This window comes from Thermobia domestica, chromosome 11, assembly GCF_964235325.1.
Source record: "Thermobia domestica chromosome 11, izTheDome1.hap1.1, whole genome shotgun sequence".
Taxonomy (NCBI): Eukaryota; Metazoa; Arthropoda; class Insecta; order Zygentoma; family Lepismatidae; genus Thermobia; species Thermobia domestica.
Genome location: NC_137464.1, coordinates 217,345,075 through 217,417,163, shown reverse-complemented (window position 1 = coordinate 217,417,163; position 72,089 = coordinate 217,345,075). Strand labels below are relative to the sequence as shown.

Genomic DNA, 72,089 nt, shown 5'->3' with positions numbered 1-72,089 from the left:
TTTTAGGAAATTTACCGGGTCAATTGTAGAATTTATTTAAGTTTGTGAGGAAGAATGAGTACAAGGCAGGTAAGGGGAATAGTAAAAGTTAAGAAAATGGTTGTATTTGCTGATTGTTTTTGATGATGCTAGCGGCATTGTATGTGGAAGCGGATGGACTATTTCGCAGAGAGGTACACTTGTTTTACTATATAGATCCATGAATTGTAAAATGTACAGAAAAATTTGGCAAGTCTTTAATTTGCCCATTTCATGTCGTGAACAGAACCCAACCAACCCCTGCCGGGTTTCTATCCCGTTCCTACTACTACTATTACTACTCTTACTCCTGCTTCCACTACTACTAATACTTACACTATAGATCCGTATTACAGTAATACTGCACACCTAATGTGACGTAATCTAACGTAACTTAATGTAATCCAACAAAATATAACCGAATGCAATACATTTTGGTCCTTCTTTTAGTTTTCAAAGTTGTCCGGCGATACGGCACAAATGCCCAATCATCGTATAAGCAAAGCATATCGCAACAAGAAATGATTCTACTGTACAGTCCGGGTTAATAGCGTGGTTCAGTAATCCAGCTCTATTGGAGGCGAATATTGTGATGAGGTACGGCTTTAGCTGTTAGGGCAGATAATGCATGATGGCCTGCGCATCCGACAACTGTATTCAAGATCCGGTCTTAGTTCAAACCCATGTAAATACTTGGTGTTACATTTGCATAAGACTACAAACCTTCTACTCAATATACACCAAATTATTCACAATCTATACATTAATACTGAACATATTGTATTGTGTCTGTGTTATAGCATAAATATTTATTCTCTAGTTAAAGGTAACCAATCTCATACTTATATTAGTACGTAACTTACAGCAAATTATTGCCTATGTTGCACTGAAAGGTGTAGAACTTTTGTAGGTATTTCTTCCTCGTTTCTCATATACTCGCCTGTATTCCTCAAATAATCACATTATTCTTTAAAAACACTGGAGCCGATTTCAATCAAAATACTTCCTTCTGCTTCTTGGAAACAATATTGCCAGTCCGTGTACACAGTAAGGTCGAATTTCTGCCTATTAATCTCTATGGGGATATATATGAGATTTTAAAAAATGAAGTCTTTGTTTAATGTCGCACGATTATGCTCTTTATGCTAAGGGAAATGGATTATTTAGGCAAATGAACGATGATGGATGAAATGTGGGGGAAAACGGGAGTACATAGAGAAAACCCACATACACGATGTTGACCACCACAAACTTATTCGATTCCAGCTCGCGCCAAGTTAACACTTTGTGGTGGACAAACACCGTGTGTGTGGGTTTCCTCGGGGTTCTCCCGTTTCCTTTCACTTTCTTCATTCCACAATCTCAATAATTTCTCATCGTCATTGTCTCCTTTAGCTTAACCGGCATAATTGTGGGACGTAAAACTCAAATATTCCATCTTATTTTAGAACTTTATTTGACCGGGAATCGAACCAGGGACCCCACCAGATATAAGCGCTTTACCACTGAGGTACCGTGCCTTGCTATATAGATTTCTGTTAATAATAATATAATCCAGGTTGGGAATTTTAGGGGCAGTTTTAATAGTAAGAATGGAAGGAAAAAGATGCTAAAAGTAAGGCGAAAAAGCTATTTCCTTTCAATTACTTTGACGACTACTATTTATTTCTTATCGAAAACAAATTAACATAAATGATGCAGATTTAGAATATTGGACCACTTTTTGGATAATTTGCAGGCAAAATATATTAATTCACATAGAAAGAATAATACTTAAGGGCAATGGCGCATTTAAGGGGCTTCTAGGCTTAAGTTAAAGTAAATGAAATATCTTGCAGAATTTTTACATTTTCAGATAAAGTTAGCAAAGGCCCCCAAAACAAAATCGTAAATACACCACTTCCTAAGAGACTTCTTTACGTGGGCAAGTAATTTATAACGCCTATAACGCAGCATCTGATTAAGAGCATTCAGAAAAGAAAGAAAAAGAAAAAAATCTTCAGGGTACAGATAAACAGATTCGCAATATCGTATTCATTTCTAATGGATCCTCAAACCCAATGATAAAAATGTGCCAAACATGTTTAAATTCTGTAACAATAGGAACATAGGTTTTAGTTGCTTAACTACAGGATACATATAGAGAGAATCTGATCCTCAACTATCAAAGCACTTTTACGAATTTAACTTAATGGCATTAATGTTCTTCGATTCAGACAATTTGCAAAACATGAGTTTCATTTTCTCATCTCTGAGGGTAACATCAAAAGGTTCAATTAATATCTGTCCAATTCTATTTGTGGTTAGTATAATTACCAATCAGACTATGTCACTTTCCGTATAGTTCTTTGTACGGTTTCATAGTCCAATACAGTGTTTTCTTCAGGGAAAACCTGGAAATGTCCTTGAATTGATTTTGTCCTGGAACATCCTGGAAATGTCCTTGAAAATGCACTTCTGTCCTTGAAATTTACAGAAATACTGAACGTCAGATTTTTGATAATTATAACGAAGATTTATTTTCTTGCTAATTTTGTATGGTATTTCTGTTTTTGTGTTGAATAATAATTTGTCATGATCCTGCATATGTGAATGGTTGGTAGGCTTTCTTTCTCCCAACAGGGTGGTTGGCTAGGAGAACTTCTCTCTTCTTCTTTCATCCACTACTGTGTTTCAGATGTAAAGCATCACGGGTCATAGCCAATAGTACGCGATATTCCGCGCGACGTTGTCGGATTGCGGACTCCCTTTTCCCTTCTCGCCCTTCCTCAAGTTGACATTATGATACATATATTGGCAACATTATCGACAATGTAAATATACTATTCCAGCAAACTCAAGAATTTTGACTGTGCATCCTGGAAGTATAAATAGCAACAGTGATGAAAATTTTCCGATTCATAAAAACATACTCCACTTATTCTTACATCGTTGTTTAATCGTGATATGAGGTGGAAAATTTTCTTCTATATTTTCCGGAAAATTTTCTGTTCTTAACAAATATCAGTGATCAAGTGACAATTCCTCAATATTCATAAAATTGATTGAATTCATGTATAGAAATGTTAAAAATTGAAAGATCGTTAAAAGAATCTGAAAATTTTCATGGCTCAGACAATTTTCAGTACTATGTAGGAACAAGTGAAACAATTTTTCATGAATCGAAGAGTTGTCTGTCCTGTACAGTAATGAAAATTTTCCGGAAAATTTTCCGATTCATAAAAACATACTCCACTTATTCCTACATCGTTGTTTAGCCGTGATGTGAGGTGGAAAATTTTCTTCTATATTTTTCCGGAAAATTTTCCGTTCTTAACAAATATCAGTGATCAAGTAACAATTCCTTAGTATTCATAAAATTGATTGAATTCATATATAGAAATGTTAAAAATTGAAAGATCGTGTAAAGAATCTGAAAATTTTCATGGCTCAGACAATTTTCAGTACTATGTAGGAACAAGTGAAACAATTTTTCATGACTCGAAGAATTGTCTGTCTTGTACAGTGATGAAAATTTTCCATAAAATTTTGAAACGGAAAATTTTCCGACTCATAAAAACATACTCCACTTATTCGTAGATCGTTGTTTAGCCGTGATGTGAGGTGGAAAATTTTCTTCTATATTTTTCTGGAAAATTTTCCGTTCTTAACAAATATCAGTGATCAAGTAACAGTTCCTCAGTATTCATAAAATTGATTGAAATCATGTATAGAAATGTTAAAAAGTGAAAGATCGTTTACATAAAATGAAAATTTTCATGGCTGAGACAATTTTCAATACTATGTAGAAAAAAGTGAATCAATTTTTCATGAATCGAAATATTTTGTGTCTTGTATGGAAAAATTTAAGAACTTTTTGTGAGTCGAAAAATTTTCATCATTTTGAAGCAAAAAGTAAAACAACTTTTTGTGAATCGAAAAGTTTTGTTGCTTAGTAGAAATAAATGAAAGGAATTTTCATGAATCGGAAAATTTTCATCACGATGTAGAAACAAGTGAAAACACTTTTCATAATCTGGACAATTTTGGATATTATGTATAGTGATGTTAGGTGGAAAATTTTCCACTATGTTTAATAGCACATTCAGCTATAAAATTCAATTTCTGTAGAGGAAAGTTAGACAGCAGCAAATTACCATTTTCCAATTAGCTTTCGGAAACCAGAAAATTTTCGAATATTTCAAGTTGGGAAGTAAAAATATACAGTGTTTCTCTCTCTCTCTCTCTCTCTCTCTCTGTCTGTCTGTGTGTGTGTGTGTGTGTGTGTGTGTGTAAAGTGCAGGGAACATACCTCGAGTTCGTAGAAAACAAATATCCCATTCCAATATTTAAAATGTAACAAGAAATTTAAACGAAACCTTTGGGAATTTATCAATTTCAGAAACAGAAAATGCCACAGTAGTAGTGGTCCGCGTATATCTCGCCGAGTGAGCAAAAATTTTAGTGACGTCATAGATCAAAGGTCAATGACCTTGGTCCGTGATCAATGACCTAGGGGTAGTTAGGACCACCCCCTCTAAATTTTGGCAGCGGTACCTTGGCCCACCCCCTAAATTTTGGCAGGGGTACATAGGACCACCCCCCTTAAATTTTGGAAATTGCCAAATCTAAAAATTTGGTGTGGTAGCCTAGGACCATAGTATGTACTCTATTAGTATTGGGTGTCTATGTCGTTCCCTTTTATGGGTAAAAAATTGCCAAAAATTCAAATTTCGGGGGTTTTTGACCTAATTTATCCCCTTTGATGAGGTATTATTACCCTATATGGTTATATGGACGTATACAGGGGTCCGTTACCTTTCATAAGATATGGGTACATTAATGCACCCCTTGAAAAATTTGGGAGGAGTACCTTGGCCCACCCCTTAAATTTTGGAAATTGACCAATTTAAACATTGGGTATTATAGTACAGGACCTCAATATGTATTATGATAAATTTAGGTGGTCCACATCGTTCCCTTCTAGGGGTACAAAATTGCCAAAAATATAAACGTAAGCAATACGTTATAACACGTGTTTGGTTTTTTGTCGATTTTATCCCCGTTGATGAGGTGTTATTATCCTATATAGTTATATGGTCATGTATATGGGTCCTTTCCCTATCATAAGATATGGATATATTTGTGCACCCCGGGAGGGGTACCTTGGCCCACCCCCTTAAATTTTAGAAATTGCCGAATTTAAACATTGGGTATTATAGTACAGGACCTCAATATGTATCATGATAAATTTGGATGGTCCACATCGTTCCCTTTTAGGGGTACACAATTGCCAAAATATAAACGTAATAAATATGTTGTACCACGTGTTTGGTTTTTGGTCCATTTTATCCCTTTGATGTGATTCTATTACCTTATATGATTACAGGGGTCCATTTCCTATCATAAGACATGGGTATATTGTTGCACCCTTCTTAAATTTTGGCAATGGGGGTCCACTGAAATTGTCCAATTTAAGCATAGTACAGGACCTCAATATGTTTCGGTGTTCCTATTGTCAAAATTTTAAGTACAACCACGTGTTCGGTTACTGACTCAATTTATCCTATTTGATAAGGTTATAAGGTATGGACGGGTATCCCCTTTCAATTTGGTAGGACCCTTCAGGTGTAGTACAGTCACGTGATCGATGATTTGGTTTTGATGCGCGACGAGGTCCCTGGTCAATGTTCTCTAGGAATTAGGTGGAAACTTTGAACAAGATTCTTGGCATTGAAAATTTTTTTTCAACTTTTCAAACTAAAAAAAATCAAAACAAAAATTGAAACGAAAACTTTTAAACAAAAATCTTGAAACTAAAAATTTTTCAAAACAAAAATTTGAAACGAAAAATTTTGAAATGAAAAAATTTGAAACAAAAATTTTGAAACGAAAAATTTTCAACAGAAAAAAATTGAAACGAAAAATTTTCAAACAAAAAATTTTGAAACAATAAATTTACAAACAAAAATTTCAAACAAAAAAATTGAAAAAAATTTGAAACAAAAAATTTTCAAACAAAATTTTTGAAAAAAATTTCAAAACAAATTTGAAACGAAAAATTTTTCAAATAGAATTTAAATCAAACAGTGATCAGCTTTCACGGTTAACCGTTAAACTTTATCCGGTTTTTAACTATTCGATTAACAAACAAACGGTTTTCAACTATTCGATTAACAAATAAATGGTTTTCAACTACTCGATAAACAGATGAACTGTTTTTTCCTTTTCACACCAGTGAGTGCAAGAATTTACAAACTAAAACAAAAAAATTTGTACTCGCTTTAAATACGCATCATTTTTGAAACAAGGGGTTAGTGTTCATCATGGATACACAGTGGAAACATCCATTTACCTGTATTCTCGCAGGGCCTAGTGGGTGTGGAAAAACGTATTTTGTGAAGCGATTACTGTCACTTCTCCCAACCATGATCAATGCAAAATTTCGTAAGATATATTGGTATTATGCAGAATGGCAAGACGTGTATGCAACAATGGCGGTTCCAGTAGAATTTCACGAAGGACTTCCACGAATGAAAGATTTTCAGCCTCAAGATGGACCACATTTGATTATTATTGATGACCATATGCGAGAAGTGAATAGTGATATTGTTGATATGTTCACGAAAGGATCACATCATCGAAATATTAGTGTGATTTTTATAACACAAAATGTATTTCATCAAAGTAAAGCAAATAGAAATATGAGTTTAAATTGTTCGTATTTGGTGTTGTTTAAAAATCCACGTGACAAGTCACAAATCAAGCATATGAGTTATCAAATCATGCCTGAGCATCCACTGTTTCTACAAGAAAGTTATGCAGACGCAACAAGAAATCCACATGGTTATTTACTGATGGATCTTAAACAAGATACACCCGATGAAATGCGATTTCGTACAAATATTTTTCCTGACGACTTGCATCATTATGTTTACGTACCAACAAAACATGTTTAAATTATTGTGCATGAGAAAAGAATGACTTAGTCTGTCACGATGTCTCCTACAGTGAAACACACTGATCTGCTACGTGCTCTGCACAAAGCTAAACCAAGATTGCGTAAAGCTATTATTGCCAATGCAGACGCTTCATTAATTCATAGTTTTTGTGAATGTTGTTATAATGTCTTAAAAGGCAATGTTCCACTGACAAGTGCGCAGAAGTCAAGGTTAAAGCGTTACAAGAACACGCTCCGCTATCTCGTAGACAATACAAAATCATTGGATAAAAAGAAGAAACATTTAGCCGTACAACAAGGAGGATTCTTACCTGCATTACTTGCACCTATTGTAGGAAGTGTGTTATCCAGTATTTTGTTTAAACAATAAACATCATGGAACATAGCAAGAAGATGGTTTTAGTGCCACCAGAAATGCTTCAACGAATGCATGTATCATCATCCCGTGTGAGTGAAAATCGAGAATCTAATCTCGATCGTGAAATGCAGTCTATATTGAATACATCGTATCCAAGTGATGAAGAAAAATGGAATCAGTACAATAGAATATTACAGAAATATCTTTATGTGATACGTAAACAAGAAGAACCAATACCACTTACAATTACATCAATGAAACCTGATGGTGACGTCCCAAATGTTGACGATAGCACGAAACAAGAAATTTTAGCCGCAATACCACAAATGTATCATAAGAAAGCCGAACTACTATTCCGTCGTTTAAAACAAGATGACGCAATTACGTGGGATCATAAAGGAACAGTGTACATCAACGATAATAAACTACATGGATCCAATATTGTAGATTTAATGTGCGATGTGACTCGACCGAGGAAACATTCTAATCCTCAAGGCTGGGAATTGTTTTGCAACTACCTTGCATCGTCAAACACACCTCAAGAATTGATTGGTAATCCACGGAGATTAAACTATATTGTCAAGCATAATAGTACAACAGCATCTGAAGGATCTGCACCATCAAAACCGGCACCTGAATTATTTTCTTCCGGAGAAGAAGAAGAAGAAGAAGATGATGATGATGTTTTAGAAGTCCGACCAAAAAGAAAACGTATCATTCCACAATGGTCAACGTACAAACCATGAACAAAAAGTTGAAGTCCATTTATTACAATCCAGCACATCCTGCATCGTTTTCTACTGCAAGGAAATTATGGCAAGCCACAGGAAAATCTATACATCTAGCCAAAATAAAACTTTGGTTAAACAAACAACCTACCTACACGTTACATCGTCCTGTACGTCGTCGTTTCCGTAGAGATTTTTATCTTGTCAACAATATTGATGATCAATGGGAATGTGATTTAAATGATTTACAATCACTTCAAAACTATAATGACAATTACCGCTATATTCTTACAGTGATTGATGTGTTTAGTCGGTACGGGTGGGCTGTACCACTAAAATCAAAAAGTGCCGAGGGTATAGTGAATACATTTGAAATGATTTTCCAGGAGAGGAAACCAATTGTGCTACGTAGTGATCAAGGAACTGAATTTACCAACAAGATAGTACAAAAGTTTCTCAGGAAACACAACGTGCAACATGTTACAACAAAGGATCCAGATATTAAAGCCAGCATCACAGAAAGATTTAATCAGACATTGAAACATCGTATGTGGAAATACTTTACCAAATATCAAACATACAATTACATCAAAGTATTGCCTTTACTTGTAAAAGCATACAATGAAAGTCGGCATTCCAGTATTAAAATGGCACCTGCAAACGTTTCTCAGGACAATTTACTGGAGGTGTGGCATAACTTATACGACAAAAAGCTACAACGTTCAAAACAAGATACGGATTTATCTGTTGGTGATACTGTTCGTATAAGTAAAACAAAACGTATCTTTGACAAGGGTTACCTCGAGAACTGGACTTGGGAAATATTCAGAGTAAAAGCCATTGTACCAAGAAACCTACCAGTGTATCGACTAGAGGATTTAAATCATCAACTCATCGATGGTGTTTTCTACAGAGAAGAATTACAACCAGTACCGCTCCCTTCGACGTTCCTCATCGATAAAATATTACGTACAAGAACAAAAGGTCGCAGAAAGGAGTATCTCGTCCAGTGGAAAGGATATCCTTCCTCATTCAATTCGTGGATCCCTGCAACTTCATTGAAGAAGAAGAAGAATGGAACCTGATCAAGATTTTTACGTTACACTTCCCAGTAATACTTCCATGGATTATTTTCCAGAAAATACATTGACTTCATATATTACGAAATTACAACGACGTGTAGAGTTTCGCCAGAAATGGGATGTGGCAATTGTAGAGATTCATTATCCACATTCTTTGCTGAACATTAACAGTAAAAACAATAAAATATATTACAAATCATCAAGTAGTAATGATCAAGAACCGTGGAAGGTTGTAACGATCCCTGTACGCTATTATAACAATATACGGGATCTTATTCATGCAATTAATATACATCATAAAGAAACCAATTTATTTATATCTCATGACGCAACTAATAATATATGCCTCATAAGACATCCCAAAAAGGAAATCCATACTTCTGTACAAATCTCACCAAGCGTTAGTTTAATGCTTGGATTTGAACCAAAAAGTGATTTAAAAGATATGGAAAAGGGACAATATACACCGGATGTACGATTAGGCTTACCATCACAAATGTACGTCTATTGTGACATTATTGAATCTGTCATTGTTGGAGATACAATGGTACCCTTGCTACGAATTGTCAACATGGATCCTGTGAATCATACTTTTGGAAGTCATGCAGTACAAATCTTTAATCCTGCACATTATGTTCCGGTGGAAAAAATGAATTTTGAGCAAATACAAATCGATATAAGGGATAGCACAGGTCATCGTATGCCATTCACCTTTGGAACGGTGTGTACAAAACTACATTTCCGTCGTCGTCGTCATCACTGATCCGTATTTGCAATACTACCAAAAACAAGCGTTATCCGGTATCGGCAACGTCTATGTGGGAAGTCCCTATCAAGCAGGATATGGCATTGGAAGTTTCCTTGGTGGCTTATTTCGTTCAGTGTTACCACTTGTGAAGCAAGGAGCTAAAACTGTGGGAAAAGAATTATTAAAATCAGGTGCCAATATGATTAATGATGTTGTGATCTCGAATCAACCGCTGGAAGAATCGTTTCATCAACGTATGCTAGAGGCAAAATCAAATTTACAAGAAAAAGCTAAAAATAAGTTGAAAACTATGCTGGGAAGTGGATATCATAAACGAAAATGGGATGACTGCTCTCAGTTTGAGGTTGACCTTCCAACGATCAACATCATCAATCCTACAAAGAGACGTAAATTATCACATAAGAAGAAGAAGAGATCATTGGCATCGTCACCAGATATTTTTGATTAATTCAACGATGGCTTTCTTACATCATCAATCCTGTGAATGTGTAAAAAGTGAATTGGACATTTTTTCAACATTACCCACGCAAACCAGTGTTCTGGACAATCGTATTATTGGCTACAAACCAATTAGTTCAATAGCTGAAAATTCACCAATAGAATTTGTAGTGAGTGGTAGCAGTGATGAATATATTGATTTGCCACAAACCTTATTATACATCCAAGCACAAATTGTGAAACCAGATGGTTCCTCCTTCACCGAAACGGATAAAGCAATTGCACCTGTCAATGATTTTCTAAATGCTATGTTTAGTGAAGTACAAATCTACTTGAACAATAAACTGATTTCATTTCCGTCACATAATCATCCATATCGTTCGTACCTGGAAAAACAGCTCAATTATAGTGATGGAGCTAAAAATACACATGTACAAACAGCAATGTGGTTTCAAGATACGGCTGGTCATATGAACGCAACCACCTGGGAGAACAAAGGATTTCAACAACGCTATGAACTGACAAAACAAAGTATGAAATTCGATATGATTGGACATCTTCATTGTGACATTTTTAATCAAGATAAATTTTTAATTCATGGAGTGGAATTACGTGTGAAACTTATTCCTGCAAAGCCAAACTTTTGTCTCATGGCCAGTGAAGGTGGTGTCAATGCAAAAATCAATATTCTAGATGCATCGTTGCAGGTGAAAAAAGTCAACATTAGCCCTAGTGTCAAATTGGCACACAATAAAATTTTACAATCTACACCGGCAAAGTATCCTCTGACAAGGATTCAAACGAAATCATTTACCATCCCGAAGGATATACAATCCAAAACTATTGATAACCTGTTTATGGGAACATTGCCAAATCGTATTATTGTAGGATTTACATCGAATGAAGCATCCAGTGGAACTATTACAAGCAATCCATTTGAATTTCAACATCTAAACATTAATTTCTTTACATTGTACGTGGATGGAAAAGCTGTACCTTCAAAACCATTGCAACCCAACTTTGAAAAAAATCTCTACATTTCATCGTACCACACTTTGTTCTCAGGCTCTGGCATACATTTTACCAATACTGTAAATACAATTTCAAGAGCCGACTACAAGAATGGATATACACTGTTTGTATTTGACCTAACTCCCGATTCTTCTGCTGGAGATTGTCACTATTGGAATTTACAACGACATGGAGCCATCCGATTGGAAGTTCATTTCCAAGAGAAATTAGCAGCACCTGCAAACTGTATTGTGTATGGGGAGTTTTCCTCACTCCTAGAGATCGACCACCAGCGCAACATTATCCTGGACTTTTAAATTACAAGGTACGTATACGCTATGTATCATTTCCATTCACGATGTTGAATACATTACAATTAGCTAGTGCTTTAAACGGTAGTCCATTATTCAGAAATCATTTTACCGGGGTATTTGCAAGCGATGAGTTGCCCTCACGGATTTCTCTACCTCTGGCAATCATTGTAAATACAGATCCATACACAAAATTAGGAAGCCATTGGATTGCAATTTATATTGATAATCGCGGTGTTGGAGAATATTTTGACAGCTATGTCCTTCCTCCTTATGTACCACAACATGTTGCATTCTTAAAACTTCATTGTATGTACTATAAATATCATAATAGCCAAATGCAAAGTCTTGGTTCATCTGTATGTGGCTATTATGCTTATTTTTATTTGTGCTGTAAAGCCCAAGGAAAATCTCTGCGTGAAATTCAATATTTGTTCACAACAGTATCTACGGTTAATGATCGTAGACTGCTGCAATATACCTTCCAGGTAATTTTATCATATTTATCATTGAAAGTGTATTTGTTTAATCATCATCTATTTTTATACTAATCATCTTTTTCCTCGTTTTTTTTTTTTACAGAATTCACAATACGAAGCTTTGCAAACGGGTGCTATGCTGCAAAACATGGAAACAAATCATTACAATCAAGAAGAGGAGGCGGTCTAATGAAGAAACCCAGCTCAATATACAAACATTGTCAATAAGAAAGAAAAAAAAGAAACCAGAAAAATGAATAAAATACAATGTATGCTTATTTATGTGTTTTTATTGTCCATTCCACATACAACGTTATCAGATTCTCCTAAAGAACTGTGCGATATAAGACGAGAACCCTGGGCAAAGTTTCCACCTAATCCCTAGAGAACATTGACCAGGGACCTCGTCGCGCATCAAAACCAAATCATCGATCACGTGACTGTACTACACCCGAAGGGTCCTACCAAATTGAAAGGGGATACCCGTCCATACCTTATAACCTTATCAAATAGGATAAATTGAGTCAGTAACCGAACACGTGGTTGTACTTAAAAAATTGACAATAGGACCACCGAAACATATTGAGGTCCTGTACTATGCTTAAATTGGACAATTTCAGTGGACCCCCATTGCCAAAATTTAAGAAGGGTGCAACAATATACCCATGTCTTATGATAGGAAATGGACCCCTGTAATCATATAAGGTAATAGAATCACATCAAAGGGATAAAATGGACCAAAAACCAAACACGTGGTACAACATATTTATTACGTTTATATTTTGGCAATTTTGTACCCCTAAAAGGGAACGATGTGGACCATTCAAATTTATCATGATACATATTGAGGTTCTGTACTATAATACCAAATGTTTAAATTCGGCAATTTCTAAAATTTAAGGGGGTGGGCCAAGGTACCCCTCCCGGGGTGCACAAATATACCGATATCTTATGAAAGGGAAAGGAACCATATAATGACCATATAACTATATAGGATAATAACACCTCATCAACGGGGATAAAATCAACCAAAAACCAAACACGTGTTATAACGTATTGCTTACGTTTATATTTTTGGCAATTTTGTACCCCTAGAAGGGAACGATGTGGAATAATACCCAATGTTTAAATTGGTCAATTTCCAAAATTTAAGGGGTGGGCGGGGGTGGGCCAAGGTACCCCTCCCGGGGTGCACAAATATACCCGTATCTTATGATAGGGAAAGGACCCATATACATGACCATATAACTATATAGGATAATAACACCTCATCAACGGGGATAAAATCGACAAAAAACAAAACACGTGGTATAACGTATTGCTTACGTTTATATTTTTGGCAATTTTGTACCCCTAGAAGGGAACGAGGTGGACGACCCAAATTTATCATAATACATATTGAGGTCCTGTACTGTAATACACAATGTTTAAGTTGGTCAATTTCCAAAATTTAAGGGGTGGGTCAAGGTACCCCTCCCAAATTTTTCAAAGGGTGCATTAATGTACCCATATATTATGAAAGGTAATGGACCCCTGTATACGTCCATATAACCATATAGGGTAATAATACCTCATCAAAGGGGATAAATTAGGTAAAAAACCCCCGAAATTTGAATTGTTGGCAATTTTTTACCCATAAAAGGGAACGACATAGACACCCAATACTGATAGAGGTACATACTATGGTCCTAGGCTACCACACCAAACTTTTAGATTTGGCAATTTCCAAAATTTAAGGGGGGTGGTCCTATGTACCCCTGCCAAAATTTAGGGGGTGGGCCAAGGTACCGCTGCCAAAATTTAGAGGGGGTGGTCCTAAGTACCCCTAGGTCATTGATCCCGGGCCAAGGTCATTGACCTTTGACCTATGACGTCACTAAAATTTTTGCTGACTCGGCGAGATATACGCGGACCACTACTACTGCCACTACTTTTTCACATGTAGGCCTGCCTATGTAATGAAATAACTACCTTATAAATGGAATAAGTTCCTTATGAAGATTATTTTTGTAACAGAAAATAATCTTTATAATCTTCAGAAAATGACTTTATTGTGTTTAACACTTGTAAGTCATAATTTCAATATTGGAAATTTGTATAATCTTCTTAGAGCAGATATTTGTATTGTAAAACTAACATTATTATGTATAAAAATGTATTAGAAATAATTACGATTCGATAGAATAAGTACACACACACACACACACACACACATATATATATATATATATATATATATATATATATATATATATATATATATATAAGTACACACGTATTGAAATTTTTGAAACATTCTTGAAATGAAGACGACTCAGATTTTCACTTCATGAAAATTTTTAAGACAATATTTATTACCAATAAATTTTACGGCTAAACAACGATATAGGAATAAGTGGAGTATGTTTTTATGAATTGGAAAATATTCATGACTTTTAATAAATTGAAATTTTACATAATAGAATGGGACATTTGTACTCTACGAACTCAATGTAGCACTGTAGCAATGTAGCAATGTAGCAATGTTCTTTGCACTTTGCATACACACACACACACACAGAGAGAGAGAGAGAGAGAGAGAGAGAGAGAGAAAAAAAAGAGAGAGGAGTTGAATTAAGTTGATTTTGAGTTTAACGTCCTTTTCAGCAGCGAGACTATACAAGACGGGACCAACTGATTAACGTGAAATCCGAACTACACGAGCTCCCGCTGGGAATCGAATCCAGGTCTTCCATGCCAAAGGCGCGTATGCTAACCGCCTAGCAACGAAGGAGCTCGCAGATGAAGAGAGAGAGAGAGAGAGAAACACTGTGTAAAATTTTATTTCCCAACTTGAAATATTAAAAAAATTTCCGGCTCCCGAAAGCTAATTGGAAAATTATAATTTGTTGCTGACTAACTTTCCTCTACAGAAATTCAATTTTATAGCTGAATGTGCAGTTAAATATAGTGGAAAATTTTCCACCTAACATCACTATTCATAATATCCAAAATTGTCCGGCTTATGAAAATTTTTTCCCACTTGTTTCTACATCCTGATGAAAATTTTCCTGATCTGAAAATTCCTTTCACTTGTTTCTACAGAACAATAAAACTTTCCGATTCACAAAAAGTTGTTTTACTTCTTGCTTCAAAATGATGAAAATTTTTCGATTCATAAAATGTTCTTCAATTTTTCCATATAAGAGAAAATATTTCGATCATGAAAAATTGTTTAACTTGTTCCTACATAGTACTGAAAATTGTCTGAGCCATGAAAATTTTCAGTTTACTTAAACGATCTTTCACTTTTTAACATTTTTGTACATGAATTCAACCAATTTTAGATTGCTGAGGAATTATTACTTGATTACTGATATTTTTTTAGAACGGAAAATTTTTCGGAAAAATATAGCGGAAAATTTTCCGAAATGAAAAATTTTCCACCTCACATCACTATATAGAAACTAAATTACTTACCTCTTAACTTTTCCAGTGGAAATGCGAAACACTCGTCTTCAACATTACTTTCACTGTCGTCTATGCCAGTTAATATTTCGTCATTGTCTGAATCTGAGTCTTGTAAATGTATTATTATAGGTTCCAAAAATTGTAAACGCAAAAAATAATTCTTCGAGCTTGACTTCGTAGCACTTAAAAAAAAAAAAAACTTCGCATTTGTACTTGGGTTTCTTAAAGACATTGATTGTCAACTATAATTTTGGAGAACAAACGAACTACCGGTACCACGAAAGAAAGCAACCCAGACACTGATGAATTCTGTTTATGCTAGAGAAGAAGTTACGTTCATTCACAACTAGCCCCTCTTGTTTCCTTATCAGTTTTCATAAATAACACTCTTGTTCTTGGTGTAGGTGTCACAAAAGCAATCAGTCTGATTTCTAAATAACTTGATATGCTCGAGTTTGTTTTGGGTTATGATAATTTATGACACCATTCAGACGTCTGATGCTTTTGAATCCCTTTTAGAGGAGAAAAGAGGGAATAAAAGTCGCACATAATAAGGTAGTGAAACGTGAAAGAAAAATGAAAAAAAGAAAAGTTTTTTTTTCTGTCGAATAAGGAAAAATCTATCTTGAAGTAAATTTCAAAACAATATTACGAACTTCCCATACTTTGTTCTTACGATGTTAGGTATATATATATATATATATATATATATATATATATATATATATATATATATATATATATGATTGTAAAGGGGTGTAGCCACGAAGGAAGAAAAGGGGGCCCTGTCTTTCCAAACTATTTCCAGCTCCAAAATGAGGTTTGTCTGGTATATATTTACTAAACTTATTTAATAGTTAATGCAAATGAGGGACGTTTATAATAAAATATGATTTTTTAAATAAATCAAACATCATCGAAACGGTTTCTGTACCTAACTAAAACAAATAAAATTAATCATATGCTTTATATTTTCATTTCCCTAACTGGGTGCACTGTGAACTCATTACTTTATTATTGCATAATAATATCTGAGTTGATATTTTTTCGAGTTTTTTTCCTTTACTATTTTAACTCACATAAACACAAAGTCAGATAAACAGACTGCTTTAAAGAGCATTGGTTTTCTTATGAATAGCTTACTGATTCATCTCTTACAATCGGTTTTCAACTTCAGTACTGTCAAGATCTGTCCTTTCATAAGGTCATCATCATCATCATAGGTATTCTGGCTTTATTGGCAGATCACTTGCCGCAGCTGAGAAGCTTCCATGCTCCACGGTCCTCCGCTAACTTCTTCGTCTTCGCGTATGATCTTTCTGTTTTTATCATCCATTAATTGTAGTCTTCTTCGCCCCCTTCCTCTCTTTCCCGCCACCATACCCTCTAGGACGTCCCTCATGATACAGTCTCTTCTTAGGCAATGTCCCAACCAGTTTCTCTTCCTCTTCCTAATAATATCTAAAAGTGTTCTTTTCTCACCCACCATTTCTAACACTCTCTCATTCGTTTTCCGCTCGACCCAACTAATTCTTTCCATTCTTCTCCACACCCACATTTCGAAGGCTTCCAGTCGGTTTTCATCACCTTTACGTAATGTTCAGGTTTCCGTCCCATACAGTACAACACTCCACACGAAGCATTTTATGAGTCTGTTTCTCAACTCTTTATTCAAGATCCCACAAAACCGACTTTTCTTTCTTTTAAAGGCTTCTTTCGCCATTCCTATCCTTGCTTTTATTTTACCTTCGCACTTGATGTCATTACTAAGAATACTGCCCAGATATCGAAAACTATTCACTTGTTCTATTTTCTCCCCTCCTACTTTTATATTTGACACGGACTCTTTTGTTTCATAAGGTAGCATCGTGCAAATATATGTGAATAGTACTATGATGAGTTAAAATGCTTTCATATTTTGGAAGAGGTCATTTGTTATGTTTTTAATATGTGAAAAGCTTTCCTCCCCCTGAAAGTAATGTTCCTCTAGAACAACCTGCTGGTTATACCCCTGAGTATACTGTAATAAAAGTGGAGTTCTATTTCCAAATTGAAGAAAAATCTACTGGAAATTAGACGCGGGACTCCTCGCTCGATTTACTAATTATTTTATATGGAAACCTTTAAAAGCATGTATCATGACTCCAGTTGAGATTAAAAAAAAGTAGTTTTCGCGTATGTGTTCGTAATTCTTTTCTCTACTTCGTAAAGTGAGCAGTTAATGTGCTAATACAATGTTTCTAATAAGTGCCTCTGGTATTGTCAAGATTCGCAGTAGCGCGAGAAGTCAGCGTGCAGAACTGTTTGTCGCGAATTGTGAGCACCGCTCAAAGCCAGTTGGACGCCGCGTGCAGTCAACTCAATGCCACCGCTTGTCATCTGAAACACACAATAGTATGTCAACCCATTCTTGGATGCTGTCTACACTAGCACTATCCTCCAGACACGGTGATTTGTACTCGTATCAACCCTGCATAATCAGTCTATTTTCGCAACTGTACTTACTCTTAAGTAAAATTTACTAAGCAGTTTAAAGATGCACTTGCTGGGTATAAGTTGGACTTTAAGAGGTTGAATTGTTTTTACACAAAGCTGTTTTTTTATTGTTCGGAAGAATTTAAAGATTTGTTGTTACTCATAAAGAAGCTTCTGGTTTTATCTCATGGACAGACTGCTGTCGAACGAGGCTACAGCATAAATAAAGATCTGCTTGTTGAAAATATGAAGGAGAAATCATTGATCGGTTTTAGATTGGTGTATGATAACATTTTCCATAATGACCGTACTTCAATCAACATCACGAAAGAAATGCTGCATCATGCCTTCCATGGAAGGCAGCGCTATATGGCAGAGCTGGAAAAAAATAAGGACTGTTGAAAGAGAAAATCAAGTGCAGAGCAAGAGGAAAGAGATAAGTGAAAATGTACAGCAGCTTCAGAGAAAGAAAAGGAAATTGATTGAAACAAGTGAAGCTTTGGAGACTGAAGCAAACCAGCTTGCATATAAAGCAGAACAGAAGTCTTGCTTTGCTTTATTGACAAAGTCCAATGCTATCCGTAGAGCAGCTTCGCTAAAAAAGAATGAGATTATGTCTATAGGTGACGAAATCACACAACTCCATACTTAGTTGAAAAACTTGTAATATAATTGTTCCTTTTTCCCCGCTAATTACGTATATCTGTCATACAATGAAGATGCAATGTACGAGAAGTAGATTTTTGTTGTTTGTGAATTTGTTCGGTACACAATTTAAATAACATGTAGAAAGGATGAAAATACTTGTGCTGGATATGGGTGTCGGGTGGCTACCGCATAATGGGAGTTGGGAGGCTACACACACAAAAAAGAAACACATTACGCTTCGCTTTGTGGAGTATTTAATTATTGTGTATGAATACTGTACTTGCATTAATATTCACTACTAAGCTACTGTACTTTTCATTTCACTGTTGTGAGTTTTGAACCTACAGTTGTAATCCTGTTATACCTACCTGTGTCGAAGTCATGTAAAATTGGTGATTTGTCCTGGAAACGTCCTGGATTGTTTTTTGGGAAAAGAAAGTGGGAACCCTGTTTCTTTAAATACTCTCATCGGTACTGACGTTTGTCTTCCGAGTAGTCACTTGAAGGTTGGGTGGTTTACTTTATTGAGTGCTTTATTCTTGTAAATCTTGTCTTTAAAAAAATGTTGTTAAAAGACGATTCATACAAAGATCTTATAAAATAGAGGATCTGCCCATATATATCTTCATCCTATTAAATAATGAAGCCAAAAAACAACCGAGCATCGTCACGTCTGATTGGCTACTCTCGTTTCCGCCATCGTCTGATTGGCTACTTTCGTTTCCGCAATGTTTGTTCGCTCAAAACATTGCGATCCTATTGGGTAGAGTGGGCAGAGTAGGGGTGGTGAAACTGTGACGTAGGACTTCAAGATTTTGGTGTAAGGGCAGATCCTCTATTTTATAAGATTCTTGGATTCATAATAGAGATTGTCGTTTTTTTCTTAAATATTTTAGAATAGAAAGGAGGGAACAGGGGATTTGAGGCAGATTAACGGAATAGGGTTCACAAACAGGAAAAAGGGATTTGGATCCAGAAAGGAGAAGAAACGTGCTGGAAAATTGTCTTTATTACCATCCAGAGACAACGGCTTATGAGAATTCTTTCTTGCTCTGAAAGAAAAGGATGTGCACTTAAAAATCTTGAAAAGAAGGAAAAGTATAAAACACGGAGATTCGATTCACAGTGTGAAATTACGGTGGCTTTTCAAACTATGGCAATTCAATACTCAAACTTCGTGTATACCTTCATCTATAACCTACTACACCTATAATTACTGGTTGATAAGGTCAAAGATAGAACTTGTTTCTCGGACGCTGAATCCATATCAGAAAGCATTACTCGATACGCCTTACTTTGTAACCAATTTCGAATTGAATAGATGCGGTTAAGGGAGGAGACAGCCTACTTTGGGGAGCTGAATCGATTGAAGAAAACTGCATCTTGATATCTCTTACCATTATTTTTATACGGAAATGAGTACTGAAATCGGAAGAAGTAGTAAATTCCAACACTTCTGGTTTTGGTAGAGTGTTGTGGATTGTGATGATATGTTCCCTTGACATTCTGAATGGACTAAACAAAACCGCTTGTCGCTATCTGTTACCATTTTTGTTGTATTGTGATAATTATTGAAATCAAAAATGGCTAATTCGACCCACTTCCGGTTTGAATTCAGGACTAATAGAAAAAGCGTAACAATTCCTTGGAAGTTAAATCAATTGCATAAAACCTCATCTTATTATCTCTTACCGTTTTTGCTCTATGAAAATTAGTATTTAAACTGGAAGCAGTAATAAATTTCAACCACTTCCAGTTTTGATAGAATGTTACGGGTTGTGATGGTATATATTCTTGAGACGGTGAATATATTGCCGAAAACAGCTTGTAGCTATTAATGATCATTTTTATTGAAAAAATTTGGCGGAAAAATATTTATTCATATAGAAATTAGTCTTACTTTAACATACTGTGTGCTTGGTGCGAATGACAAAGAGCGCTGTGATGGTACATCCGCTTTGATGGTTTCGCAAGGTTGCTTTAGCCATGGTCATTGATGTAAACGCCATGTTTTGGTGAAACTTGTTTAAGCTGGCATGGGACACTAATCCCTTCGTTGTTATGATGATGTAGTTAACTTTGACCTGGTGAAATTTGTTCAAGGTGAAAAACCCACACATAGCTGCCTTGCGGTGCTGAAAATTGTTTTACGTACAAAAATGTTGAAATATAGTCTCAGGTAATTATTATATATAGACATACCATAGGGTATTTTGAGAGCGAACTGGAAGCTAGTGTTAACGAGATGGTTCCCAAGCAGGAGAACATTAAATGTCAAAAAAAAAAAAAAAAACATTTCTTAGAAGATGAAACTAATAATATAAGTTCAGAAGATACGTCACTAACACTGCCGGAATCCCCGAAAATACTGCGATGGACAAGTTACGTTGATTCGGATTGCGCGAAGAAAGTCATTGAAAACTAGGATGAACCATTAATATATAATAGTTGTATTGTACCTGTCTTTTATGCACCGAAGAAAACATTAATGAGAATGTGTATTAAAAACTATAAATTTATACTTACGTAATAATCAGGTATACTATGTTAAGTGTAACTTCAATATTTTTCATGAGTGCTCTCATCTTCATAATGCTAGAACATTTGCAGTGAGGTATTTATCCATTGATTAAACTCTTGTTGAACTTTTCTGAAGTGTTTTTGAAGTGTGTGTGTGAAGTGATTGTGAACAACATAGTGAAATCTCAATTGTAAACTTTATGCGTAAAACTTGTAAATTTCTAAAAGTTGCATAATTTGTTGGTATGACTGTTTCTCATACAACTTTTATGTTTAATTTCACAATATGTAAATCAGTATATTAATGATATTCAATGATTTAAAATGTCTAATAACGAATTATAATTAGCGGATTTTTTTAACTGCCTGTGGTAATACAGCACATTTCTATTGTGTGGTAAAATCACCAATATAAAAGTAATTTCTTTAGGTGGTCAAAAACAAATTGATTGGTCAAGTTGTGATTAACATGAATTAAATTAGAATAATAAGAACAGGTCCTCTGTATTATACATACGTTATCCCGTAAAGTAATTATACGTAAATAATGGTACCTTTTATTATAAGGGTTTGTAGAAATAGCTCTGGATTAAGAGAATATTTACATTGGATAATGTTATTGATTTAAAAACAAAACATTGTAGTTAATTAAATTATTTGAATATACATTTGATAGTCATTTTTGTTCTTTTCATAGTAATATTGTGACGAAATTAGAATCTACATATTGTAATGTACAACAATTACATTATTGGTGAAATATGAACTATCAACAGCATAAACTAATACATTATTTGGATTGTAATTATGTTTTGGTTGTTTGTAGGAATTGTAAATAAAATACTGGAATTAAATTATAAATTTTTTATTCAAAATTGTCAGTCAAGTAATAATCGTAAATAAAAATATCCTTAAAAATTGATTTAATATTTGTTATGTAAATTTTGCTTACACGTTTTTAAACCATTTTGCCATTATTTTAAATTTTTCATATTAACATTTTAAAGTAATTTTTAACGATGGTGTACAATTAGTATAACGCAAGAAAAAGAAAACAAAATAACCACCAAGCACCGATTCAGTATGTTGACAAGCTTGATTATTTGTAAAATATTTTACAATTTAGGATAAAAAGCTTTCCATCTCCTTGGGAATAGCCCCGTGAGACTATCGAAAAAAATAGACTTGTTTTTTATTCATGCACCCTGCAACCCAATGGAGATCACTTGAATTTGATTTGGCTAAATTTACTGTAAGTCCAGCCGGTAGTTCAATATTCATGGGAAAATAATCAATGGGGTATATTTCTGTCATACTTGCACCAGTCACTTTATCAAGAAGTAGTACTTTTAACAATTCATCAGTATAAATTATAAATATTATTTTTTAATCGTAGTATGTACGTAATTATCATTATTATTCACATATAACTCATACCCACATACCTTCACGTATTCATTATATAATAACGCCTTGTAAACACTACACCTGTATTGTCCAAAATTATGTTTATTATGAGCACACTTGTAAACGTGGAATTCCAATGAAGAATACTTTGGACAGTATTTCTTCTATATTTGTAACATTTGTTTGAAGAATTTCTTTAATGAAATACTTTCTTATTACACCGTAGGTATAAACAGTAATAATATTTGTACAATATGTTTGAAGAATGTCATATTATGTGAATACTTTACCTTGTCCTCGTACCAGTAATGCCATATATCTTATCCCTTAAATATTTGTTTGTATTCATGATCGGCAAAGATAATTCATTTAAAGCGTATGGTGGTTTAACAAAAGGTACATCAGGATTTATAATGGCTAATTTTTTCAGAATAAATTCATCAATATTATCATGAAATGCAGAGAATAGTACAATAACCCCCATTCTACTCAACTAAATTAATCAGAACGCGTTATCGGCATAGATCTTGCTTTGTCTGCTTGTGCTAAGGAATCAAATTGCGCGTGATATTCACTTAAATCGGTTCTCTTAAATTTTCTGAAAATTATACTTGGAATTGACAAGGGATTACGTACAACATTTCAGGTATTATCATCGGAAGCACCTGTTGGGAATAGAATAAATGAATAAAGGTCATATTCATGTGGATAATCATCTAACTATGTGAATAATTTTGATATTATATTCCAGTACCTGAAATCAGAGTATATTAACTTTGAATGTATAAATCGGCTTTAAAAACTCGGGTGAAGGAATTTGGAGGAAATAATTTTGTCGAACTTGTAGTTGCAGTTTGTCAATGTTAAAGATTTGGAATTCATATTGAATAAGATGTGATTTCTCATTAAATGCTGTGTTGGAGACAAAACCATTAACGACATATTTAAAAACGTTACCCAAGAAGAGATTACCTAGTTCGTACGAGTTTACATATGCGGGTATTGTATAAGATCTTATTTCTACTGCTATCAGAGGTAATTTGGCCGTTTCAGACATCATTTGTGTATTTAATTGCAACGCTAAATCTGAGGCATCATCAATGGGATCTACATGAAGAATTACTTAATCAATTTTAGCTTTCTATGAAGTATTTTCAGTTGACATTAAACAAAAACGTCTTTACTGCGATGTAATTCTTCTAAACTTACAATATCAGTAAGAAGATGTTCATACATTTCAAATATTTACGATTTTTACAGTGTTGGCACGTTCATTACATTATTATCATCTAATGCATGAAATTTACTTGCAGTATCTTTATGTCATACGACACATGCTAAATGTGTTTGAGAAGCATCATAAGAATAATTTAATAATGTTTAAATATACGCATGATAAGGATAAGATCGGGCTGAAGACTAATTATCTTTAAATGAAATATCAATTTCAATTCTTTCATTATCACTCACTTCCTTCGTCTCCCTTAGCCTAACAGGCATAATTGTGGGACGTTAAACTCAAAGATTTCAAGATAAATTTCTATTTAACATTTATATTGCGGATTTTATGTTATATTAGATCACATATTCTGTTTTCAATGATGTCATAATTTTACCAATTCTTCCATCTTCATTTATGTGCTTAACCATCCATCCCCTTAGCCTAAGGGCAAAATAGTGGGAGTTAAATTGAGTGATTTCATTTCATTACTCGAATGTAGTTAATTAATCAGTTATTTTTCTTTTTTAGATTTTTGCGGCGTTGGCGTCTTCGTGTTGATCTTTTGTTACTAGTGCTAAAGGTTATGCATAATAAGGTAATGAATAGCTTTCTTATTTTGAAACTTTAAAATGAGTTTTATTAAACGTCAATGATCAGAAGAACGATCGGTGTTACTTTAGAAAACATAATGTGATTGCATTAACTCGTAGAGAAATTTCTTTTGAAGTGCAAGTAAAGTTAAGCTTGATGTCATTCCTGAGATGAACATTAGCACCCCCGATCTCTATGCCATTTAAGTCCACATTTACGTCCATTGCCATCCCTCGGAGATAGAAAGGGATTGACATGTGAAAATAATCAAAAACGCAGGTATTAGAGTTGAATTCTGGTATCGCTGAGATTAATAATCAGACACCCGATACCGATAAAGTCGAAGTTCAGTTGACATGGGGGTATGAGGAGTGAAAAATGTCTAAAGTAACTGAGATTAGTGTCAAATCGATAATTTTCAGGGTCACTGAACTTTTAGGTGGCAATCCCAATGACACTTAAGCCCTAGTGTAGGCAAAGTATAGTGTACAGGTAGTTGGAGAGTACTCCAACTTATATGCCCGTAGCTAAACTCCCTCTATAAAAATTGTTGCGTGAGTACCTTAGGATTCTGAAACATATATTTTTGGATAGTGCACATAGTTTTTAAATAAAATCTTGACCCGACTACGGTAGGTCCCATAGTTTTGGAACTATGGACCTTTAAAGTTCATTTTTTCGTTTCCGGCAGCCTATAACTCCGACAGGAAGCTTTTGTTCACCCAATTTGGTCTATACTTTTTGTCTTATCTTGGTGTCAGGAATCACCTCCCAAACGTTGTCGGTGTTGTATTGAAACACCCGATATATATATATATATATATATATATATATATATATATATATATATATATATATATATATATATATGTGTGTGTGTGTGTGTGTGTGTGTGTGCTTTCCTCTCGGGAGAAGCAAGCAACGTCGTTGGCGGCTAACGAACTTAGGGGCCGAGGGACTCCTGGGATGAGTCTGTCTCTACCAAGTGCCAATGGTCTTTTTGGAGGGCGGGTGAGAAACTATTCTAAAAAGAGGATAAACCACAAAGTGGTCAACGGCATGGAGATGTGCAAAGGAAATGGTAATACTACCACATTATCTTTTTTCCAGGAGGGACGAAGGATGAGAATAAATAAATATAATGATGGTTCTTCTCTAGGTAAAACATTCCGGAGGTAAGATAGTCGCTCCGTTCGAATCTCTAGGTGGGGAGTACTCCAGGAAGAACCATCAAAGGAAAAAATAACTTTCATTTCAGCATGGGAACCTGGAACGTACGAACTCCACGTGTGGGTAAACTTGAAAATTTAAAAGAAAATGGACAAATGTAAAGTGAACATATTGGGTTTCAGTGAACTGAGATGACGAAGAAAAGGTGAGATAATATCGAAAAATTACAGAATATTCTATTCAGGTGGCGTTAAGTCAGAAAATGTCGTCACGATAACAATGAAGAAAGAAGTAGCAACAAGGGTAACCAAAGTGAAATGCTGTAAAGATCGCTTGATGTTTGTACAACTAAGTGCAAAACCAATGGACCTGATGATAAATATGCCAAAATATATATGCCAACACCGACCATGATAACAATGAAGTAGAAGTAATGTATGATGAGATTTGTGACATATTGCATCAGGAGGGAAGAAGTAAGGTCAACGCCATAGTAATGGGAGACTTTAACAGCGAAGTAGGAGAAGGAGCTGCGAATAAGGTGGTGGCACCATTTGGACTAGGTAGAAGAAACGAAAGGGGTCAAATGCTTATCAATTTCTATAGGCAACATTATATGGTGGTGATGAACACGTGGCTTAAGGGAAGAAAAACCTAGCTATAGAGGAGATAAGAAACGCTGCCAAATCTATTACATTCTTGTGAAGCAACGTTTCAGGAATAGTGTACGTGACGTGAACACACTAGCGGTAGCAGATATTGATTCGGATCACAATCTCCTAGTGGCGGAAGTGCAAACCTGGTTAAAGTCGATCAAGAAAAATCGGATGAGAAATCGAAAATGGAACTTAGAGCGACTAAGAAATATCAACAATGATGTGAAAGAAGAGATTGAAGACAAATTCTGTGCAATGGGCGATATGGTCGGCAATGTAAACAAATAGTTGGGGAAAAGTTAAACAGATTTTACTTGGCACACTCCACAATAACATTGGCAGGATGGAAAAAGCCCAGCAAACCATGAATAACTGAAGCGACGCTTAAGGAAATGGAAGAATGCAGAAGTAAGAAAAGAAAACACGGACACCAGAGAACACAGAAGGCAGAATAATTTCATAAAATTCTTGACAATTTTAACATTTTTTAATGACAATTCTGAATTACTTGGAAATATTCAAATAAACTAGAATGAAGAAGATAATCCTAAGGAACATTATTAGAACAAAAATTGTTGTTTAACGAATTGACAGAATCAAGCTTTTCTACAAACAATGTTACTGTATGGTATGCGATTTGAACTGATAGAGAAAGTAAAAGTAACCGTAGAAAAAGTAAAATATCTAGGAAGTACAGCTAACTAATTACTCCGAAGATTAACTACTTCGCCCACTTGGTAGACGCATATAAAGAAAATACTAACACAAAAAAAATCTGATCGTTTCACATATTTTTTGGCTTATCTTTATTTAGTCGCTTGGTTACGTGTAAAATATTTAATACATATGATTATTAGAGCTGTGCCATATGTATAGTAACTAACATTATGAGAGACTTACGTTGTACTTCTAACAAAGCACAAAATTCCATCTTTGTAAATTGTGCTGCGCGTTTGCCATCTTTACTAAAATGGAACTTTGAATTTGGCAATCAAGGTTTCAGAGATTTCATTTTTTAATTATAACTTGCTTATTTCTTAATTTTTAAATTTAAGTATGTTCTGGAAATATATGTTTTCTTTTCTTTTTTTTGTATATTTCCAAGAAGACATGTGACATTTTCTATCATAAGAAAGAGTTATTTCTAAAGACATGCGACAAAAATTTTGAACACAAGTGTACATCAAACATTCGCGCGCTAGGGACCACGGACTACTAAACACAATTTTGTTCCCACGTTACACTTCTTTTGCATATTAAAAATGACTTTTGTATTGCTCACTTAAAAAAAATATTAATGTATATTTTAGACTTCCGAACTACAGTATGCTATGCATAAGTGTCCGTCTGTCAACAGGTATCAGAGCGAAAAACGGGAAGAGAATCGAAGAAGCGGTTTCTGGCAACCGATTCAGATATGAACAATATTTTTCATCTTCTCCGTTGATTTTCTATTCAAACCGGAAGTGGTTCAAATTAATCATTTCCGGTTTCAACGTTTATTGTAGTAGAATGAAAACGGTAACATATAGCGAGAAGCGATTTTTGTAAACGGTTCATTCTTTAGAAGCACCTAGTGTTGAATATTCCGAGCACTCTACCGAAACCGGAAATGGTTCAAATTTAATACTACTTTACCATTTGCGGTTTCAATACTGATTTTCACAGAGTAAGAATGATAAGAGATATCAAGATGCTGTTTTTTGCAATTAATTCACTGTTCTAATAATATGTTTCATCTTTTATATTAACTCCCTATTCAAACCGGAAGTTGTTCCAATAAACCATTTCCGGATTTAACATGTATCGCCAGAGAACAAAAAGGATTAGATACCTACAAGCTGTTTTCTGCAAACGATTCAGGGTGTCAAAAGAACATACTATCACCACCTGTAACACTATCAAAATTCACTTGAAGGGTACCCTCTCATTTCCTTGTACCCCGCTAATGACCCCTATATATATAATGAATGACTACAAATACGTTCCCAATATCATAATAGTTATTCTAACACAATCTATGCAGAAATTTTTAGCATAGCACTACTTGGCAAAATATGCTTTGCTAATTTAACCGTGTGGATGACAAAATACCTTTTAACCGAGAATTAAAACAAACTAAAAGCTTAATGCCTCATTCTTCTTGGATAAAGTAACCGAGTAAATTGGTGAAAACATGTATGCCAAATTTCTCGGTAACTATTATCCCAAACCGACTACTGCTCGGTTACTAGTACCCCGCAGATTTTTCAAAAGGGTTGTTCTAACCAAGACTTGGCTAATATAACCTCAATTTCGAAAGTGAAACGTGTCTGTGTTTATTTCTGTTTTTTTATTCAAATATTTTTTCGTTATTTTTCTTTCCGACTTTCATTTTATGAAGACAACTATCAAGTTAGGAGACTTCGCCAATAGTAGAATAATAGTCGAAGTATTATAGACGTTGGTCTAGTAATCCCAACGTCTTCAGTTTAGATTCACTGTACTTCAACATAATTCTTTTAAATTTAATTTGTTGTTATACAGTGAACGATAAATTTTCTTTGCTCCAAGTTCCTCATCTAGAGATGAGATCAATAATTATGCACAAAGTAACCAAGAGAAAGAGAGAGTAGAGATAGATCTTAATGAAATATCAGAAGCAGTCATCCATATTCATATTTGATATGTTTTGGTTCATTTTTGTTTATTTCTCTTTACGAAATTACAGATCTCGGTAACTTAGAATGGGTAGTGAATGATATATTCAAGGGGTAGTGAATGATATATTACGGTGTATTACAAGAGAGAACTCGTGTTTCTTTGATAGCGTAAACGCTTCTAATGGAGACATGCTTGTAATTAATTAGAGATTAAATTACACAATCTCATGTTATTATATTTCCTCACATAATACTCAAAGATGTACACTTTTGCTATTTGTTGTATTTGAAACAACTTATTTTCTATTGATAGAGTGGTTTTCACAAATTAAACTGTCACACACTGCACATCTTGCTTTTACTTTTGTAGATTGTCCTTTTGTTTTTTCCCATTGCATTTTCCGAATACACTAGTAACCAGTAATATAACAATGGAAATATTCTGATTAGATTTAATGCGTAAGTGACACATAATAATATTTTTAAAAACATAAAAAATAAACAACATTGATCACTTTGAAACTTTCTCATGATATCAATTGTTCTGTAGATACTAAAGAGTGTGTTCATTCAGATTGTTTATTATTTGCAGAGTCATGGATTTTATTCTACTTTTCTGCAGTTTGCTGCACTGACTTCTTTTGAACAAACCAGAACACTTGTAGAACGCCTTACTTAGTTCTGAACCCAACAAATTTCTCTTATTGTGGGTTGTCCAACGTTGAAGGATGTGGAAAATTGGAAATATGAATGCACTTTTGTTCGCGGTCATAGAACTTCAGTACGTTGATCTTGCATATTGGGATTCCTGGAACGATCGTGTTTAAGAATCGTGGCCATTAGAATTGCGTAACTAAGGAGTTTTAGAATTTTAGAATTCCTTAATCTCATAACCACAAAATTTCAGAATCTTGCATCTTCAAGCAACATAGTTACAAGATGGACATCAACAAAGAGAAGAATCTTCCTATTATGATGAACAGTGGCGGCGGTTGGACGTTAAAAGTGGGGGGGCAAGACATGATCTGAACAATTGTATATCAATGTTAGATTTCCTGGTTGTTTCTAACATTTTGATGAAAGGTTGTATAACTAATAGGATACTATCTTTTTCACTTAAAATGCCCTATATCGTATTTCTATTCTAAGTAAATTCATAAGAGCAATACAGGTAGGTACTAACCCTTTATACTCTTAAACATCGAAAGTGTAAGAAAAGATTTGAGTTCTTGCTCATGAACATCTTAAAATTCTGTCGAGAAAACTGTGATATCAGATTATTCAATAGCCTAATAAATTCGCAAAACAAATAAATAGGATAATTTTAATCATAGTAATGAATAATGAGGCTTGTTTTGCAGAAGTTATATTGAAACTGCTATGACATTTAAAGAAATATGCAATTGCAATATTAATTGCTTTGAATTGCAATTAAAACGCAATTCCTGTAGCTTTCTTAACTCCATGGGAAGACAAATAACCAATACGTACTCACGAAACGGCAAATATTATATGGCACCATTTTTCTATGAAACAGTAATACATACAAAACCTTTATCAGGGTGTCCACATTCTGGAAAATAAGTCAGGGAATGGTCAGGGAAGTAAAAATGTAACAGGTGAAGCCAGGGAAATGGCAGATTGGTCAGGGAAAGTTGGAAATATTGATTTAGGTCCATTGTTCAATTACTGAGTTTATGAAATAGGGTTGATTTCTTTACTGTTACTAGATGCAAAATGTGGTGTTCTCAATGATGATATTAAGGAAGTCAGTGTTCTTTGATATAGTTGTTTAAACTAATTTTCTGCGAGAAACACATCTAGCTGCATCCTGGCATATTTTCTCAAAAGGGTAGACGCTGTTCTAGAAGAAATTGCATGATGCCAAGAGGATATCTGGACAAGTGGCTGAGAACGCGAAAAAATAGTATCTCCAGCTCACAGTAAAAGCTCAGACTGAAGAATTTAAGGAACACTCGAATGAATTCATAGCCAATGACAGAGATGGTATTGGACTTGATGAGATTTTACTTAGTCTTAGGAAATGGGAAGAACTTCGTTGACTTATGGTCAGTTATGAAATTGTGTTTTATCTTCTTTCACGGAAACGCATTTTTTGAAAGTGGTCTCACAATAAAAAAATTCTCATTGTTGACAACTTACAAGAAGAATTTTTGGTGGCTCAACGGATCATATATGATTCTGTGATGAGAATAAGTGAATCATCAGGATTAATAATTACAAGAGGTATGATAAATTCAGTGAGAAGTTCATTGTGACAATATGAGGTGTATTTGGAAAAGAAAAGAGAAATAAATGCTGGAGACGAGAAGAGGAGAGAGAAACGGAAGATTCAGCAACAACTAAAGGAGCTGGAGGAAGAAGAGAAGAAAATTAAACTGCGGAGACAACAAGAAGGATATTCAGATCAATGAGAAGAAAACTATGCAAGAAAGGATAAAAACAAATTTCTAAATGGGTTGCTTTTAACAACTGCACCAGCAAAAGTATGTGTTAAATAGTGTGTGTGTTTAATAATCAGTAAAATCATGTATGAACTGTTTATTACTATAGGCAATATTATAATCCTGTGTAATTGGTATTATAATGTATAAGCATATAATGTGTATTTTTTTCATATCGTAAGTACTCTGTATACTGCACACTTTCGCTTGTAACTTTATATTTTGTGTAATATGTAGGCCTAATCAATATCGGCCTAATGCACATGTTTGTAAATTTACATTTCTTTGGAAAGAAAATTGAAAAAAAGAAAGAAACAGAAGCGGAAGAGAACAAGGCCAACTATAAGGAGTGTGGAGGCTGGGGTTTCTTTTTTTCTTCTATATTTTTAAGTTATTCAGGGGTCAGGGAAATCTGGAACTTTCGTTATGGAAAGTCAGGGAAAAGTCAGAGATCTTTTCTCCAAGTGTGGACATCCTGTTTACATTTCCAAATGAAACTATATAAATTAGGTCTCCACTTCAAAAAAGTGGGGGGGCAACTGCCCCCTCTTGCCCCCCTAATCGCCGCCCATGATGATGAAACTTCTTATCTTTTGCCTATTGTCTGTGGCAATAATAGATCTTCCGCTCTTCTTTTGTGCAGAATCAAAAGTGCTGCAAGTGATGATTTCAAGGGGAAATTATTTCTAGCACATGTCTCCGATCAATGAGTATGGAAGAAATCTGAAATCCTGCATCGTAGATAGGTGGACCACTGGTGCAATACAGAAGATATATGATGGTCAGTTTCTCCTCCGTCTGAGTTCAAAATGATATACGAAAAAGTAAAAATTGAGAGTAAACATGAAGAAATAGACTGAGAACTATGATTGTGGATATCATACACAACAATCGAGCAGTTATGGCTTAGTTATCCAGATGTTCCTTTGCACATTTTAAGTGATATTCCTTTACGTAATATCATTACGCGCTCGCACTTGTCATAATGTCCAGAGACAAGATTCCGGACACATGTGTTCCTGAAAAATTGATTGTGTGGCGTGGTGTGTGGGAGATCCGTGTTGTGGGTCCTTTGTTTATCAATGGTACCTCAATAGCAATCGAGTATCGTAGAATGTTGGAAGAAGATATCTTGTCATCTCCCTTATCTGAAGATGGAACATTACGTCTTCTACCAACAAGATGGTGGTCCTCCGCATTACGGAAATTGTGTTTGTGAATATTTTGGATGTGCAGTTTTCCAACTTGTTGATCGGTAGGCGTGGTGCTGTGAAATAACCACCACATTCCCCAGACCTCACTCTCCTATATGGGGACATCTTAAATCCATTGTGAATTCAGTGAAAATTCGGAATATTGACCACCTAAAGGAAAGCATAAGAAACTTACAAATTACATTAAATATGTACTGGACATAAAATAGGTTTTTCCTGGAATAATATAGTTTTTGTGTTTCATTATCCTTGGAGTCACTAGATTTGAGCAATATCAGTTAACGCAAAGCTATAGAAATATAAGTGTGAAGTAGCTGTCTACTAGATGTGAAGTGACCATGTGATAATTGTATAAACTCTTAACTTAATTTGCTAAATTCAATTACTTTATTAAATTACATTTATCAACAACAGAACTATGAACATTTAAAATCCAACGGAACAAAACTTTTATTAAGACAGTTTAAATAAGCATGTATTTGTTAATTGTTACTTTTGAAATTGTCAATAAACGCAACTAGTTTCCTTCTCACTCTTCCGCGTTTCTTTCCGCCTAGCTTGACATATCCTGGTTCACTGAACGTCAGACTCATCGTTTTTCGATTAAGTAAAACCTTGGAGGACACATCGACAGGGGGTATTCGCCACAAGGTTTAGGAAGGTGCAGGATCGAGGAGAGAAGCACATCGCACCATTGGAGAAAAACCAACTCCATGTCTTGGGAGTACCATTCTGTCGGTTCATCGCCGCAGATTCAATAGAGTCCAATATCTGACCAGTGGAATGAAGGTGTAGGAGAACATCATTGGAAACGTATCAAGACGAGAGAAATCGACGCCCCTGGCAGTCCAGCAGGATTAAGATCCAGTTGTTGGCTAACTCAAGTACATTCAGGCTCTTCCAAGGAAAACCATTCATCATCCAGATGACCAGGACGACATCAGTCTAATCGGATCTGTCAGGCTAGTGCTCATCCTTTATCTCTTAATCATAACCTCTCTCTCTCTCTCTCTCACCTTTTCCCCAACTAGTCACTTTCAAAATTAAAACATTTGAATTTTATTTAAATTCAACCATAATTTTGCAGTTAAGTACCGTGTTGTGCATCAGTTTCATCCCCAATTGTTCTGTTCAATGAATATTTTAGAAATTATTCTGAGCTATAACTGATGGCACAGCACCAGCACACAAGCATCAGCGCGTATTGTCAAACAAAAATGGATGGCAGGCATTGGAGTTGGCAAAAATATAAACTATAAAAAAATTAAAATTATTATTTTGTACTTTATAATCAAATGGGAATCCATCATATTCATTCCATGTAGTTCATATATTAAAGGAACCATTGAGTATCTCTGCAATACACTAAAGTGAAGCAGTATCATTTATTGCATTAATATTACGTACACTGGTATGTAGTCCACTATTTTAATCTCTAGAAATTTATTTAACTCTGTGCTAAAAATCTAAGAATACTTTTCGTGCTCTGAGTATATGAGAATAAACATGGTGAGTGAAGTTAACTGATATTATCATCCGAAATCGATACTGATGATATCGCACCGATCATATCAATGATAATATAGTACTGATATAATGATGATATTGCAATGTCACATCACTGATGAATAATTATGATATATTACAATATCATATCAATGATGATATGAAATGGTGATAATGATGATGTTACAATATCAAATTAAGAATGTTATGATATGATGATATGCTATGATAATGATGATATTAAAGTATCATATCAATGGTGATATTACGATAATGACGCTATTACAATATCATATCAATGATGATGATATGATAATGATGATATTACAGTATCATATCAATTATGATATTATATATATGGATATAATGATATTAATATAATACAATATCATATCAATAATGATACAAAATGATGATAATGAGGATATAGTACCACACCAATGATGGTATAATTGTACCATGAAATATATTATGATAATGAAGTTAAAGAATCATATCAAAGATGGTATTATGATATGAAGATAATGTGATATAAATATGATATGGATTTAAAGTATCGTATTTGTATTACTGTCTCACAGTAATTTTCTTTGTTTTTCTTGAAGCATTGTTGGATGGAAATAAATTTTCTCATTGAATGTTGAATGCAACATGAAAGTTTCATAAATTCGGTATAGTACACGTTCAATTCTTAGATGAAATCTTTCATACAATCTTGATAATCTTCTCCTTGGGTCAAAAATTTTTTGACACATTTAACGCAGCTTTCCATTCTTCCTTATCCTAAGTGAGATTTTTCATTTTCACGCATTTTTTCATCCCCACGTCTTGCATTATTTGGTCGGTATTTTTTAATCGCGGCCTTCCACTAGGTAGCTTTCTTTTTAACAATCTCACCATAACTAATAGCATGATTGTTCCATCGTCTTAGCTCTTCTTTCCGAAATTGTTTTCAGTATAGTAGTTTTTTCTCCTGATTTCCAACACTCTTTCATTTGATGTCTTATCTATTCATCTAATTTTCAACGTCCCTCTATAACATCACATTTTATAGGGTTCCATACCCCGTTTCCCCTCTTCTCCTAGAATCTATACCTCAAATCCATACAACGATACACTCCATACATATATTTGTTTCAGCCTTTTCTTAAGTTCTATGCAAATGTTTCCGGTTAGAAGTTTTTGTTTTTCTACGAGTTATTTAACATTTTCTTCGAATAATAGCTAGGGTAACCCAATGGTAGAACGTTCAACTCTGGTGCGTGAAGTCCCTAATTTGATCTCGCCTCGTGCCAAGTATATTTTTTGGTGGACAAACACCGTGCGCCTGGGTTTTCTCGGGGACTCATCTGTTTATTCCCACTTTCTTCATTCCACTATTTCGTTCAATCTCATCCTTGCTCTCTCCTTTAGTCTATATCGCATAAACGTGGGACGCAGAAGTGGAAGACTTCATTTCATTTTCGAATGATTTCCTCGCCTGAGCTTTTCTGAATAGATATTACATATTGCCATAATTTTTTGTTATTTCTTCCTAAATAACAAAATTTATTAATTTTGTATCAAATAATTTCCAATATTGACTTTCATTCTTCTTATTATTTCATTTCTGGTATATATATCTCATAAATTTTTGTTTGCTTTGTTGATCTTTATGTTGCATTGTTACTAAGGACCAGTTGCATTCTGTTTGGAACTGCTCCTAATTTTTTCTCACTGTCTGCTAACAGCGCGATGTAGTCAGCGAATCTCAGCGCGTTTATTTTCTGTCCCTGAGCAGTTTTTATTAGATTATGAATGTCCTTGATTTCTTTTGCTACTTTTTCAATGTAGAGATTATTACAAAATTGGTGACAGTGAGTATGCTCATTTGATCCCTTTCTGAATTGTTACGTCTTCTCTCTCCCTTACATTTATTATTACCTTATGTTCTTTGTACAGATTATATATTATTCTTTGTTGCTTATAATTTTTCCTGATTCTTTCTACATTATCAAACGTTTTATCCAAGCACACAAATGATACGTGAGTTGCTTTTATCTCTCAAATTCTTTCATCCATGAATCCTTTTAAAGTAAGCGTTGGTTATGCAATACGTGATGGAGAATATAATGTCTAATCAGCTTTAAGGAAATCTTTCTAAAAGATTGAGCACCTTTAATACTGCTTAGAGAGCCTATGATGATATATGTTAGAAGGATTTTAAGTAAATTTTCTGTTAAAAGAATTTTTTTTTTAAATATCAAACTCTATCAGACCAAGAATTGGATTAAAGTATCAATACTTTAAAAGGATAGACTTTAACAATTTGATAGACACAACGTACTCACAACTGAGGAATCATTCAAAAAATTAGACTAATAGAGCGTTCAGGGCACAAGAGATTAAAGTGCAATGACCAAAGTCGTGAGATGAAGATACAGAAAGTTTCTATTCTCTGTTTAAATATATTGAAAAGTGCACACGGTTTTTAAATTATAAAAGATATTTACAATATTTAGATTTGAAAAGATATTTACAATATTTTCTTTTAGTATTGAAAGGAACTTCAGGTAGAGATCTTAAATATGGAATATATATCCTTTGGATTCGAATCCTTTGTGCACTGAGCGCCTCAATTATAACATTTTTAATTTTTACCAAGTTCTACAAACACTGAATTTCAAATTAGAGCTGAAAAATTTGCAAAAACCCTTCCAAATAAAGTATCATTTTAGTTCCAGAAAAAAAAAAAACATTATCACTTCGAGGTTGTTACGAACAAAGGTAAAACACATAAATAGTGCAAAAGCGGTTGTTGACTTCGTTTTGGTCCAACATAACTCATTGACTTGTCAACTTATCTTGATACGTTTCGATCTTGTTGACAGGAAATAATATTGATAAAGACTAGCGATTTTATTACAACCGTACACGGGGTAGTTTAGTATTTCCTATTCAAAATAAATATCTTAAACATTCAATAAGAGTCACATACATTGTTTGATTTATGTATTTCAGGTTATGGAAAACAGTGCAGAGTTTTTTCTTAATGTGAGAGTTTTTAGCATTGTAATTATTAATCATTAATGTTAATTTCGTTTCGAATAACGACAACTGTATGAAAATAGGCCTAACTGATGTTGTTGCAGACAGGAAGTCATTAAGTCTTTAGTCCAACGTTGTTAATAATAATCGATTAATCAATAAGGTTTCGTGTTCACCATTTTAATTAATAGTCATCAATCTTAATCTTTTAGGAGTAAATAATATATTGTAAACGATAATTAATTGATCGTTAATGTAGCGTTTTAGCACGTAATTAATAGTAATCAATCCTAATTTGTTTGAGTAAAGAATATATTATACTTCATAGTAACTATTTTATGAGCAGTTGATTTCACTCGCATTAATAGTTTTTAATACTTTCAAAGAAAGAAACAAACAGATGTTTAATCATAACCAAGAAAATTATAATAATTTATTACCTATATTTGCAAAACTTCAACCTCTTTCATCTTGGACCTAATAGTAGTAACTGAGGTGTTAAACTTGAGCAATCTGCCTATATTTTTGTACCTTCAACTCGACTCGAGACACTGATAAGCAAAGTGAAGACGTAACTTTAAGCAGTGTGGCGTTAAGTAGTTGTGTTTTGAATTCATTCTATACTAATTACCTTGAACAGTCAGCGAGAAATGTTCTTTCTGTTTGGTAAAATTTATTTTGAGAGTAACGGTGGTATGGTAGGAATGGCCAACGATGGTGTGGCTGGAACGTACAGTAAATCACTTTCTTTTTAATTTACTGAAAACTGTACTCAAAGTGTCCTTCCATTCTGAAGTTACTTACGAAACTAATTTCATCAAACGAAAAGAACTTTTGTCGTTGACTGTACCAACGACTACATACTTACAACACATAAGATATTAGTTCCCAACATGGAAAAAAGATGTAAAATCCACAACGATGGCACAGAATGGCGCAACTCGAGTTGCTCGGGACGAACTACATGAAACGTGTAAGTTCAGTGTTTGGTAACTTGATCCTAGTAAGTTTAGTCCAGTATCTATTTTATAAAAATCTATATTTTCCTTTCTTTGTTTTAGTGTCGATAACTTTTTCTGTGTGCGCACGTGCTTTTATGTACACTTTGATTTCTTCTATTCATGTTTGTGCACAGCCGAAAAAAAAAAGGGAAATTCGTTTGGTTTGCAAAATATAGTCGCAGCTTGATTCTTAAGAATGAAGATTTGCTTGTGATTTGTATCACACTTTCTCTGTTGTCCTCTAAATTCTTTCATTTCGTAACGGTTTTGAATTATTGTGAACTTGAAATTAAGTGAACAGTTATGATAAATTTCCTTATTGAACTTTCATTTGTTGACTACTAATATCTTTCATCTTATAGAAAAAACTAATTTGGTCTTAAGAGTTTTATAAAAAGTAATTTCCAAAATATTGTAATGTTGTGTAAACAATAGCATACAGACAATTTCAGCAAGAAGGTTCAAGCACTCAATTTCAGGTACTTTCAAGATTAGCTTGATTTTGAATATAGCAAATATTTATTTTCCCATGATATATTGCTACAGGTTGGGGTAAAACCCCTAAACCTCCCTTGCGTACGCCACTGTGTATGTAGCTTGTGACAATTAGTTTGTTCCATGAGAATATTTTGCTATAGCTAAGTGAAATCGGAAAATGTTCAATTTTACGCGAGTACCCACGGTCGTCCCGTGGATAAGGTGAGTGGGCCTAGGTCTGTTTTGAAAGAGGTGCACATCCAACAATAAAAGAGTTAGATCCTTCAGTAAAAATAACAAACATACTATTTCTAATTGATTTTTTGAATTAAATTAATTAGAGATGAACCATTATTTTGTAAGAAATTTTTTTACAAGTTTATATTACATTATATTAATGTTGTGAAGCGCGATCATAGTATAATATCATTATCATTTTTATGAAAATAACAAAGTTACGCAAAATATTTTATTCATGCTGGATATAGAATCCTCATCTCCATTACTGACCCCCGTAATTAGGTTTTGTGCCAGGCATTGCAAGACAGGTAGGGTTGACAGATTTTACGTTTTGCCCGTAAGCTTTATGTTTTTCTGGCACGTTTTACTTTATACATTTTAATTTTCTTCGTAAAACGATTTCTTCCGTTCTTTTTAAATATATAGAAGAAATGATGACTTTGAACAGATTGAAAATGTTTTAATAGCTTAATGAGAATAAACTAGAGAAGCTGAGTCCTCACACACTGTTGGCAATGCAAACCAAGAATGTGACTTAGCATTCAAAGAGGTTGTGTTTTTAACTCTTCTCTAACTTACATCCCAATCTTATTTTAAGACTAATTTTGTTTTGGCATCGTTGACTTTGTCTTTAACATAGTCTCGATCATATCGTACAGTTTCGATTGATCATGATATACCGATGTCAGATAAATCTCATTAAAACATTTGAAAGTAGAACTCCAAGTGGTTGTGAATTTGATATGCCTTGCAATGATTTTTTAAACTATAAAAAAGGACTTAAGACTGAAGAGATACAGTATTCATTAAAATACAATTAAACGACAGTAAAGAATTGTGTAATACATTTGGTTGGTTGGATTTGAGTTAGTGTTAGGCTATTTTACAGATTAACGTGGGGTTAGAATTACATGAGCTCCCATCGTGAATTGTAATAGGCTAAACTTTACTGTTTTACTATTTTTATTGAAGTTGCGTCAGTTTTCAAGTAAAATTATCTTACGTTACTATGTAAAACCATATGTGTGTTTATTCTATGTAATTTCTCAATATTAGACATCTTCCTTTTCCACTAAAAATCGTAAAATCATTTTTTCTGATAAATCTAGCAACCCTAGTGCGCTCTTACAGCAATTTCCTCATCATTTACTTTTGCCACATTAAAATACATCTTTGAAAGTAATGGGAAATAATGCTGATACTTACTTTATATTATGTTAAATTTAAATGAAATCTATATAACTATTGTAAATAAGAATTGTAGTCAATAATTATAACGTTCTAGAGCGATATTTCTTTAATAGTTTTTTGTTTTCTTTGTATTCACAGGCAGTCCACTGGTTTCGCATGGAAGTTCTATTTATCCTTACAATTCAAATGTTTATTGTCGTCAATTCAAAAACGAATATACACATCGAACATGGCGAGAGCAACTTTCACGAATTTATGACGTCATTAGTAGCTAATTACTTTTACGATAAAAATTGCTTAGTCACATTTCAAGATGATACTTATTCATGGGAAAAGTATCAACAAGGTGGACATCTATATGGGAATTATACACCAATCGTTCATATAAGAGAAAGTGCTAGCCGAGATGTTGAGTTGATTGATGTAATGAACAAAGGGTGTGGTACATTTATTGTTATATCGAAAAACATTTCTAAAACATTTTTTACTTTAAAACGCTGCTTGGACTCATCCATCCAGCGCATGAATCGAAAATATATCGTGCTAAGTGAAGATAGTGATGAGAATATGAACAAAGTTCTCAGTCTGAAAGTAATGCAATTCTTTCCTTATATTTATATCGTAAAGCCAGTAAGCTCGACCTTCTCATCTACGAAATACGTTGTACTATCTCACAGCTTTGGAAATGACTTTGTATCAAAAAAGTTAGAAGTGGTGGCTACGTGGGACAATTACAACTTCATAGGCATCAACAAATTAAGTGTCGATAAGTTAAATAATTTGGAAAATATATCTTTAAGATTATTGTGGGTTGACTTTCCACCTTACTCAACGAAAATAAGAGAGTCACACGATGGCACTGATTACCAATTACTAACTGCATTTTCCGCTAAGTATAATTTTACTTGGAATATTTGTGAAAAGAATCTTCTATGGGGTAAGCCATATGATAGTCCGGAAGATGATACTTACCACGGAAACATGAAAACTGACAAATATCAGATTGTTGTTCCAGGAGATTATATTACATTAAGCAGAAGAATAAATCTTGATCAGACAATATCATACTTGCAAACTAGTTTAACATTTTTAACACCGAAACCGAAACTCTCAAAATATATTTGGTCCATATTTTTCCCTCTTGATAATAGTACATGGATGTGCATAGTAGTGTTAGTGTTTGGGTCATGTTTTCTGCTATACTTATTTTCAAATTTAGAGTTGCATGCGCTTCACTTGCAAGATAGAAGCCATACGGAATTAACATACAATTTCATCAATGCTGTCAGAAGTGTAATGGGAATAGGAACAACGGAGAAGACATACTTCTATACTGTAAGACATTTAATGATGTGGCTTTACATGACCTCTTATATGTTAACAACTGCATACGGTTGTAACCTAATATCCTACCTCACTCTACCTTTACATACTAAACCAATTAATACATTAGAAGACTTTGTATCCTCAAATCTAAAGTGGGGAACAGACGATCCTGGATGGGTTGATTATTTTGAAGAACCAGCTGGCAAATTGATAAGAACGATATCTAGGCGGTATTTTATTATAAAGAATTTTACGGAGTTCAACAGTTTAGCGAAGAAACGTGAAGTGGCAGTAATGGTAGAAAAACTTGTAACAGGACTAGTATCCAACATCTACTTTCTTGAAGATGAAACTCTTGCACATTTGTATCCGATGAAACATAGTGCCATATTCTTCCAAGTAGCATTTAATCTTCCTAAAGGATCAGTCCTTATAGAAAAATTTGCTAAGTTTATTCCTTATTTGAGAGACTCTGGACTAATTCTCAAATGGCAGACGGATATTATTTGGCATCAGAAAACTATGTTAGTTGATAACATTGTTCAATCAACGGACGACTTTCGTTGTTTAAGCATTGACAGTATAATCGGCACTTTTCTTGTGCTTGTCATTGGATATGCTGTATCTGTGTTCATTTTTCTTGGAGAATTGCTCTTAAATTGGCAACTAAAAATAAGAAAAAAGAGAAAATAGAGGATAGAGATACTCCGTCAAGACTAGTACAAAGCTCTTTGTAGCCTGAGATGTCAGGGAGTTTAGCTTTTAGTATAACAATGCGTTGTTATTTAATATGTATATAGAACATCTTGTGCTTTGTTTCAGTATTCTGTGATCGATACTTCTGTTTTGTTCCAAGATTGCATATTAATTCGAACTTTGGTAGAAAGTATGAAGTTTATTCTCTATTGGAAAGTGACAACACTTGGTGAAAGGAAAAGTTAATCCTGAAAATGTTTAGCCTTGGAAACTGTATACTTTGTAACTTCATCCCTGATACTGCTGTAACAAATCTTGGGAAATCTTGTTTATGCTGTTTTCAAGGCAATTCATCATGGAATTTCTTTTCGGAAACACATTTTACACAAATACTACAACTAAGATATTTACAATCTGAATCCCATTATACGAAAAGGACTTAACAACATCAGAGTTTAGGTTTAAAATTCATTCCACCTTATGCAGAGTCGTTCTGAGGTATGATTACCGTCATACTAGAGGTTTGACTACTGCAGGAAACATGTTAGTTAAAATCTTTAGTATGGCACTAATCACACCGTGCAAAACGACTCTCCTTGAGGCCCTATTAGTCTAACAATAATCAACTAACCATGCAACTGATTACGCAGAAAAATGTAATAGAACCATTTTGTAATATTTTTTACATTAAAATCTGGTGAGTTATCTGGCAACTTAATTTTTTGGACATGTTAAAAGAAATCTAATTTTATTTTTAATATATGTATGTTTATGGACTAAAGAGTAAGTAGTTAGAACCAAAGAAATGTTCATGGTGTTATGCTCGTAAATAAGAATATCTTTTTCTTGGATGGGCATAATATAGGATAGCCATAAGTCATGAAGGGGTTTCAAAACAGCATACTCCTGGCATATGTTACTAATATGTATTAAATTGCTTGTATTATGCGTATTATGTAAGGAAGATTCATGTTATTTACGTGTGAAAAAATAATTTCACGGAAGTATCCACCATTGTTCAGTTAGCACGCATGAGGTTTTGCCACATCATTCGTCATTACACATTTTAATGTTGTTGAAGTTATCACTTGGATTTCTGCGTGGATGCTCTTCTTGAGTTGCTCTAGTGTTGAGGTTTAATGGGATATACCTTCCGTAAGATGTCTCCAAAAAAAGAAGCCTGGTCCTGGCAATTCCAGTTATCGGAATGACTGAATTTCGTGAAATGATTCGATATAAAAAAATGTCCAAAGAAGTATCATCATGTTTTTAGCTGTACGCACTGTAGCATTACCTTGCTGGAATCAACTTCTGGTCACTTCTTAACTGCAGGGAGCAAAAACTCTTACATCATTGCCCGGTATCGAATATCAGAAGTTTCTCACCGACCAACGTAGTCTCACTACGTTGCCATTGTCATCTTCGACGAAGTAAGGCCCAAATATTTCCTGGGACGTAACATCGCACTGTACGGTATACTTGACAGTGAGTGTAATGGACGCTGATAGATAGCCTGTGGATTCCTAGTACCCGAAAATCTGCAATTTTGTTTGTTTTCGTATCCGTTGAAGTGGAAGTGTGCTTCGTCACTCATAATCAAACTGTCAATAAAATCCCCGTTCTCACAAACCAAGTCCTGATTGCGCGTAGCACATCTGAGGCTTTGCCGGTTGCAATTGTTGCACTTTATAGGGACACAATTGCAAATCATGTTTTAAAATGCAACACAGTATCGTTCGACACAATATGGCCAGTTTGCCTTTTCGTGGTAAACGCTGATGCTTTTTCAACACTTTTTAGCACCTGTTCCATTGCTTCCTATGTTCTTGCTGAGCGTGGTCTTCCCGATCGCGGTAAACCAGCTACCATACCATGCTTTCTGAAACGTTTAAGCAAATGACGAATTGATCCAAAGATACGCAAAAAGCGGCGATATGCTCTTTGGTCAAGACAGTTGGCCATGGTTTTCAAACTAAAGTCCAACGATTTTCGTTCATTGTGCAACTGAATTTGACCATAGTGATCTTCTTGGATATCTTACTTCACGCAATCTGAAAAGTAAGAGCAAAATTGTGCTTAGAAAACTTTTTCCCACTATTATTGCGATGGCAAGAAACGTTTAGATTAACCTTATCCTAATGAGCAATATTACATGTTATAACCCTTTCATGAATTATGGCTCACTCTGTGTATCAGAAATGTGAAGAGTACGTTTATATTTAATAATGTTGGGAGTAAAACAACCCCAAAATCTTAAGTTTTCGCTCGACAAAATTATATTTTAGGATAAGTTATTGTGGGTCATGGTTTTTCAATTTTAAAGAGAACAGCTGTTTTTTTTTCTTTCTGGTGACTTTGGTAGAGTACTCTCTGAAGATGAAATTTATAACCTTTTAAATTGCAAATTTAAATTTACAATTTACTCTGAAGATGAAGATGAAGTGTCAGATAAAACACTTCCAAATGAACATTTTTACAAATTGAACTCTGTACAAGAAACTAATATTGTTTATGGAAAATATAAACACAATTTCTATAGCAAAAGTCTTTCTGAAATTAACAATGAAATACAATCACTCGAGCGAATGTATATCAATTGAAGATTTGTATACAATGAGAATTTGTCTTTCGTTATATTGATCGAGTATCTTCAGGAACATCAAGAATCAAAGTAGTATATTCGGTGTTATAAAAGAAATCGTTTCAATTGGAACAAATTCGTGGTGCTACGTAGTGTGGTGAAAGAATGATCTGTTCTATGGGAGGTGATCTAGATGAAAACTAATTGCAACTGATTCAAGTATAATGTAGTTTGCAGACATAAATAGTGTGTAACGTTCATCAAAACTTCCATACTGCATAAGAACTTAATATAAAATTCCAAATTTGATATCAAACCACAGTGTAATGATTTAGTTCAATGGTTCCCAATCTTGTTTACCTGGCGCCCCATTCGCAAATTTAATTCTCAAAACTTCAATAATAATAATAATAATAATAATAATAATAATAATAATAATAATAATAATAATAATAATATACTAGTTTCTATTTATTTTTTATTACGTAGAAATTTGAACTCAAATATGAAAGACAAAATACCTAACATGTAGTGACTCTGAAGTTTGCTAAAGCTCAATTATAAATTGTTATACAAGTGGTATTTTATTTTTAATTTCACAATTTAACACTCAATAATGTCGTAAAATATTTTACAATATCTGCGTTCCTTTTTCTGTTGAATCAAAAGCTAATAGAACTCCTTTTCCATATAAATTTTTGTTTTTGTTATTCCGTCAACTACTGTCGGTTCCAAATGACAGGTTAAAGGAGCAGTAGAAAATTGTTTTTCAAATAACATGTTTGATTCTGCAAGGATGCGATGACGAAAAATTATGATAAAAATGTCCACGCTGTTACTAACGGGACTATGCTTTCGGAAGCTTGAAATCTCCCTGACTAGTAGCAAAAATTCTGAGAATTCTGTAACTTTTCTAAAAATTTCAAATTCCTTGACTCTTCCAGGATATCTCACTCACCTCGCCACCATGTATTGCAAGTAATACAAATCTCCACATAAGAAAGAGTAACCAAAAGCTTCCTGTAGTTTTTTTATTTAATTTTTAACACTGATCATTCTTTTTCTCATTTCATTTCTCATTTAATTATTTTCATTTCTGGTCTCGAAGGGGGGTCCGGACCCCCCGGACCCCCCCGTGGCCACGTTCCTGGTGTATATAAATAAATAAACAAACAAGTTGTACCCGACACTGATCTAACGTAAGATACAATAATTGTAGCAGTTATTATTTAGTTGTTAATGTCAGCTGGCATCGTACATAAATAATATTATATCGTAAAACTCATCTAATTTGTAATTTATAGAAAGAAAGTAAAAATAAATAAGAACGAGTAAAAGGAAATAATCGGAGAAAAACACAACTATTCCAAATTAATTTTCATTGCATAGAAACGATTACTTTACTTACTTCATTAAATCGGCCTTCAACATTAGCCGGGAAACAGACATGCAGACAGAGCATAAGATTAAAAAAAATCAACGAAACTGCAAACCTAAGATAGAAACGCATTGAAGAGACCGTTCTCATCGCCAGGAAATCAATTTGCTGAGATATGGACGCTTTATCGCTCGAAGAACGCCATACGAAACTACAAATAAGACCAACGATTTGTAACATTAATCTTTCTGTCTCCAAAAGTCTGTCACGCAAGATCTCCGTGTGCGAGCTCACCCTATTTTGTTCAACTTAATCATAGAAAGACAAATTTAATATGAGGAAGAAGATTTCCAACTCGTAAAAAGACTGTTTTACAATTCTTTGGATCCTTCAAAGTATTTAGAAGATACCCTCGACGTCCTCCCGAAAAGAGGGAAGCCGCCGAAAAACATCGCCCTCACAGAAGAGAAGGGAAAAGACGATTGATAGCCGCCTATGATGCTGGGACCCCGACTCCTTACTGGTGACGGCACAGGATTGAACTTCTAGCAATTTTGATGTCCAATGAATTAGAGGACTTTCCATTCAGCTGTGTGGACTAAACAAGTGCCACCGAACAACTTCTATAAACTGTGCAGTAGTGAAGTGTTTGTGTGAGTGTTGGTGCCAATTACGACGAACTGGAATGGAAAACTTTAAGTCCGTAAGTAGTAAGCATTCATTGACATAAATCTGAATCTATTGCAGTTTCTTTACAAATGACTATAACTCTGCTGTCCCGCCTGAATGTCTGTTTTTAGGCTAAGTGTTGTTTTCAGTCCGACACTAATCAAAATTTTCTAGAAACTAAATTCCAAATTAGATTCATTTTAGAAAACAAAGGTACTCGCATTGAGCCTCACACACTACCTTTGCTATTAATGAGTGTTTCCTTTTGCTCACAATTTCCTCCACGAAATTTGTGTATCTTTCATTTACTCTAATAATCTCCCTCGTAAAATAAACATGAGGATACGTTCTAGATTTGTAGGCATGGAAATCTCATCTGGAAAAGAGCGTTTAGTGTGCGCTGTGCCCCTGAGCCCAGGTAAGCCTCAGTAGCATAGGCACACAACGATATTATTATTACAGCACTAACATGTAGAAAAAACATATGGAAAGTCAATAGGCAAGAAAAATTTGGTGCAGTTCCGTCCTTGTTGAAAATTAGTTTGTTATTATCTTCATGACAGGCGTGTTATTAGCCAATGTTCCAACTTGTCTAAGTAACTCATGAAGCAACACCTTTGTTATGAAAGGAAAATAGCATGCAAACCTTACGAAAGCAAGCTGATTAAACATGTTAATCTTCGAGAAACCATTGGCATTTCCTACTGATGTGTGAGGATTTTCTAATTCGGAAATTCACACATAGTAATGATTTATCTTACCAGAAATTAGGAAAGTTTCCCTGTCAGTGAACAAAATATTATAAGGAAATCCATCACCTTTCGACTTCAAAATTCAACACAGAATCAATAACGAAAATGCCTATGTTTTTCACTAAGCGTTTTTACTATTTACGGTCAATATGATATCAGGACAAGTCTTCTGCGTGGAATACTGAGACAGTTTGAGTTTTTGTTCTGGGAAATACCAGTATTAATTTTATTTAAAAAACTCCTAAATATTCTTGTACACAATTCAGACTCGTGCAACGGTCCAACATAGTACCTTTTTTTAAAGCCGTTATTCTAGTATTGTTTGATTTGTACGGATCTCTGTGTGATATTTCATGCAAAACACGTGCAGAACAACTACAATCGTACACTTCCAACGAATATCAACACCGTTGAAATAAATGCTTTCAGCACGTCAGCAACTTTCGACCAGGCATAAGTAACTTTTAATACAATCCATGGTCAGTAATCATTGCAAATATTATAGTGTCTTTTCGTATCCTGAGTCTGACTGTAAATTGATATTCGTTGGAATAAATGCTTTGTGTTCACTTTGGAACACCATGTTTTCACACTGTTCTCTTCTAGAGGAAAAATTCAAATTTTTTTCTAACGTCTATAACGAAAGAAATTAGTCTAAATATCTCAAGAATGTTATAAATAGAGGATCTGCCCATATGTATCTTCATCCTATTAAATTGGTGAAGCCAAAAAGCAACCGAGCATCGGCACGTCTGATTGGCTACTCTCGTTTATGCCATCGTCTGATTGGCTATTTTCGTTTCCGCCATGATTGTTGGCTTAAAACATTGCGATCCTATTGGGCGGAGTAGTGGGCAGAGTAGGGGTAGTGAAACTGTGACGTATGGCTTCAAGATTTTGTTGTAGGGGCAGATCCTCTATTTTATAAGATCCTTGAAATATCTATCTATCTTTGACGGTTTGGGATTTCTGATATTCTAAACGAAAGTTTTTTTATCCGGTATATTGAAAATTGTATACTAAGAATTAAGAGATTACTGCACTCTGATATATGATGTGCTAATCTTTTTATAAGCAGCAGATTATGCTATTAATAAGTATAGGAGTCTTATAGAATTACCCTGTCTGCCGTTCATCCACCTGATATCAGAGCAAACAAATGCGAAAGATAGCAAGTAACGTTTATTTGATACGTATTCGATACCGAGAATCGGTTCTGATATTTTTCTTTGAAGTAATTGATACATACAAAAATATTGTTTTCAGAATGAAAAAATATATCAAATATAATAAAAATTACATCAGAGGTTTACGTAATTAGCCTCTTAGACCAAAAAAAAAAAAAAGTCAATCATATCTATGTCAGTATCTGTGTTATTATCACAGTTTTTTTAGTAATTCTATTTGGGAGGAAAGGGTTTTGTTCTATATGATGACAAAATGAAATGATAAAGGAAAAGCACGATAAGATGGTAAAGTAAAAAACAAGGGAGAGAATTCAGATAATTTATCTATAAAAACTTTATTCAGAAACAATGTTAAGGACTTCAACGAAAGCGCTAAAAAGTATAAAATAACAAAAGCGCTAAACAGCAGATAATAATAATAATAATAATAATAATAATAATAATAATAATAATAATAATAATAATAATAATAATAATAATAAGTACAGACTTAAAACATTTTAATAGCTATTGATAATGAATTATTTTCAGTTTTTAAGCACTTATTATTATTATTTTCAGTTTTGTAAGCTCTTTTGTTGATGTTCATTATTTTTTTATCATTTTATTTTCTGCTGTTTAGAGAGTTCTTGACAAGGATGTTATAAAATAGAGGATCTGCCTATACGTATCTTCATCCTATTAAATTAATGAAGCCAAAAAAACAACCGACCCTCGGCAAGTCTGATTGGCTACTCTCGTTTTCGCCATCGTCTGATTAACTACTTTCGTCTCCACTATGATTATTGGCTCAAAACATTGCGATCTTATTGGGCGGAGTGGGCAGAGTAGGGGCAGTGAAACTGTGACGTATGGCTTCAAGATTTTGCTGTAATAGCAGATCCTCTATTTAGGGAAAAGCAAAAGGTTTAGGGTAGGGACATGGAACGTACGTACTATGTTACAAGGAGGAAAATTAGAAAATCTTAAAGAAGAAATGAAACAAAATAATTTCGATTTGGTAGGCGTTTGTGAAGTTAGATGGGAAGATAATGGGGTATTGAACAGCGAAGGATATAGAATGTTTTACTCAGGTAATGAAAAGGGCGGTCATAATGGAGTAGGAATAATTCTTGGAAAGCGCTTAAAGAAGAAAGTAGTGAAAGTAGAATTTATTGATGATAGAGTTATGATGTTAAGACTTAAAGGGAAAACGAAGGATCTAGTGGTGATACAGACATATGCACCGACGACTTCGCATGCAAATGAAGAAGTAGAGGAAAATTATGAGAAAATAGAAGAAATTATAGATAGGGAGAAGAAGGGTGCATGCATAATTCTAATGGGAGATTTCAATGCAGTTGTGGAAGAAGAACAGGAAGGTAGTATCGTAGGCAAATATGGTTTAGGCGAAAGAAATGAAAGGAGAGAGGGACTGGTGAATTTCTGTAGACAGAATTCACTAGTAATTGGGAACACTTAGTTCAATCAGCACAAGAGAAAAAGATATACATGGAAATCACCAATAAACGGCGGAAGATATCAGATAGACTATGTTATGATTCAGGACAGGTAACGGAATAGCTTAAAAAACGCGAAGACCCTTCCCGGGGCTGATATTTTCTCTGATCATAATCTTGTGCTGACCGAAGTGGATATTCAACTGAAAAATGTAGGCAGAAGAAAAGTGGGTAACAAAGTGTTGAATACTGAAAAGTTGAAAAACGAGGAAATAAGAAATCTTTTCGTTGAAAATTTCGAAGAAAAATGTTCAAAAGAGGAAAGGATAGGCGCAGGTAGTAATGCACGGTGGGAACATTAAACGTAGAAGAAGCAGTAGGTTACCGCGAACACAAAACTGCTAAGGAACCATGGGTTACAGAGCAGATGTTGAAGAAAATGAGGGAGAGGAAGATGTGGAAACAGGTTGATACAGAAGAGGGCAGAAAGATGTACAGAAAGTTAAATAATGAATTACGAAGAGAAACAGACAGAGAGAGGGAAGAGTTTTACAAAAGAAAATGCGAGGACATAGAAGAATTAGAAAGAGTTAGGAAATATGAGGAAATGTACAAGGAAGTGAAATCTATGGAATTTCGGAGGAAACAAGGGGGTATTATGATGGCAGTAGAAAATAAGAATGGGAAGGTAGTCAGCGAGAGAAATGAGGTCATAGGAAGGTGGAAAGAATACGTTGAAGACTTATATGAGAGTAGGGATAGACCATGTAGCCTAAATGTTGAAGTGGAAAATGAAGTAGGCAAAGATGATAAAGGATTTAGTATTCTTCGAGATGAGTTTGGAAAGGCTATATCCGAGATTAGGAATGGAAAGGCAACCGGAATAGATAACATACCAATCGAATTCATTAAAAATATAGGAGACAAGGGAAAGAAAGAATTGTGGCGACTATGCAATGAAATATATGAAACAGGAGAATGGCCAAAAGACTTTCTGAAAACTATCATGATACCGATGGCTAAGAAATCGAACCGAAAGAGATGTGAGGATTATAGAACTATTAGTCTCATATCTCATGCAGCCAAAATTCTGCTCCGAATACTGAACAGAAGGTTATATGGAAGAACAAATAAAGATGTTGAGGAGGAGCAGTTCGGGTTCAGAAGAGGCAAGGGCACAACAGATGCTATTGGATTATTAAGGGTGATCGGTGAAAGATTTATAGAAAAAGGGAAGGAGGTGTATGTTGTATTTATTGATCTAGAAAAGGCTTTTGACCGCTTGAATTGGGAATTGTTGTTGGGAGTTCTAACAAAGATAGGGTTGGAATTGAAAGATAGAAGACTCATAAGAAACTTATACATGAACCTACAAGTAAGTGTTAGGATAGGGGAAGAACTGACGGAAAAGAGTGCAATTGGAAGGGGAGTTCGACAAGGATGCCGCCTCTCGCCAACACTATTTAATGTCTATCTAGAAGAAATAGTGAAAAAGAGCCTATATGATGATGATGGCATTTCGGTAGGCGGTAGAATGATTAGATGCATGATATTTGCAAACGATATGGCGCTTGTTGCGGAATCTGAAAGGAAAATCAATAAAATGTTAGAAAAAATGAAAAAGGACTTTGAAGAGTATGGGATGAAAATAAATGTTAGAAAGACAAAAGCCATGGTGATTGGAACGAAGGGGTCTGTGTCAAATATAAAAGTAGGAGGGGAGAAAATAGAACAAGTGAATAGTTTTCGATACCTGGGTAGTGTTCTTAGTAATGACATGAAATGCGAACGTGAAATAAAAGCAAGGATAGGAATGGCGAAAGAAGCCTTTAGGAGGAAGAAAAGTCTGTTTTGTGGGACCTTGAACAAAGAGTTGAGAAAAAGACTCATAAAATGCTTCGTGTGGAGTGTTGTACTGTATGGGGCGGACACGTGGACATTACGTAAAGGTGACGAAAATCGACTGAAAGCCTTCAAAATGTGGTTGTGGAGAAGAATGGAAAGAATAAGTTGGGTCGAGCGGAAAACGAATGAGAGAGTGTTAGAAATGGTGGGTGAGAAAAGAACACTTTTAGATATTATTAGGAAGAGGAAGAGCAACTGGTTGGGACATTGCCTAAGAAGAGATTGTATCATGAGGGACGTCCTAGAGGGTATGGTGGCGGGAAAGAGAGGGAGGGGGCGAAGGAGACTACAATTTATGGATGATATTAAAACAGAAAGATCATACGCGAAGACGAAAAGGTTAACGGAGGACCGTGGAACATGGAAGCTTCTCAGCTGCGGCAAGTGACCTGCCAATAAAGGCAGAATACCTATGATGATGATGATGAGGTTCTTGAAGTCGACTATTTTTCTTTTAAGTTTATTTAATTTTCCCATTTTTCATCCCAATAGTTCCATTATATACCTAAAGTAAAGATAAGTCATGGCGAAAGAAACATGCTAAATTGGTCCCCGAACTACGGAATTATTCGTGACTATACAGACAATATTAACACTACTAGCTATTGAGAAGTTTCATGGTCTAACTCCAAAGACTCTCATTAGACCCTGACAAGATTTATGTGAGAATGTATCGTTTTCTAATTTGTTTCCTGAAAACTTGAAAAAAAAAAGTTAACCGGTCAAGGCTAGCACATGGGGTTCCTGGTTCAATCACAATTCCTACGAAGAATTTTTTCATCTACCTTGCTTTCTGCTGTCCTGACTAGGGATGCAAGGGCTCGGAAAAAACCCGGCTTCTTTGGGAAAAAAAACTCGGTTTTTTCTGCTTCGCTTTTTTGCTTGGGAAATTTTGGGCTTTTTTCAAAATTCTGCTTTAAATGGATAAACCAGATTTTGTTTCGCTTCTCTATAACACAAAAAGTCATTTAATTAGTGGTTGATGTCGATAATAATATACAACCTCGAAAATAAACCATGAATTTTGAAAAGATATTTCAAACAGTTCTACTTCTCAACATATTTACATTAAGAATTCCAAAGGATTAACCAATATATATAATAAGATTTTTTTAACCTCCTACATACAAAACTAAGCAGGGTTGGCAAGAACCGTGGTTGTTTTTGAAAATGCCAAAATCCCGTTTTTTGGGGGGATTTTAAACTAGTTTTTTTGGTTTAAACCAGGCTTTTTTGGGCTTAGATATTTTGCTTTATGTATTTATATTACATATCGACAGAAATAAGTTTGTTTCGCCTTGGTGTTATTATGCAACAATGGGGTTATGCTGGAAGAGGTCACATAAGCTTAAAGAAGTCCGGTCACTAAATTTCTTAAATTGGGAAACTCCCGCCCTAGCCATCAGGAAAATCCCGTCATTACTCTAAATATAAAACAATAACGGAAAAATTCTGTTATTGCTTTGCATGTAAAATTTAAAGGTCAACATATCATAATCAGTACGCTAAAACTGAGGTATTAAATTACAAATTTAGTACGTACATATCATTGAAAGTCCAATCTAAGCTAATGTTGGAAGCTATGTAGACAATCGATAAATTTTGCCAATTTCTATCAATATATTTAAGTAACCTTGGCTTCTTTATAAAACAACAGGCATTCAGGCATGCAGAAATATACAATTTGGTTTCGTTTCATATGTTCAGGCTTAACGTCCTTACGTAATACCGAGGTTATCAAGAAGAAGACTTTCGCTTAAAGTGACTTCCGAACCGCGACTTTATTTACGCATGAAAAAAGGGTTGTGGTTCGATCGAGAATTTAACATGGAACACCTTGATTAAAAGGTGAAAAGGAAATAAAACTAATGCAGATGGTTTGATGTGGGGAAACGTCACCATGAAGTTCACACGATTCGCATTTTTCGTTCTTTTTTTTTTTTTTTTGGTTTAAACCAGTTGTTTATTAAAAAAAAAAAACAGCTGGTGTAAACCAGCCAACCTTAAAAGTAAATACTTATTTTTTTTAAAAAAAATACACAAATAACTAGCAAAATTCTATGCAGTATTTTTTAAAATATTCCATACCCTCTTTTTGGAACAAAATAAAATAAAAACATAAAAAATACTTAGATTTATATGATATACTTAAAGGCTGCACATCTAGAGCTTTTGGTTTTGTATATTCTTGAAATTCTACAGTTTTATATAACCACCATCACGGTTTACACAGTCCTCAAGTTTTCTGAATTTTTAACAAGAGGGATTCAACATATGAAGGGTGTGAGGCAAGAACATGGTAACCCACAATTTTACTATTTTAAGAAATTAGAGATTTTCTGCTGCACAATCCATTTTGAAAGTCGGAAAGCTAATTTTTCACATAAGACTATACATGAAGGATTAAACGAAGCAGTATGCGTTGCTGTCTATCTGGTGCTGCATAACTCAGCAATTGAAAATTTGTTAGTTATGTTCTTGGCTCACACACTTCATATCATTATGGAACTCTCCTCACCCCACCACCATCCAAAAGAAAAGGACTATGGAATACATTTAACTTAAGATAAATACAACTGCAAAACAAACATGACTGAGTGGAGCTTTTGTGCTTCTATCGGGAAAAAATGAAATGAAATCTTTGAGTTTTACGTCCCACGGTTATGCCGGTTAGGCTAAAGGAGACGGTGATGAGTGATGAATGAAATGGTGGAATGAAGAAAGTGGGAGGAAACGGGAGATCCCCGAGAAAACCCACGCACACGGTGTCTGTCCACCACAAAGTTCACTTTGAAGGGCTGGGATCAAACCCGGGACCCCAAACAACAGAGGTGAACACTCTACCACTGAGCCACCGCGGCCCCACGCTTCTATCGGGAAGTCCGGGATTCAACTTAGCATTCAACCATTCTGACAAAGCTTTCCTTCTTTCCATCTGTGAATGTAGAAATAGTGCGTGTACTGTGAGTTGGCCGACTTCCTTTCTTATTGTTTTTTAATCGTTATTATTACTAATTACCAGCAGTGACGGTTTTGCGAAGGTTAGGGGGGCGGTCTTTCGGACTGAAGCCTGTTTCCCAAAATTACTTAATGTCTAAAACAAACGAAATATCTATTAGTCATGCCTTTACTCTAAACTTTAAGCTCCCGTCAAATAAACATTACGAATGTTTAGAAAAACTAAACATTAGTAAGAAAAAAACTCCCAAAATACTTTTCTAAATCCGCCACTGATTCTCAGTATAAAATGATCTTCTTCAATGAGGTTGTATTCGGAAGATTATCGCTAAATATATAAACGAAACGAAATATTAATTATGCCTGTACTCATAAACTTCAAGCCCCTCCCAAATAAAATTAGGACATTTTAGAAAACTAAACAATCAGAGAAATCCCTCCCAAAGTATTTTTCTAAATCCGCTAGTGATTATTTTTATAAATTGGTATTCAAGGTTGTATCCGGAAAATTATTGCTAAATCGTTGCACAGCTACAGTATAACAGAAATGTGGAAGTACGGTTTGACGGATATATTGAAAAACGTACGCTTTGACGGATATATAGAAAAACGTAAGTTTAACTTTTGCGCTAGAAGCTAGAGTACTAAGCTCTTAGAAATGAAACACGGATGACAAACTGAAATGATCCCGAGAAGAAAAAAAATGTCGATAACTCAAAATAAAATTAAATAGCCTCTAAAATAGCCCTCAAATACTACATTCTTCATGTTAGCTTTAATTCGTAAAACATGTGCTCCATCCATCTTGCTGGTGAATTTTAGAGCGAAATATGGCATTTAGGTCATGGAATTCTTATCTAACTATAGAATATACTATAAGAAAGCTATTTAGATAGAAAAATCATGAAAATGAAAAAAGCCAAAATTTCCAAAATTCTCGTTTTTTTCCCAAAAAGCCGGCTTTTTATGTGAAAAAAACCATCGATTCAAAAAAGCCGGCATTTTTGCATCTCTAGTGCTGACACATGTACACTCATGTCCAAAATTCTTATCGCATGTCTATAATTATGTTGTAATAGGAGTGTAATTTGATAACGAATTCGGCCGGTATTTCTTACAATGTTAGTATATCTATAATCCTCAGACATGTATGTGGCCAATTTCATGTCAAAAGAACAATAAAACGAAAATAAAACTTTCTTGTCCATTTAGCAACATTTTATTTTACTCATTATAAGTTTCATATTTATAATTCTTTCGCTATGAAATTTACCACAAATATACATTTTATACACATAGTATCAGTATTAAAAGTTTGCAAAATCAAATTATTATCAAATTACATTCTTACAATAAGATAGTTATAGATATGCGACAATCATTTTGGACATGAGCAGGCCTGTATTTAGGTAAGTGCTATTCTGTGCTCGAGCACAGGGTGGCAGAATTTGGGGGCGGCAAAATTTTGGAATTTTTCTAAGATTCACCATAAAGTAATATTTAAAACTGGCAACCCGCAGAGTCGCGCGCAAACGCGAGAAAATGTGGGAAAGTCATTCTCTCCCACCCGTATTCCAAGGGGTAAGGATGAACTTAGACATCATGAAAACTGATACCATTAAACTCTACGATCTCGAAAACTATTAATTCAACATTAATATCTGCCGTTTTCGATTACTTTTAAAATCCCGCCCCCTCTCTGGGAAGTGACTTTAAAGTTGAAATATATTAAAACTGTCGCTAATTATCTCAGCAACCCTAGTAACTATGAATTCAACTCTAATATTGGTCGTTTTCTAGGGGGCGGCAAATTATTTAGAGCACAGGGCGCATATGGGCCTGCACATGAGGACACAGGGCACACTATCCACACTTTCCATATGGCAGTCTATTCCCTACAGCTATGGGTACGTAATGTCCGACAGATTACCCTCTACTTACGCTGCATTGTGTTTGCTACTCCAGCCATCTTAGTCCAGAAGTTACCAGATAACGTACTTCCAGATTACGGGGTATTTTTCTTTCCGTGTGGCATTGGAGACACACATAAGCATATTTATTTGTTGTTTAGTCTGATGACCTTCAAACAAGTAACACTTTCCAAGTGTAACACTCCGATTTTGTTAAATTTTTGCAGGTAGATACTACACATGAAATAAACGAACACGTGTTTTTTAATTTTCTGCGGAAAAACGGTTTTAGGGGGCGAAATCCCCATCACTAATTTTCAAAGTTGACGCCCGAAAGGCAAAAACAAGTGAATCGAAGTGAATGAAATTGTTCATAGATATTGTAGACATAAAATGATGGAACACGGGTTTCGTATTTTCCTGTAAAAAAAAAAAAAAAAAAGATTTGGTGGGGCATGGACTCCTCCAAACCTTTGATCACGAAATATCAAAAGTGCTAATAACGTATGTCAGATGTGTGTAAAGGACATGAAGGATTGCAACGAAACTTTGTGTAGAAACAATATGCAAAAAATAAACGAATACCTCTTTTTTATTTTCTGCGGAAAAACGGTTTTAGGGTGAAAAAGCCCCCATCCAAAATTTTGAAAGTTGAGACCCGAAAGGCCAGAAGAAGTGAACCGAAGTGAATGAAACTGTGCCCAGACATTGCAGACATAAAATGAGGGAATACGGGTTTCGTATTTTCCTAAAAAAAGAAAAACGTTTGGGTGGGACACAGACCCTTCCAAAACTTTGATCGTGAAATATCAAAAGTGCTAATAACAGTATTTCAGAAGTGCTTAAAGGACATGAAGAATTGGAACGACACATTGTGTAGGGACAATATGCAAAAAATAAATTAATACGAGTTTTTTTATTTTCTGTGGAAAAACGGTTTTAGGGAGCAAAAGTCCCCACCCAAAATTTTGAAATTTGACGCCCAAAAGGCAAGAAGAAGTACACCGAACTGAATGAAATTGTGTACAGATATTGTAGACGTAAAATGAGGTAATTGGGTTTTATAATTTCCTGAAAAAGAAAAAAACGGTTGAGTGGGGCATAGACCTTCTAATAAGTTGAGTATGAAGAATTGCAACGAAACTTCGTATAGGGACAAATTGCAAAACAATAAATGGAACGTGTTTTAATTTGTGCGGGAAAATTGTTGGGGCCTAGGCCCCTTCCGAAAAAAGTAAATATTACCGTAATAGCGTAGGAAGGAATGGACCGAAGCAAATGAAATTGTGTGTAGATATTGTATAGACCCTATGTAAAATAATACCTTTCGTGTTTCTCAAGTGCCCCTATTCGTTTTGCTTCAAATTTGGCACATCAACAGCAAACAGGAAATTAATCGACACGTGTTTTTGTTTATGCGAAAAAACATTGTAAGAGTTAAAGGTGCCTCCTGAAATACTATAAAATACGCTGTACTGTTTGTGCTTGTTGTTGATCTGCGAAATTTGAAGAAATCGGATGGAGACACTTGTGAAACCGAAAGGCCTTATTTTACATATCCAATATCTACACACAATTTTATTCGCTTCGGTTCACTCCTTCCGCCAGTCAACGCCTCGGTTCACTCAACAGTTTTTTTTTCTTTTCAGGAAAATACGAAACACGTATTCCCTCATCTTACCCTACAATATTTGTACACAATTTCATTCACTACGGTCCACTTCTTCTTGCCTTTCGGGCGGCAAATTCCAAAATTCTGGGTGGGAGCTTTTGCCCCCTAAAATCGTTTTTCCGCAAAAATTAAAAAAAAAAAACACGTGTTCGTTTATATTAGGTGTAGTATCTACCTGCCAAATTTGATCAAAATCGGAGTGTTACACTTGGAAAGTGTTACTTGTAAGATCATGTCCTGCATAAACACTACGATTACCTTGCTATCTTGGGTGATCACTTCGCATATATTTCCAAACTTAGATCAGCATGCCCTCTACAGATACATTCTATAATGCGAATTCCGCTTCAATCGACGGACGATATGCATTGAAGTGTTTTTAAATGCGTTGCTAGCAGTGCAAAATACTAAATATGGTAATAGTTACGTTGTGTCACATCTAACAAGGGAACATTCCGATTTGGTGAATTCAATTGCTGAAAATGATTGCTATCACTGGATTCAGCACCAAAGGCAACAGAGGAAAATAGGGTGTTTAGTGGCAGACCGCATATAGGGTGGGAAATAAGTGAGGAGAAAGTGCGAAGATAGAATAGAGAAAATGTATAGAAATGCCATGCTAATTTTGAAACAAGTAGAAGGATTGAGATCTAATGTTGGATATAAGGAATGCATGTAGAACTGCACTGAATAGACGTAATGTGAATCATGGGTGAAATCTGAAAAACCGCCATGTTGGTATTCACATAAGAAGAATATACGGGAAAGGGGTCATATGGCACATGGCTCTTGACGCACACCGTCTATTGAAATCAATAGTGATCAATACAGTTTGAGACCTCTGTTTAGTAGCAACTACTGTTGTGGACCTTAACAATGATTGTGTGGTTGATACAAAAATGGAGACAACAGTGGGCATCTTTGAGAAACGATAAAGATGGACGATCGGGATCGTCACAGCTGTCTCCGGTATTGAAATTGAAGCAGTAATCGACAGTTGTGATGAATGCATCAGGTACTCTTTGCAAATATACAGTTTTGCAGAAAGCATATCTAATCATAGCTTGGAACCTTGGTGCTCTAAGCTGGAAGTGGGTGAGTGAATGCAAGTTAATGAAGTTGTCCTGTTGTCATGTTTTGAAGCCAGAAAGACGGTGTCTGTTATATAACGGTATTTTACGAAATTCTTGTATGGACCAAAGAAGAACACATTCAACGGTTGTATGAGGGACTTGCAACCGTCAGGGATAAGGAGTAGGGTAAGTTCAACATTGTCCGGTTTCCGCACCAAGTGTTCATCTTTATTGGTTCTCCATGAATCAACGAGGAGAAGCAGTTTTATCTGCTCTATATATATCTGGCCAGAAAATGCCAGTCATAAACCCTTTCAATTTGCGCCTGGTCATATTAGCACTTTTACCAGAATATGAACGAACATTGGGTGAATCGGGACTCTTGTTGACTAGAAAGTGACCTCATTCACGCTTGTGGTAGTTCCTCATTCACCCTACCTTTACATCAGTATTGTTGCATTGTTATAGCGTGGTTTCCGCACCAACTGTTCATCTTTATTGGTTCTCCATGAATCAACGAGGAGAAGCAGTTTTATCTGCTCTATATATATCTGGCCAGAAAATGCCAGTCATAAACCCTTTCAATTTGCGCCTGGTCATATTAGCACTTTTACCAGAATATGAACGAACATTGGGTGAATCGGGACTCTTGTTGACTAGAAAGTGACCTCATTCACGCTTGTGGTAGTTCCTCATTCACCCTACCTTTACATCAGTATTGTTGCATTGTTATAGCGTGGTTTCCGCACCAACTGTTCATCTTTATTGGTTCTCCATGAATCAACGAGGAGAAGCAGTTTTATCTGCTCTATATATATCTGGCCAGAAAATGCCAGTCATAAACCCTTTCAATTTGCGCCTGGTCATATTAGCACTTTTACCAGAATATGAACGAACATTGGGTGAATCGGGACTCTTGTTGACTAGAAAGTGACCTCATTCACGCTTGTGGTAGTTCCTCATTCACCCTACCTTTACATCAGTATTGTTGCATTGTTATAGCGTGGTTTCCTCACCAACTGTTCATCTTTATTGGTTCTCCATGAATCAACGAGGAGAAGCAGTTTTATCTGCTCTATATATATCTGGCCAGAAAATGCCAGTCATAAACCCTTTCAATTTGCGCCTGGTCATATTAGCACTTTTACCAGAATATGAACGAACATTGGGTGAATCGGGACTCTTGTTGACTAGAAAGTGACCTCATTCACGCTTGTGGTAGTTCCTCATTCACCCTACCTTTACATCAGTATTGTTGCATTGTTATAGCGTGGTTTCCGCACCAACTGTTCATCTTTATTGGTTCTCCATGAATCAACGAGGAGAAGCAGTTTTATCTGCTCTATATATATCTGGCCAGAAAATGCCAGTCATAAACCCTTTCAATTTGCGCCTGGTCATATTAGCACTTTTACCAGAATATGAACGAACATTGGGTGAATCGGGACTCTTGTTGACTAGAAAGTGACCTCATTCACGCTTGTGGTAGTTCCTCATTCACCCTACCTTTACATCAGTATTGTTGCATTGTTATAGCGTGGAACGCCTCATCTCACAGAGGTCTCAAACTGTATTGGACACTATTGATTTCAATAGACCGTGTGCGTCAAGAGCCATATGCCACATGACTCCTTTCCCGTATGTACTTCTTGCGCTAATTAGTCCAGTCAATAAAGAAAAAAATAGGCTTTTGTGGGGACTAATTGGTAACAAGTTGAAATTTTTCCAATTATTACATTATCATAAGGGAGTATAGTATTTCCTCAAAAGTCCCCCACCATCCCCTCTTGCTTTCCCCCTACGGCCCTAAACATGCAAATTTGCATGCCTATATTGAAATGTCAATAATTCGATTACGCCAGCTCGTATCAATATGATTTTTTGAAGTTAGTTTCCTCACATTACGTTCTTTAAATTATATCCGTATGTGTTTTTAGCTAAAGTAAGTATATATGGCGCTATTGAAATAAATTGCTGAAAAAGTAGACTTTTCAATATAATGTTCAACATTTTTGTTATTATTACAAAAAACCTGATAACGCTGCAACAAAATGTTTCAAATAAGACTTTTAGCTTTAAAATGATATACGTTGTAATAGGTTTATAGGAATGGAATGGAAACGATGTAGTCTTGGGGCCAGACCATGTCTGTTGGAAAAGTTGCGTATACGGCATTTCTCTTTTGGAATAGTTTGTATGGTAGTAGTGGACTATTTATGGGTTGGTCACGTGATCGGGATAGTGCGCAATTTCTCCCAATATGGCCGCCAATATGGCCGACCAGCCAAAGTGCAATGATTGTGAAAGAAAAACACATATCTCCTAAACTAATAATCCAATCTTCATTATTTAAAAACTAAATGACGTAGAAGGTAACAGACTATAATAAATTATCTAGAATGTTTGACTATTCACTGAAATAAACACCTATAAAAATAATTATATATTAAAATTTGCATTTTTTATGATTAGTATAACTCATATTTTTAAACATGACAAGTAATCAACTCGAATGATCGAGAAACACACTTTTTAACTTAAAAGGGTATTAAAATATATTTCATTTGACACATAAATCATTAAGATCGGTTAAGAAAGAAAGAAGATACAACGAATTACTTGGGAGCATACATAGGATCTGTTGGAGAAAGTTGCGTATACTGCATTTTTCTTTTCGGATAATTTATGTGGTGTTGATGGACTAATTATGGGTTGACCACATTTTCGGGATAGTTTGTATTAAAGAATAAATAAGCTCCTTAGGTTTTTGCGCCCACAGAGGAGGGGTTGATGACATCATTACGTATATTGGAATACACACTTATAGAGCACCATTCTCGTTACTGCTGCATGGGATTATTTCCAGTTTCATCAAAAGATTTGATGTGAACAAAGTTTTCCAAGATGTTGGTAAACATTTAAAACTATAAGTTATAATCTTCGGAGTTAGAAGAATTTGATGAGTTCAATCTTTTAATAAGTTTTCTTTGATAAGTTCAAGCTTTCAATGACAATCTTTTCTCTCAATACTTATATTTTTAAGTTAAGTATGTAGTAACAATTGTTATATTCTCAGAAATAATACGTAGTGTACATAGTACAAATGATGATATCATAGTAACATAGTCAACAAAAACAACAAAAAATAAACATTATTTTGGATGTTACAAAAGCATGACACAATTCAATGTTATTGTACGGATTATTACAACCATTCAGACCGCACTCACAGAATTTCGAGCACGAAATCACTGCTAAACGACACTTGCAGACAGTGCCTTTGGCACATTTCTTGCATGTTCACGGTACAGGCAAATCCGGTGAAAGTCTTTCTTCTACTACAGATGGTCTTCTTCTACGAAACCATAGTCCGTTGGATTAAGTGGTGTGTAATTCTGAAGTATATTGTGCCAAAGATAACTTTGAAGATACGCTCTTTTTATGTATAAGTGTGTTGATGATGATGTTGGTGGGAGCTTTGTGAAATCAATAAATTTCATTCTGTGATATTCCGTAACTCTGAGTTTATCCCGTGTGGTATAGTTTGCTTTTATGGTACTTGCAAGATTTGACTCAGATTGTTGAACCATTACATTGTTCAACTCATTCTTCCCAAAATGTTCCAAAAGTTGGGATGACTCCTTCCCACGTTTAACAGCAGCGTGTTTTGTCGAAAATTTGCTTGTGGTATTGCATCCAGAGAACGCATGGACAGCTGGCAAAACGTTGATAAAAGGTTCTGGAATGTAGTCAATAAGTGTGTGAACTGGTAAATATCTGGTTGTTGACCCTGTGCCACACAGAACCCACATTTCAAGAAGTCCTCTCTTCTTAAATTCCAAGGCATAAAAATGCGTTGCACATACAAATGAATCAGCATCGGACGAAGCAAGTACAACGCGTGTCATTTCTGATGTCCTGATGGCGTGATTCACATCTAAAACAAGTCTTTCATATGCTTTTTCAAGATGTGATGTTAAACCCTCTATTTCAGTAGACTCGCCATTCGAAATGCGTACACTCTTTTCCCCGTTGATTCCAAGACCGCCTATGTAGATGGAAATATTGTGCTGGGAACCATGTTCCATAATGTACTGAGCAAAGAACTGTTGAAAATTGTACTTGTTTTGTGTAGACGCCCAAAACGAATTCATGTCCTTTTTTAGAGGTGTTTCCATGTTAGATATAGTAATTTCAATAGGATCACAAGCCAAACATCCATAACAATATCTACCCTCACAGATCCCTTTGATAAATGAAGTATTCTTTGAAACACACTCTTCACTAGATCTCCAAAGGTCTGCAATGACTTTCCACCGGCTGCTGCTACCGTCCTAGCATGAAGCATGAAGTCAATCATGGTGGCGGTTGGAAGAGTGGACTCGGGAAGTTGCTTCAGTACCATTCCATCAGGTAAATCTTTCTCAAGCTCACAAACCATTTCTGACTTTTGAGATTTACGGAGAAATCCATCTCTCATCAAGTAAAAAGAACTAGTTGTGAGTTCTCAACATAGCAGATGATCGTTTGAATAGAATCTTTCACATGCTATATCTACAAGCCGCAAGGCGTCAATGCTTTCCTTCTGAACATCAACTGACTTCTTTGGATGTGAATGAAACACATTGTTCTTCATCCGGTGTAAGGGTGAAAACAGTTTCTTTGTTCTTGTTCTTGTTCCTGTTACAAAGTAAGAGGATGGAAGGTGTGGGAATGACCCATTTCACCTGCATAAATAAATAATTCTTCTTCACTTCACTTGTCTTGTCTTTTCCACTAATTTTAGATTTACACTTTCTTGCGTAGGGATAATGAGAGGACCCCCTTTTATTATCATTGTTTTTATTTTTTAGAAAAATGGAAATAGTGTTTATCAAAGACTGTGTTATTGGTATAAAAAGACAACTTTCTAGATGATCTCCTAGATTTTTGATATAAATTATATATAATCCCTACTTTTGCTTTTTTTAATAGTAGTAAGATTTTTCTTTATAATTTTATATTATTTTTCTTAAGGTATTTTACGAGAATCTTATATACTTCTAATTTCTTACTTTCTAATATAGATTTGATATTATAAGGACCATAGGGTAAGTATATTGAAAATAGTTTGAACATAGTCTCTCTAAATTCCTTAAAAAGATTACATTCTAAAATAATGTGTTCAAGTGAGCCAGTCTCCAGCAAACACTGACATAATGGCGAATCCCGTTTTTTCATCATATAAAGTTTTTCTGGAGTTAAGGCAGTACCCAGTCGGAGTCTTGTTATTTGTATGATGTCTGTTCTATTTCATTCTTTTAGTTTTGGGATAAATGGCATATCATTAATAGATTTGATGGACCAATAATGTTTACCTGGGCCTAAACGATATGAGGTTTTTCTTCTTAGGTACAAGGTCTCAGCATGATTTTTTAATAAATTGAAGAAGTTATGATATGGTAATTTAATATTGGAAGTTTTTCCATTATAGCAGGAATCCTTAGCAAGTTTATCGACTTCATTATGCAAAATGATGCCTGTATGACATATTGTCCAAATAAAAGTTACATAACCTTTGTTTTTATTGATTTTAGTAATGATCGATTTCAAATTTAAGATTATCCAGGTAGTTTGTTTGCACCATTTCGTGGATTCAAGACTTTTTAAAATACTCAGTGAGTCTGAACAAATACAAGCATGTTTTTGTTTTTCTTTATATACTATTAATAATGCCTGTCTGATTGCGAAAGCTTCACCTTCAAAAATTGATGTATTAGACGGGAGCTTGTACTTTAGTGTAAAATCTTTCTGTGGTAAATATACAGCAGCGCCTACTGGAAGTCCTTTAGATTTGGAAGCATCAGTGAAGATAAATATTAATCCTGGTAACTTATGTATATAGTTGAGCCATACCGAGTAAAATGCTGAAGTAATTGTAGATTTATATATGGTTGGAGGATATTTTGGAATAATAATTTTTGTTTGTTGAAGATTTGTGTAATAATTTACCGAAAAACATGGAAGTACTGGAAACTTTTGGATCGAAGATGCTAAATTATGAACTTTTCTGTATGCCAAGTAAATCCAAGGTAGTTTTTTTTAAGGAAGTTATCATTTATTTTATTTTTCTTCGTTTTTTATTTGTTAACCTTGAGATTGCGGTGTCTAATTGCAATAGGCTTGTATTGATTATAGTTGTGGTGTTCGCTAATCGAGAAAGTATAAATTTTGTTGCCATATTTTCTAAGATCAAATCTATTGGAATAGTATCAGATTCTTCTAAGAGTGCATTTCGAGGAGTATTTCTGGGCTGTGAAAAATTATTCGTTGAGAATCATATTGAATTTTTATCATAGACAAAACATTCTTATATGGACGTGGAGACATAAATATGCCTCCATACAATAACTTTGCTTCAACGCATAGTTTATAGATTTTTTTGTAAAACTATAGGATTGATCCCCCAATTTTCAGTTTCTTTGTTTTCTAAACAAAAACATCGTTCCTAAATTCCTGGTATTGCTTCTCTCAAATATTAACACATTCTAGCTTAAATTTCTTTTCTTCTTCAGTGAAACGACGACCTGTGATGATGTTCTGAATTCCATCATCGGATAAGGCAAATGGGTTACCCCTTTCAGCGATGAAATTCACAAGTCTTGTCACTAGTTTTTCATCATGAGCTGTTTGTGTTTTTGAAACCTCATGGTGCGTCACGCGTTCATCATAGAATTGCGTCCGACATAAAGTAAGAAAAAGATGTTTCATTGCAGTCTTTTCATGTTGAATGAGATTTCTTAGCGCTACAGATTCTTTTCTGCGGACTATTGCAATGATTCCACTGGGGCCTTTTGCAGGTTTGTTGTACACCTGCTCTAATGCCTGATCCATAGCGACACTACTGAAATGTCTTTTAGTTTGCTGGACAACGAAATGCCCTCGTAAAAAGTCTTCATACAAATTTGCATGCTGTTCAGCTAGTTTAAGACAGTCTTCAAAGTGAGTACTTCCCCAAATCATGTAATTTATCTTTCCAAAGCAAAAAATAATGACAGTGCTCTGCGGAAAGCGGACACATGCAGTTCCCAATTACCTTCCCTGTTGCTACGAATCAAGCCTCGTAAAATAGGAAACAAGTTTTGAACGAATTCGTTCCAATACTTGAACATTTCTGATCTCTCACATCCTTCGTTCACAAATAAATTAAAGTTTGTATTAAGTTATTGAATGAGAAGGTGAAGTTGCCCAACTTCAAACTGAATTGAATCAACCTTTCCTTCTTTGAATACTTTCTGCAATACGTGAAAACGATCAATCAAGTCTTCGTATTTCCTGGAGTCGCAGGTTTTGAAAAATGTCTGTCACTACAAATGTTCCATGGTTTCTGCAACTAGAAAGTATGCATGCATTTCCCGAGCATAATGAGAACCATTAACAGCACTTTCTGCAACATTTGGACCAAATATATCAACCTCAATGAGAGATTCCTTGATCCCACTTTCACGCAAATAGTTTTCAAAACATGACATAATGACTTTGGAAATATGAAAAGATCCTAGACCTAGAAATATGTTTGAAAACCGTTCTGGAAACCACAATTGAATTTCCTTTGCCAGCCGATATACTCCCTCATCACACCAAAGTGAGCCTGAAGTTTGACCAACTTGAGAAAGAACATCCTGGAAATTAACCATGGTAGTATACACAGCTGATACATCTGTCCATGGATAAGGTAATAAAGGCACCGGGGCTGCCTTAGTCATAGGAAGCACTTTAACGCTGAGCAGCGAATTGAAAGCACTCCAAGAAGGAATACACACTTCCACTGAAATCTGACAAACACAATTACTAGTTGACAGTAGAAAACGAATCAGAAACCATATACGATCGGTGGTTAATGATATCTTCCTTACTTCATGGTTGGTCATTGGTTCGGCAGGAGAAAAGTCTGCCGAAATACTTCCACGTACTTTTGGCCTTACGAAATTAATTAGCTTTTGACATTCCAAAACGTCACTAAATTTCTTTTCCCTCTTTCTGAATTTGAACTCGCAAGAACTACTACTACGAACACTGCGTTTTTTAGAAGTTGTTCACCATCTTGAAATAAAATCAATACTGTATCGTGTGTCCGTCCCATTCCAGACGCAGTATACTCCTCGTGATCAAAATTGTCCATGGATGCTCTGATTGGTTTATTGGTCGAAATAATTGGTGGAAGAGCTACTCTATAGCCTTCACTAAGTGCAACTATTCTAGATGCTATTAAGTGATACATCCATTACATAACTTATACATAACCCAAGATGGTTGAAAGCTGTGACGAGCATTTTCGATTTACATGTTTCGTGGATAGCCTGAGCAGTGCTTACGTGGAAAAGCGTTCGTTTACCACCACCATGAAATATATAGTACATTATCTAAAAAACAACGTCCGCCTTTCTTTGAATGTCAGGAGAATGTTTGTAGGAAGGAAAAATAGAACTAATAAAGTTCTCCCACACTACAGGACGATTTTCTTCGAAGTCTTTTAGAGCAATTGTAAGATCCTCTTGATCACTAAAGGAATTTTCAAGTTGAAAATCATAATCTTTGAAAACTCTTTTCAACTTTTCTACTGTAAAACTATGTACAGAAGTTTCTACATTCCTCACTTTATCAACAACATCTGGAATACGCACTTGTGGTGAGTTAACTAACTGCAATTTGTTCTTTTCTTTAGGATAAGCAAACATTATTTCTTCACGAAAATGATTTATCAATAGCTTCTTAAGCATCTTGTTTGTCACATATTCGGTAGATTTGCATTCTTCATTCATGAAGGAGCACTACTGTGAAAGTTCATATCCTTTGGCGGGAAACGAAATCGCCTCAAGAAGTTTCTAAAATGCTTCTGAAACAACAGGACTCACTTCTTTTACCTGGTTGTTGGTAGCCCTAGTGTATTTTAACAAATACGTGCTCATGCATTGGCGATGGTACGTATCACTGGCAAAGACACTATCTTTGTCTGTTAAAGTGTTTGTCCTTGAGAACACATCATCTTGAAAGTATCGAGATGCTGCGAGTTTTGTTTGATATCTGATCACACACAACGCACCGTTCCCTTATGGAAGTATTCTTCCGATTGCGCAAAACTCGATCTTTATCGTAGTTACTACTGTCACCACCAACACAAATATTTTCCACAGATCCTATTCGTTCTTCTATCGCTTTTAACACGTAGGGTCTATAACACTCAATGTGATAGTAAATTTCACTGAACTCCACTTTATCTAACAGGCCATCCTGGAGTTTCTGCGAAGAATATGAAATGTTTTCTACCACTGTCGGTCCCATAAGCTTCTTTCCCCTCGAGTCTGGATCTTGCACAAAATACATACTGGATTCGCATTGTTTTTTGTTTTCGATTTCTTTTTGATCGGAGATCGCACAAAAATTGTTCATTCCATTTCAAATGATGTAGAAAAAATATCAGAAACGATACAAAACAGAAGAAGGTATTATAAGCAACCAATTCACTGTAATTCAATACTACATATGCAAGCAAGTGACGTAACTCTAAATAAAATCTATACATACAACTATCCGCAAAGGGTTAAAATTTGAAACAAACTAAAAGAGAACGCATATCATCTCGACCACGTGACCAACTCATAATTAGTCCATCAACATCACATAAATTATCCGAAAAAACGCAACTTTCTCCAACAGATCCTCTGTATGCTCCCAAGTAATTCGTTGTATCTTCTTTGTTTCTTAACCGATCTTAATGATTTATGTGTCAAATGAAATATATTTTAATACCCTTTTAAGTTAAAAAGTGTGTTTCTCGATCATTTGAGTTGATTACTTGTCATGTTTAAAAATATGAGTTATACTAATCATAAAAAATGCAAATTTTAATATATAATTATTTTATAGGTGTTTATTTCAGTGAATAGTCAAACATTCTAGATAATTTATTATAGTCTGTTACCTTCTACGTCATTTAGTTTTTAAATAATGAAGGTTGGACTATTAGTTTAGGAGATATTTGCTTTTTTCACAAACATTGCACTTTGGCTGGTCGGCCATATTGGCGGCCATATTGGGAGAAATTGCGTACTATCCCGATCACGTGACCAACCCATAAATAGTCCACTACTACCATACAAACTATTCCAAAAGAGAAATGCCGTATACGCAACTTTTCCAACAGGTTCTATGTATGGCCCCAAGACTAATGTCCAGAAAGTTCTTAGCAAATGACTGCAGATGTGGAAAAGTCATTCTGCCGGTCCGGCTAGACGCACACTATACCCCAACTTTGACACTGTCTACCTCCATGCGTCAGTTTCAGTGGGAGATTTATGAACTTTGTATGTGCTAAGCGATATTGTGCAGTGGAAGTGAGAGGTACTTAATGAGTATCTAGTAAGTTCTTTCCTTCTGTAAGGTTTTTGGTTTATATTTGGAAATGTTGGCATATATTAGTATGCCTTTAGTATTCTGATTTGTTATCTTTAACTAGAACGTAACATTTTATTTACTTGCTCATAATCAATTTAGATTTTTACTTTTTAAAAAAATCTACAAACAAGTTTACGTTAGGTTTAACTGCAAAATAGCATTTTTCAAGTGCAAGGCAAGCATTGTAATATTTAGTAACTACACGATTATTCACTATCGATTAAAAGAAAACGTATAAAATATGTTATGTAATATGCCTGAATAAAAACCCAAATGTGTTTCATTTCAAAAATTAAACTTCAATTTAAAATACATAACTCTTCATAACGTTTTGTGATTATATGTACAATACTTAATTATTTTTAAGCTAGCAGTATTACTATTTCTTCTTGTCAATATCACTTAACGTAATTAATAATAGAAAGTAGAAAATAGAGTGTAGTAATAATTTCATATTGTTCTAGGCAACCTGAGTAATATTAACACGAAAAATAAAGAATAATTTTGATTTCATTTGTGTAGTTCGTGGATATGAACTTAAAGAAGAAACTGTAGTTGTAAAAATTGTGTACATTCTATTAGTGAAGCTAGTGTACAAAAATTTGATGTGCATGAAACGTTACGGAGAAAGAGTATTAAGAAAGTGCAATTTTTAAGAATACAATAATTCAGAGGGTAAAAGTCTTATTCTAGAAAGTCTTGATATTTTTACAAGTTACAAAAAATGAAACTTCAAGTGAATCCCAGAAAGTTGAAAGTAAGTGTGTTGATATAAATCACGGTCTCGAACTTGCTGTAAGACCTAGATCGTTTCTGTCACCTATGTAATATAGACAAGCCTAGCTCTAAACCTACATCTATTATACGGTTTAACATGAACATTGTTCATCAATGGGAGTGCGAGCATTTTACCATGAAGCCACAATCTACCTAACATCGATCACTGACGCTGGCACTCCAGCTATTCATTCAGATGGATTTCACTACATGTTTTTGATAATGTTGACATAAATGTGTGAAGTCTTGATAGCAAAGATACTTTCTGCATTATGGGAGGGATTCATTGTGTCACGTCAGGTATCTGTGTCGAAACTCAGATAACAGTTAAGAGAATTCCAATTGAGTCTTTTATTAACACCGCAACTATTCGAGAGTACTTATGAAAAAGAGAAATACATGTCTTTCTTCATTGATAATTGTCATTGAAGACTTAAGTGAACTTCAACAAGTAAGATCTCTTACGGAGCAATCTTCACTTATATTGAATCTTAGAACCTAGCAATTTCCGAATTTTCTTTTTCCTTTTCTTGTCTTTTCTTCTTCTTCTTTTTCTTTTTGACAAATTTGCTTAGTTCTATTTGGACTTTGAAGAGAGTTTTTCTAAAGGATGAATTAGGAAAATGTTATTTCCTGAAGGCTAGATGTTCGGAAAATTTTCGTCTATTAGGGACGATATTCTAAAGAGGAAACTTAGGATAACGAGAACAAAGGAGAAAAATATCACCTGTAAACGCTTTTTTTTTCTTCTGGCGGAACGAACAGTCATTTTTTCTACTGAAGTTTACAAAATACGAATTCTCTACATTTCTTCTCATTTTGATATTTTTGAAACGTTTTTTTTTTTTAATTTAAATTGGCTTGAAGCTGAAAGAACTCTACATTATATACATTAAGAAGATAACACGATCATGTGAACAGGTTTTCTCGGGCTAGCAGCCAGGTAAATACTGTTACTGTTACCCGAGAATACCTGTTCACAATACGTCGCCAGGAAAGCTTCAATAGATGTAATACGATCAATTATTACCTACCATTTACATTTTGACGCCTGAATTTACAACCGTCAAACTTCCACTTAAATAAAAGGAAGTAGTTCGCGATTCTGATATTATCTTAAGGAAAAGTAAAGCTATCAAAGTTCCTCTAAAGTGTATTTTGGCCATAATTAAAACATCTTCCAGCTAATGTAAAAGGGGTTTATTGAAAGGGATGCCATATGGAGAGGACATGGATGAAATTGTCTCCTCACTGAGTTTGAGTAATACATAGATTTTGATCGATAGAAAACGTGAA

At 34.8% G+C, this 72,089-nt stretch overlaps 2 protein-coding genes across 9 annotated transcripts in view; one reads left to right on the top strand and one right to left on the bottom strand.

Annotated features, from left to right (window-relative positions):
• The window catches only part of l(2)k05819 (transmembrane protein 94-like protein l(2)k05819), a gene marked incomplete in the record, with an annotated part of 143,479 nt that extends 142,405 nt beyond the window's left edge, over positions 1-1,074 (bottom strand). For 3 of the 8 annotated variants that reach the window (XM_081731629.1, XM_081731630.1, XM_081731631.1), the window contains 1 exon segment: positions 882-1,073. 8 annotated transcript variants of the gene reach the window in all.
• Positions 1,075-38,058: 36,984 nt separating this feature from the next.
• On the top strand, positions 38,059-42,055 carry LOC145665465 (ionotropic receptor 21a-like). The gene is made up of 2 exons (XM_081732774.1): positions 38,059-38,130; positions 40,175-42,055. The coding sequence occupies exons 1-2, from the start codon at positions 38,059-38,061 to the stop codon at positions 42,053-42,055; spliced, it is 1,953 nt and encodes a 650-aa protein (XP_081588900.1).
• Positions 42,056-72,089: the final 30,034 nt, after the last annotated feature.

Excerpts from the sequence above, each read along its gene's own strand:
- LOC145665465 (XM_081732774.1), top strand. The coding sequence starts at position 38,059 with ATGGCGCAACTCGAGTTGCTCGGGACGAACTACATGAAACGTGTAAGT. Across the intron at positions 38,131-40,174 it reads TGTTTGGTAACTTGATCCTA|GCAGTCCACTGGTTTCGCAT; the intron begins GTAAGTTTAGTC and ends TTGTATTCACAG.